Below are 72089 nucleotides of genomic sequence, written 5' to 3' on the forward strand. Positions count from 1 at the left end.
AACACCCCGGGGCACGATGAAAGGACACGATCATTGAAGGTAGATCGTGTCTAGTCGCATGGGTCCAAGGTACGTCCAACAATGTGCACATACAACCACAGCGAACGACAACGTGATGTGATTGCGAGTCACGACCCACATACGGCCGGTTGACTTGGATGCAGGGCCGAACCAGACTCAGTGGTAGACCGAGCTGCAACCGCAACCGTGCTGACTGAGTGAGGGGATGCTCAGTCTACCCCATCATAAATGATTGCTCTTGATCCTCCCCGACACTGAGGGAATCTACGACGCTGCGTCACCTACCCATGGGGATCAGAGCACACTGAACCAGTTCAATGCTAACGTCCCGTCTACACCCCGGAGCCAGATGACGCGCAAAGGGAACAGTGCGCTGGGCACATAAAGGAGCAATCATAAAGGGACGCAATGACTCGATCATCGGAATGGTGCATGTCACTAAACATGGTAATATACTACAATCTTCCTGACATCATATATGTGTAGCAAATGATGTATAGTCATCAAGGTGATCCGTATCGTCATAGGTAATATCAAACCCTAGGTCGCTTTATGGTAAAATATGTTATATCACCCATGAGCATGTGGGGAATCGGGTATATATCACACAAATGTAAACAACAAACAATCAGCGGGGTAGTGGCAGCATAGCGCAGGACTGAAGCAGTAAGAAACACAATGAATGCATCTTGTTAATTTAATTACTAAGCATATCAAAGACAATAAGTCAAAACTCTTCTATCGACATGAAATGGTCCAATCGGGGTCCCACATAGATATATACGTCGTCAAATCCACATCATCATATTCCCATGTGATGTGCATTCATCAAGTATTTAAATTTAAACAAATTTAACTATAATACATTTTATTTTAAACGAATGAATGCTATAAACTTAAAATCCTTTAAACCATTTAAAACCCCAAATAATCATCAACTTATCTAAATAAAGTCTAACAATAAATTAGGGTTAGTTAATCTCCAATCCACCATTAGATCAATTCCAAACTACCTAATCCTATCGTCATCATCATCAACAACAGTCATGAATACGTAAAACCCTAAACCTTACCCGACACAAATAATAGTGGTGCTGAAGGTGCTCTGAAAATCCACACAGATCGAAATAAAACCCAACAATTAAATACTAATACTATCGATTAGGTAGAGGCACCCCATCCGAGACAAAAATACCTAATTTCTAAATTTCTATACCTAGTAATCTACTTCCACCACACCACACCGAGATTGATCTATATAATCCATAGATCTTAAGATCAACGCTCAGGCCGGCGCCTCAGGAGGGGAGAAGCGGGTTAGCCAACGTGGAAAACTGCTGGGTCTCCGTGCGCTCAGGTACTTGAGACTGTGGTGGCCCTGTGGTGCTAATGATCGATGGCTCCGGTGCGGTCGCTCGGACGAGAGGAGAAGAAAGAAGGTGGTGGGGCGAGGAAGGACTTGGTCCCGGCGCACGAGATTCCGTCGCACTGATTGGGAAGGACTGCAGTGGTGTGCGCGCTGGCGTAGGTGGCGTGAGCTAGCTACTCAGCCTGATCAAGCACGGTGTCCGGCTACGAGCCACGGTATGCTGCGTCTTAGGCACAGCCACCATTGGCTGCAGCACGCCGCGAGAGAGAGTCCCAGGCCGGTGGCTTCAGTACTGTCAAATGCATGGGTACCTCGCCTCGGAAGAATACCGCATTAGAGTCGGTTGAAGAGAGGGAAGAGGACGGGTCGGGTGCGGAAGAAGGAATAAGGATATATAAATAATAGAGAGAGTAAAAAGTAAAAAATAAAAACTAAAGCTGAATCTAAACAGGCTCTTACTTTCACGCTAAACTCCTCTTATTCTCTTGACTCCCGCCATCTTGACCATCCAGCACGATCTGCGATCAAAAAATCTAAAATGTCCAATTCTGAAAATTTTATTCATCTTATCTATTACAACCATACCAGATTAGTGGTTATTTAAGAAATTGAAATGTCATTTAAGAGGAAGAAGAAGAAATATGTTAACATCCATGGCTGGTGGTGGCGAATGAGGATGGGCAACCGATGTGAACAAGACGCTATGTCGGATGCAGAAAAATCGCGATCAAAAAATCGCAGCCGCGCCCGCTTGCGTCACGTAAGTAAAAGGATCACTCCCTAGTTCAGTGATTTGCTTGCAGGATGGTTGCAGCCTGTGGATCTGAGCACGAAGCGGGGAAGCCAAGATTGATAGTTAGTTAACTTGAGCGTCGTGATCCTTGGTCTGCGACCAGACAACCTCTCTTCCGTCTCCTTCGATTGTGATCAGCGGTGGTGTAACCAACGGCTTCACGGTTGCCATTTATTGGGAGCGCGTTTCTTTAATTTAGCTGACTTCCACTGACTTGAGGTCACCCATAGACTGGTCCAATTAGGCACAGTCAACCATGAGAATTATGAATTTCCATTGGATACTCTTCGGGTTCATCACATTGAACTCTTCGATGTTCAGTTCTAATTATTGATCATATACCTGGGTCAACTCCAATTAATTGGTCTAATGTGATCTGTGGACCATATCTCCATCGATCCACCTCATATTGTAAACCCTTCATATGTGTGACTTACCTAGTGGGGGTTTGTGAGCGTTGGCACCACTACGATAATGGCAGGATCTGAGATCCAATCAACATTACAAGAATGTTGAGCGTTGCTACAAGAATGAGATGACATCACCATACTCAATGAATGACTAGCGAACACTGGGTTGGTGACGATGACAAGTGTTAGGAGCTTCGTTAGTTGTGGGTTACAAAGTCGCCCGTGCTGACGACGGTGCGTCTGGTCTAATATGACTAGGTCGGTCGACAGTATATGGCAGGTCAGCGGAGCATGTCTGGGATTGGCGCGTAGAGACCGACAAGTCGCGTGTCGAGGCTGATCCAAGCCGAGGCTTCGAGATGGCGAGTGTCGTCAGAAGAGCTAGGGTGCTCCGGATGGCAGTGGCCGGATGGCGGCGCGGTAAGCAGAGGAGTGTACAGACCGTCGATGCAGAAGGGCGTGAACATTGCGTCGTCCCTTAGATCCATTTCGATGTCTGTAAAGTGAGTCGATTCGAGACTGAGTTGTCTCTGAAAGGCCAGCGGAATCTAAGTCTACTATTGCTAATTTTACTATGATAAAAACTACACCGTGGTGGTGATATTGCCCTGACTAACTTGTTTGCGGTGCGAAGAAAAAGGCTCTGATATGTCCGTGTCCATGAAGATCAAGGGAATCCAGAGGTCATCATCGGGCGGGCGCAGGTGTCAAACAAACACATCAGCGGTTTGACTACAGTGGAGCAGCTTCACGCGGCATCACCACATCCGTCCGGAGCCTCTTCCAGGTGTGCAGGCGCCCGCATATAGGCAGATCTGAGAAATTATCAATCAACTAAGAATACCGTCTCGCTGCGTAAGCTGTCGTTGATTAGGTCAACTCGCTGCAAAGGTCTTATTTAATTTTTTTGCTTTAGTATTGTTTAGTCCAGCTAGTTCCTGTTCATTTAATTAATTTAATTGGAATGTTAGTGATTGCTTGCAACAAGCGAGAGGACCACCGCTCTTATAAATCGGCTCAAATCGAACACATTTGTCTATTTCAATTACGCTTACTCTTCTCGCGGTTAGAACAAGTGTATCGTCTGTCTGCTTTTTGCACTCTCTCAACTCAACAAGGCTTTTAAAAAAGTGTTATTGCTTTTAATAAAACCTTATGCCTTCGTTTTTCCTCAAAAGCGGTTTGAAAATACATCGTCATCTTTTCACTATTATTTAGTATCGAGAAATATTACATTTTAAAAATTTGAGATAATATTTTTTATTAATATTTTAATAATATTTTTAAAAAAAATTAGTAGTAAATATTATTTTTTTTCACTTTCTAATCAAGAGACCAAGTCTTGGGATTTTATCTTCATTTCGTTGTGTGCAAGAACAATGTCTTTTCAAGAAGGATGGAACCCCAATGAACCACCAAAATGCGATGAAGATTTCAACTCTTTGGAGAAGAATGGAATGCTTAGCGGAGCGATATCGATTATATGTTAATATTGAAAAACCTTAATAACTAAAGCGAATAACGTAAGTAAAATTATTTAATTTTACCTAACAATATTATATAGAAAAATACAAGAATATATGAGATGTGGACCCGATTGATCAAGCTTCACGAGGGAGCTAGAAGATCGAGTTAAAGTCGAATCCAGGACGAGTCAGATCAGAGAGCTTTGAATTAGGGTTTCTATTCTTTCGTTTAGTAATATTTACCAAAACACCCTTGCTAGTAGAATATATGCATGTTATTTTGGATATGCAAATCTATGTAAATGTGTACAAATAGTGAAAATACCCATAGGACTTTCGATAGAATCCAGCATGAGGAACTGTAATAGTCAGAAATCAGCAACAAAATCTATGTATAATACCTGAGAAAATCTGAAACAAAAATGTAATAGACAAGATGATGTAAGCATAAAAGAACGTGAGATTTGCATCAAATGGATGATCGATGATCATTTATTTAAGAATCTGGTTGAAAAAAGACCAAAAATTTATCCAAAGATAATTTAATTAAAAAAAATTAAATTTTAATGATAAGACTTATTTAATAAATTCCACTAATTATATCAACTTAAAGGTAAAGAAAATATAAGGATAAAATCAAACACTTTGATAAAATCAAAGCGGAAGTTAACAAACTTAAAATTAAATGTTAAAGATAACATATTAAACAAAAATAATCTAGAAAATTCAAAATTAACAATTAATAAAAGTTAAAAGATAAACCCTTAAAGAAATATAATTCAAACAATTTAATTAACTAAAAATAAATAAAAAGCTAAACTTTAAAAATAAGCTACTAAAGAAAGATAATTCAATTAACCCAATAAAATTAAAATTGAAAGAAAATTTAAATATTAAATATACTCTTTTAAAGAAAGATAATTTGACCAATTTAATTAATTCAAAATTAAAACTTAAATTTAAATTACAAATTAAACATTAAAACTTAACTAAAACCAACTCTAATTATACAAGAAATCTTAAAAGAAAAATCAACAAAGGGAGGCTCGAATAGTCGGAAATATTTGCAAATAATGCAGGACACAAACTTACGTTGGGGTGCACTCAACAAACCTACGGTAGTTGGGAATAGAATAAAGCGAGGACAAAAGTTTAACTGAGTGGGTGAAGTTTTGATGATAATGTGAAACTTGGGCATCGCATGTCGAGATGATAGAGATCTTATGCAAGGCGCGGCTACAGTTGGCCAATCGTACTATCACTGGTTTAGCACTAAAGGCAGAGAAGAGCTGGACAGTAGAGAAACCTCTTGCTTCTTAATGATGTCCGGGTGACTCCTGAGCTTAGAAGTTTATCCCAGAATGTCTATTTGTTGAGACCAGCTAACAGATATCTAACAAACCAAACTCTCAATTAAATCTAATTCATCTCACAAAATTATAGGATTGATAATCTAGATGGGTGAGATGAATAAGGATTAAATTAAATAATTTTAAATTAAAATTAATTTTCAATTTTAATTAAATTTTAATTTTCAAATTTCATTAAATTAAATTTAATTAATTAAATTTCAAATTTCAAATTTCAAATTCAAATTAAATTTAAAATTAATTAAAAAATTTTAAAATTCATTTAAAAATTCTTAAAAACTATTTTAAAATTCTTTTTAAAACTAAATTTTTAAAAATTTTTAAAAACTATTTTAAAAACTTTAAAAACTATTTTAAATTAAATTCAAATTAAAAATTTTTTTAAAACTATTTTAAAATTACTATTCTAAACTATTTTAAAATTCTTTAAAAACTAAAATTTTATTAAAATTCTTAAAATTTAAAACTATTTTAAAAATTCTTAAAAAACTATTTTAAAATTCTTTAAACTATTTTAAAATTTTAAAAATTACTATTTTAAAAAACTATTTTTAAAACTATTTTATTAAAAATTTTATAAAAACTATTTTAAAAATTCTTTAAAAACTATTTTAAAAATTCTTTAAAAATTAATTTTTTAAAACTATTTTAATTTTAATTAAATTAAAAACTATTTTAAAAATTCTTTAAAAACTATTTAAAAAATTCTTTAAAAAACTATTTTAAAATTCTTTAAAAACTATTTTAAAAATTCTTTTTTAAAAAAATTCTTTAAAAACTATTTTAAAAATTCTTTAAAAACTATTTTAAAAATAAATTCTTTAAATAAAATTTTAAAACTTTAAAACTTTAAAACTATTTTAAAACTTTAAAACTATTTTAAAACTTTAAAAACTATTTTAAAATTCTTTAAAACTATTTTAAAACTTTAAAAACTATTTTAAAATTCTTTAAAAACTATTTTAAAAATTATTTAACTATTTAAAATTCTTTAAAAAAATTTTAAAATTCTTTAAAAACTATTTAAAAATCTTTAAAACTATTTTAATTTTAAAACTATTTTTAAAATTTAAAAAACTATTTTAAAAATTCTTTAAAATATTTTAAAAAATTTTAAAAATTAAAATTAAAAATTTTAAAAATATTATTTTTATCTTTAAAAACTATTTAATTAATTTAACTATTTTAAACAAATATTAAAACTTAAAATCTTAAAAACTATAAAATTCTAACAATTTATTTTTTAAAAAAATTATTATAAAATATTATAAAAATTTTCTTAAAATTATTTTCTATTTATTAAAAACAAACAAAATTATTTAATTATTATTAAAAATTTTTTTTATTATTTTAAAATAAATTATTTAAAAAATTATTTTAAATATAAAATCTTTTGAAAAACTCTTCTTATTTTTTCACTATAATAAAATTCTGTTATCTTAAAAAATAGTAATAATAATCAATTATTTCTATAGATTATTTTCACCTTAGAAATTATTATTTTGATTTTAAACCCATTTTTAATCTTAAAGATCATTTTAACCTTAAAATTATTTTTTAAACTTAACTAAAAATTATGTCTTAAATTAAAACTTAATATTGAAATTACAATTAAAATTAAAAATTTTAACTTAAACTTAAAATTAAACTTAAACTTAAATATGTTAATTGACATAAAACATATTATAAAAATTATTTTAATATCTTTTTAAATGCTGTCTGAGAAATCCTTTTAAAAATTTAATAAATAAATAAAAATAATAATAATAATTAACACTTTCATTGACCAACTCACTCAAGTAATATGAAATTTAAATTATTTCACTAAGTATTAAATTATTAAATCAAGTAAAAACTAATCAATAAATTATTGATAATGATTAACTGTTATTGAATTAATAAAATCTTATCTTATGTAACCTTAAACTAAAGTTAAGCGCCTGAATCTAAAATTAATTAATAATTGATTAATCAAATTCAAATAAACAATTATACTAAGGATACAGAGATAATAATTACTAAATTAGACAAATATGTTAAAGCTTTGGAATTTAACACAACCAAACCTTAGTATTAACTTAAGGGGGAGATATTAAATTAAGGGTAGTAACCAATTCAGGGGGAGGTTCAATTTTTTCTTAAATCCCCTAGAAAAATTAATAAATTAAAGGAGAGTAATAAATTAAAGGGAAGTTTTTTTAATCTCCTTAAGTGTTATTTTTTCTCTTTAAAATCTCTTTAGAAAATTCTACTCCAATTACTTTGAAAATCTTATATTAAAAATTCTTAGCAAATATTTTCAAAAGCTTTATTTTAGATATCAGGTTTAGGGGGAGGATTAAATCAACACTTAGCACCTAAATTATTTTCTCCACCTTAAACATAAAGTTTTTTACAAACTTAGTCAGTATTGAAAAGTAGATTTCTCTTAAAACTTATCCTTATAAACCTATTCTTGAAAACTAGTTTCTATAAAACTAAATTCTTCAATTTGATTTTATAAACTGAGGTTTTGAAAATTAATCCTTTGCAAACTCAGTCTTGAAAAGTAAATTTATTCAAACTCAGTCTTGAATCTTTGATTTTGAAAACACATGTTTGAAAAGTGTTTTTAAAGTTGAAACTTACTTTGAAAATTTGATCTTAGAATTCTCTTTCTTAAGTTTTGCAAAGTCAATTTGTTTTGCAAAAAATTATCTTTCAAAATTACTCAAAATGTACTAAATACTAAGTTATGTTACTAAATTAACTATTTTCATAACTTAGTTATTTTACAAAAGTTAAGAAATGAAAGCTAAATTACTCCCCCAAGTTAACCTAAATTTCCTACAGTTTTTTATACATTCTATATTGTTGAATGGTTAATTTGTCTTCCTTATTTGATGAATGCCAAAGGGGGAGAGATAGGTGGTTAAGTTAGAAAAATAAAATAAAATTAAAAACTAACTCAAACCTCATACTAGAACAAAATGTTCAAACTTTTCATATTTTTACTAACCTTTGTCATTCCATCAAAAGGAGATTGTTGGCGGCACTAACGATTTAACCCGTGTAGTTTTGATGAATGACAAATCGAAGTATTGTTGTTGTCGACACTTTGATCAAGTGTGGGAGAAGTCGGACAGATCGTGACGGGCCGGATGTGGCACGGCGATGTGGACGAGATCGACGGATAGTACAGGTCGACCGAGTCCAGATCGGCCGACACGCCTAGGCGAACGAGCTAATCGATGGGGCCGGATAGTCGGGAAGTCGGAGGCGGAAGGATTTGACAGAGGTGTCAAGGGACGGAGTAGCGTAAGCGGGTAAGGGCTGGAGTGGTATCACGAGACGCGCGTGGAACATTAGGCGCCGATCCGGCTTAGATCCGGATGTCTAAGTCGAGATCGTGACTAGATTCCGGTCTCGAAGACGGAATCTAAGTCATACTATTTGTGCTAATTCTTACTATGATAAAATGTGCTAACAATCGTTGCGCAGGATATATATTGCCTCGGACTAACTTTGTTTTGCGGAAAAAGGTTTTAGGAGAACGGTCGGCGTCCGGAGGAGGATCAGCCAGTCAAATTATATCCAAACAAGTCACCAAGCATCTCTTGAGCATCTTCGGTTCCGTGCCGGAAGGAATCCAGCGCCTTAATATAAAGAAGCTGCAGAGCTTTAGAATCAATTATCAATCAATCGAAGAACTCTTCACCGTCTTGTCCAAGCGTTGTCAGCACGCCAACAAAGCTCGACAAAGTTCTCCTTCTTCTTATTTAATTTCCTTGTCTGTTGCTTTATTTTCACTAGCGGTCTCGTGTTCATTTTTGTAATTATATTCGAATTGTTAGTGATTGCCCAACTAGTAGTCAAGGACCACGGCCTCGTAGAGTCGCCACAGCACAAGTAAAAAACATTTGTGTCTATTTTACTTTTCCGCTGCGTTTATACTCTAAACTTTCGAATCGATGTTCACCCCCCCCCCTCTATCGACTCTAACGGTCCTACATCTATGACATCTAGATTGATCAATTAAGACATAGACCGTGTCATCCTCTGATCAATCTATATTTTGAACTCCAAGTAGACTCACTCTAATCAAATGAGCTCAATATCTCATATTAACTTATTTGGGCATGGCCATACACTTAGTGGTCTCACTCTATCAAGAATCATGATGTCACTCCCGTCATATAGGAGGGATAGATCTCATCTACATCACTCACATCCCTCTGCATAATTTGTTACATACCTAGTAATCGCCTTTATAGTCCACCCATTTACGGATGACGTTTGATGAAGCTAAAGTATACAACTCCTTATGTAGGGAACCATGGTGACTTCAGGTCCAAGAACTGATAGTCATACTAATAGTCACATGAGAAAGTATATGACACTCATATAACGATCCATGATACTTTCTCATGGCGGGTCATTCAGTATACATTCTCCAATGCATACCCATGTGTCAACTTGATATCTAATATCCATGACTTGTGAGATCAAGTCATCGAGTTGACCTACATGCTAGTCTCATCGCATTAACATTATCCTTGAATGTTAATCTTGACTAGGAATGATTAAGAGTAGTGTTCTCTATATCATCTCACTATCAATTCAACCAATCGATTGATATAGATAAGAACCTTCTACTCAAGGATGCTATTATACTCAGTTATTTGGCACCAATACAAGTAAGTATAATAACCATAAAGAAATGACTTTATATATATATAGGAATATGATATATCGAGTTCATACAACAATCATCATATGATTGGCTCTAGGGCTCTCACTAACAATATGTGTGTTAAATAAAAAGAAGATTAAATACTGGAATAATTAATAAATACATAAATACTTACTAGTCACCAGCAACCCTCAAAACAATTTGGGTACCATGCGATCTATGTTCTGACAGCATGACTATATATGCAAAATCATAGTATGAGAAATACACATTTGAAATAATAAGATAAAAAAAAATATTAAAAAATTATACAATATATCATAACATTGTTATTAATTTTTAATCACGTAATGTCATTTTGAATTAACTAAATTAACATTTTGTAAGTTCCCATTGCTAGAGTTCACTGGTATATCAACCTCCTCATTGCTAGAAATCTCTCCATTATCTATTTCTCGTAAGTGACATTAATATCTACAAAAAGTGTAATGTAGATTGTATTTCTGAATCAAATGAGTGTATCTCGACTTCTTTATTTTGATATGTATCATGATTTTGAGCAGTTATGGTGGTCGACATTTCTATGGTTAACCAAGAATACTTGACCAGCTTGTACTGCGAAGATGAAAGACTCAAATTTGTTGAATCTTTTATTTGCGTTAACCTTAACTAAATTGTAGAAACAACGTATTCTGGTACCTGTTCTTGAAGTTGGATCATACTATGAACATCTAAACAATACACACCTTTTTAAAGGTTCATAATTTCCTCAAGTCTACCATAATAATACAATTGAGTATCATTGTTGTTTTTGGATTTTTTTTTTTTTTAATGCAAACACTAGAATTATACGTAAGTCTTTGTGAATCGCGTTAGACCACGTGAAATTTGAATCCATTAACATAATCACCTGAATAGACTGTTATGTTACGAAGAGGTCCTAATGCAAGATTTTTAGCCTTTCATCTTGCACATTTGATATTCTACATTTGTTTGCTTATAACAATAGTTATAATATAAATTAGATGTATATATAGTACATTTGCATTGTAATAAATAATTTAATTACTAACTTACATAAATTTGAAACCAAAATACAAATTTATCCTTTAATCTACCTCACTTGTATTTATTGATGGATTTTGTAGGTATAGTTGTTATTCATATAAGCTATCAAAGAAGGTAATTTGAAGACATATTAGATAACATGTCAAATACGAAAAACTATGTATGTATATATACTTGAGTTATTACCTTATGTATGGTTTGACCTCTTCACAGTTTAAGAATATATATGTCCTAGCAGCATGGTATTCTTGTTCATTTAACCATCTAGAAATGGTTACACCCATTGCTTTACTAGAAAAATTGAAAATACAAAGCATCTTTAGATCAACTGGTTGATTATCATCAGAATTTCGAGGGCACTTACGATATCTGGTTTTCACAATATTAGCAAAATAATAAGATCAAAAGGAAGTTGCTTCTTCAACCAAATATACATTACATATTAATCACTCAACTTTTGCTTTATTACGAATATTATTCTTTAATTTCCTCAAAAACCTTTCAAATGAATACATCCATCTGTATTGCACGGGACTACCTAGTTGTGCCTCATAAGGTAAATGGACAAGTAGATATTCCATTGAATCAAAAAAACTAGGTGTGTATATACGCTCAAGCGTACAGAGTATCATTGGTATGTCTATCTAAAGTCGAATCATATCTAATGTCATGAAAACTTTTGAAGTCAAATCTCTAAAAAATAGACTCAATTATGTAAGTACTTGCCAAACATTGTTAGGAAGTAGGTCATGGAAAGATATTAGAATTAGTTTTTGCATGAACACGTGACCACTATAAGAAAAAATCTGAAAGACAACGCTTTTTACTCATTATCTATGTGGCTAAAAAAATATTATTAAAAGTATTGTTGTAAAAAGTTCACTCTAAGACAATGCTTTAAAAGCGTTATCTTTTTTTTTTTACAAAGACAATGTTTTAGCAACGCTTAAAAAGTGTTGTCATTTTTTTCAAAGATAATATTTTTATAACGCTTTTAAGCGTTGTCATTTTTGCAAAAAATAACGGGTTAAGACAACGCTTAAAAATATTATCTTTTTTAGCAAAAATAATATTTTTTTAATGGATAAAAAAATGTTGTCTTTTTTAAAAATAGAAAATATGAGATATGAAAGTTGCACGAGTGAGTAACCACAAATAGATAAATATATTAACAAATAGAAACTATGAGTATCCACAAATTTTACAAACAGAAAATATGAGTATCCATAATTTTTGTTTAAATACAAGTATTTAGCAAAAGATAAAACTTCATACAATTCAAACAAAAATAATGAATGCTTGTATCAAATGGTTCTTGAGCCAAAAAGTAGTGTGACCTGACTCCTGAGAAGTAGGATAGTAAGCTAAGGTTCTTGAGCCAAACAGTAGTGTGACCTGAGAAGTAGGATAGTAAGCTAAGGTCCTACAGCCAAACAGTGGGAAGAACAACAAGGGCTATGGTATTCCACCCAAGAACGGGTTCAAGCTTGAATCTAGGAAGATTCATGCCAAGTTATCACCCACTAGAGTTATGTTCTTCACACAACAAACCTATAAAATTTTTAGAGATTATACACAGCATATATCACAGATTATACACTTAGTTTGTCGTTGTTATGAAGGTCTTTTGCTGGATTTATGATGGAAAATGGAATGATATTTCAAACACATCAAATTGAGGGCATATATTACAAGGCATTAAAACAATACATTTTCGGCGAAAGTAACAAGGGATCTTATGATAAACACCAAAGTACTTACATAAAGTTCTAGGTAAAGAACTATCTGCAATAAAAAATTGGTGTGTTAGCCAAATAGGAATTCAATAATAGCTTCATTGAAGGAAAAACATTAGTGAACTTGTGCTCAGAATAATCATCGATTAGCTTCATGCATAAAGAAGAATGTTATCATTCAACAAGAATAATAAACAAAGTAATAATAACTAAAACGTTGCTCTTTCACAAGATTTAACTAGTATAACATCATCTACCAATGCAACCTTTCTCAAGGTTATCAAGCTAAACTGCATTAAGAGCTACAAAGAATGTCCTAGTTAGACATGAAAAGCATGAACAGATCAAGAACAACCTTCACAAGACAGTTAGTGTTTCTGAGGTAAATGAAATATAATTGAGCTTTGTAACGTAGAACATTGAGAATACGTTCAGAGATCAAGTGGAAAACAAGTAATGTGGGTTTTGCTGGGGCAAATTGACATAGAAAAATCAATTTTTGAACAGGATATGTTTATATAGGAAAGAAAAAGTAGTATTTCTCCATAAATTCAAGATTCATAGGTAGGAATTTGAAGTAGATGTTTCTGGAAGGTACATCAGAAATTGAACTTTTAGTAAGATTCTCTTTATAAAGAGAACAAAGTCCAAATTGACATGACAATTAAAAGATTCTTTAGAAAAAAGAAAAAGCACTGCAATTAAAAAAAAAATTGTCTTTCATCTTCCACATTTAATATTCTACGGCCATTCGTCTATAACATTAGTTATAATATAAATTAGATGTATATATAATACAGTTGCATTATAATAAATAATCTAATTGCTAACTTACATAAATTTGAAACTCAAATACAAATTCATCCTCTAACTTGTAATCTACCTCACTTGCACTTATTGATGGAGTTTGTAGGTGTAATTATTATTTGTATATGCTATCAAAGAATGTAATTTGAAAACATATTAGATAGCATGTCAAATATATGGAAAATTGTATGTATATATACTTGAACTATTACCTTACGTATGATTTGACATCTTCACAGTTCAAGAATATATATGTCCTAGCAGCATGATATTCTTGTTCATTTAACCGTCTAGAAATAGTTACACTCATTGTCTTACCAAAAAACTTAAAAATATAAAAAATATTTAGATTAACTAGTTGATTATCATTTTCACATTATTAGTAAAATAATAAGATCAAAAGTAAGTTGCTTCATCAACCAAATATACATTACATATTGATCCCTTAACTTTTGCTTTGCTACGAATATTATTCTTCAATTTTCTCAAAAACCTTTTAAATGGGTACATTCATCTGTATTACACGAGACCACCTAGTTTCACCTCGAAAGGTAAATGGACAGGTAGATATTCCATTGAATTAAAAAAAAAACTAGGTGGGAACATGCGCTAAAGCATACAGAATATCATTGGAATGTTTGTCTGAAGCCGAAGCATATCTGATGTCATGAAAACTCTTGAAGTCAAATCTCTGAAAAACAGACTCAATTCTATAAGTATTTGCTAAACATTGTTAGGTAGTAGGTCATGAAAAACTATTGGAATTAGTCTTTGCAAGAACACATGACAATCGTGACCCTTCATTCCAAACATTTTTAATATATTTGTATCCACATAGTGAGACATATTCAAGGCATATCCATAAAGAAATTTGATTGCTTTCAACCAAGTACATAATGTTTGCTTACCTTCTTTGTCCAATGTATAACAAGCCTTTGGATATTTACCAGTTATTTCATTCTCATGCAACTCATGTCTACTTACTAATTCTTTTAATTAGTCATGTGATTTTACTGTATCTTTAGTTTTCCTATGAAAATTCATCACAATATTGAAGATGTTATCGAAGAAATTTTTCTTAACATGCATCACATGTAAATTATGCTGAATGAGTAAATACTTCTAATATGGCAACTCCTAAAATATTCTTCTTTTCTTCCAACCACACTTGTTCACTCTAACAATGTATTTATTTATGTCATAAGAATCATCCTAATATACTAGTAGAAATTCATATCCGTCAATTTCATCAAGAACTCCTTCACCTGACTTCTATACTAGGGGAAGTTTACTGACCATTTCATTTTTTTTGAAAATTTTCTTATTTCGTCTGAATAGGTGATCAACTAGTAAAAATTTATGATGATTATCAAACCAGGATATCTTTCCAATACAAGGCAATAAAAATGCATCAAACTACCCCATACAATGTGGACATGCTAACTTATCAGCCGTGCTCCATCTTGACAATATTGAATATGCTGAAAAATTAATAATCGTCCACAACAAAGCAGCATACATTGTAAAATTTAATTTACTTGCAATGTCATAAGTCTCCGACCCTATATTCCATAAATGATTCAGCTTTGTAATCAAAGGTTATAAAAAAATATCTATTTATCATTTTAGATTCTAACTACCTGGAATAATCATAGTAAGAAATATGAATTCATCTTTCATGCACATCTATAGAGGTAAATTATATGGCATTAATATAATTGGACAAAAGGAATATCGTTGTTCATAGCTTCCAAATGGCTAAAATCCATATGCGGAAAGTCCAAGTCTCATATTTGTTGGAACCCCGAGGTGTTTTGATGTGATCAAACAAGTTAAGCTAGGTCCTACGTTGTTTAACCCTTGTGTCTAAGCAGAGTGGAGCTAGGAACAAGTCGAGGAAGGTGTCAGAAGGACGGCACGGGAGAGAGCCAACGGCTCGGTGCATCAGGTGGACGCATGAAGAGTACACCAAACGACGACGTCTTGGAACGCGGAAACGAAAGCCGCCGAGGAGAAGGCCGGAACATGGGTTGGTTCCTATGACCGAGATCACCACACCGACGATGAAGATCGAGCAGTCGAGCAACGAACAGAGGCGGAAAGTCAACTTATGATTGACCAGCTCCAGCTCGCGGAATTCACCGAATCAGGCGCGGAATCAGGTGTCGGAACCCGCTCCGGAATCGAAGGATCGAGTTTTGATCGCCTGGATAAAATTTATCCCCTGCAGAACCCTCGTCCGGTTGAACCTCAAGACTATAAATATAGCCTTGGTCCCGTAAAAAAATTAAGAACAACTACTTGTAATTCATGTCATTTGTGTTATTTCTTTTTCTCCTCAACGCAAGAGGCTACTCCCTAGAGGAGAATCAATTAGTGCATCTTCTTTGCCTTGGATTAGCAATCCTCGATTGACCAACCAATTCCTTTGTTATTTTCAAAGTTACGCCTTTTTAATTACAAGTTCTTTTAAGTTAGTTGAATATCCAGAAGGGTTTTGGTTTTATTTTGTGGCAACACCCCCTTGGGGACTCTAGTGGTATCGAGGGACGCTTCAGAGGACAACGTCGAGGAAGCAACAAGATGGGTCGGACCAAGCATCGTCCCACCAAAATTTGAGGGAACTTAGTCCGAGCATGATGGAGGTATTCCTAAAACATATTTTGAAATTTATTATGAAATATGGTTTTGTAGCTCCAATAGATAAAGATGGAAATGAAGAGAACAAAGAAGAAAGCAGGTTCGAAGAATCGACAAGCCGTACGGATCTGCTGAAGGTACCTCAAGAGGTCAACCGACGGAAATTTATCTGCTAAAGAACTTTGGGAAGTTCACTGGCACTGAAGGCACGTCCGGCAAAGCTCGCTAGAAGGACATCCTCATAACAGCGGAACATCTGGAAATCTACATGAAAGGTGAGAAAGTAATTCTACATGCAAAGGTAAAAGAACAACCATCGTCAAAACTGGTGAGCTAAATATAAATATTCACTAGCAACTCTTCCAAGAACTCCGGAGGGACATCAATCGTCGATGCTTACTACATCTCAAAGACTTGAGGTAAGTACTTTAGAAGAGTTGTTTCTACCCTTGAATTACAAACTAGATATGCGGAGATATCAAAGGACACAATCCAGGACTATGGTCAGACGCAACCAACAAGGATGAACGAAAGTCTCAAGAGCGATCAAAGCGTGCATGGTAAGAAACTTTAAAAGTTTTTAGATCTAATAAATTAAAATCTGCAGTAAAAAAAGGTAGTCAGAAAAAGGTGAAGTGTCGAAGGAGGGACACCTAGAACGAACTCAAGAAGGTCAAAATAAAGACACCAAGAAACACAACCTAAAAGCAACTTGGGATGACACTTTCATCCGAATCGATCAAGCTCAAGAATGCTTGGGATAACGATGGCGAAGTTCACGAAGAAGCTCATCATAACCTAGTATTGATGGGCGACTCTCGGATGAAGGCAAGCGTGACGGGAGGGCTTCAAGAGTAAGATATGGTAAGTGGTATGTCTCCCCCCTGATCAACTTTATTCCTTCAATGACTAAATCCATGTATAAATTAGAAATGAAAATATCAAATTAAAAATGAAATTACGAAAAAAGAATTTTAGCAAAATCATGTCTTATAGAGGATTTTGATAAATTGAAAATTGAAAATGAAAAACTAAAAGAAGAAATAGAAAGATTGAAAAAATATAAAAGTTCAAATATGTCTACTTTTAGAAATTATAGAGGTTTAAATTGGTATTATAGATTTCATCAAAGTCAAATTAGAAATATATCAAAAATCTATGTACCTAGGAAACACTTGGTTAACCCTGTAGGTAGGAACCTCTACTGAGTTCCAAAAACCTGTTTAATTTAAAATTAGACTTAGCATAGGAAATTAGCGACTAATTTCATTATGAGGTTTGTGGAGGAGTTGTTGTTCAATAACAACTAGCTCTCGCCACCGCGACACAAGCCAAGTATCGAAATGAAAAGTTTAATTGACTAACTAAAAAAGCATTAATTTAATTTACCTAATGCTTTAAAAGAGTTATTCAATTTGTGTTAGAAAATATTTAAAATTAATTTATAATTAAAAAATAATTTTTTTTTAATTGACTTAGAAAATTTCTGAAAATTATTGACTTAGATATTTTTTAATTAACTTAGAAATTTTTCTATGAATATTGTCTTATACATTTTTCCTTTGAAAATTACCTTAGAAATCTTTTATGAAAAATAACTTAAAAATTTTTCTGAATATTGACTTAGAATTTTTTTTTTATTAAACTAGATATTCTCTTTTGAAACATTGCCTTACAAATTAATATTAATTGCCTTAGAAATTTTTTTTATGAAAATTCACTTAAAATTTTGTTTACCTTAGACTTGTTTAAAGAACCCCTATTTTTAATGTGATCAAAGGGGGAAAAGAATGTTAAGTCTAGGGGGAGGTATATAAATTTTTTTTATGAAATATCTTTGGACTTGCAAATTATTATTATATATCTGTTTTTAAGCCTTAACGGGTTGCTCACATCAAAGGAGATTGTTGGAATCCGGGTGTTTGATGTGATCGAATGCTAATAGTTAAGCTTGTGTAAGTGTGTTTGACCCTTGTGTGGAAGCGAGGACTGTGGAAGAAGCTACGAGAAGACGACGGCGGAGAGGAGCCGGCGCCAGGTGCGACAGTCCGAGGGACAGAGTACACATGCAGGACGCGTGTAGCGAAGGTAGCGTGGGAGCAAGGAAGGAAGGTTGCTCGAGGAGAGTAACATGGGTTCGGTGCCCTCCTAGGGCCAAGATCACCCAAGCAAATGGGCGAAGGAATGACAGACATGGAATCGACGGATGCGAGCTGAAGCAGAGTCGAAAAGTCAACTTATGTTGACCTGTTGGAACTAGGCGGAACCCGCGCGGTGGTGCGGAACCCTCTGCGCCCGAATCAAGATCAGTTTGACTGATCCGACCGATGTGAGGATAAAATTTATCAGTGGACCTCAAGCCTTCAAGACTATAAATATCGAAGCAAAAATTAAGAACAACTACTTGTAATCCAGGCTTTCATTTGTGTTTCTACGCCAGCTCAAGAGGCTACACTCTGAGGAGAATCAATTAGTCGTCTTCTTTTTTGAATTAGCAATCCTCGATGCAAAACCAAGTAATTCCTCTCCGTGTCTATTTTGCTTTTAATTAGTCTCTGCCTTTTTTAATTACAAGTTCTTTTAAGTTAGTTGAATATCCGAGAAGGGTTTTTGGTTTTATTTTGTAGGGCAATTCACCCCTCCCCTCTTGCCAGCCTCCAAAGGGACCTACAATATTACGTGGTTCCATTGCAAAGGAGGAAAAAGTTGTATTAAGATGTTTACATGTAGGGGTCACAAGGATGATGCATTATATTTTCTTCGTATACATGGTTTTGATGCCACCTCATGTGGCTTGTTGTTGTGGCATATGCATACAGGCATTGGAGCTTAGCAATTAATGGGAAGTAATACATGACTTTTAAGGAATATTTTTCTTCTTCTTCCCAAACATGCGACTACTCTATTTATAATGAGGGTGATTACACATTCCATATTTCATCAGTTCGCTATCTTCATTCCAAAAGATCATGTAGTTATTGATACAATAATGTAGTGGCAGATCCAAGAATTCAAATATGGAGGGGCAGATCACGATAAACAAGGGGTGGTATCCTCTATCTCCATCGGTGGAACCCCATAATACTAGGGTTCTACCGCCGGCAAGGGGGGCGACCGCCGATGCCGCCCCCCCCCCCCCTGGATCCACCCCTACAATAATGAATCTTGTCAGTTATCAAACCCAACTCTCTAATCAATCTCTTTGTATTGTAGTTATCAGTGGGGAGCAACTATAACATCAATTGACACATGTCATTGTAACATCATTCAAAGAAATGATGTTCTACCTTCATGTTCAATAATCTTGGAGTAGTTGATAGTTAAGAATGACTAGAATGAATGCTTCCCACAATTCTCTTTCACTAGCCTTTAACATGTCATACATTTTCTGAACTTCAAGCGTAAGTGTTTCCTCTATATTTGATTGATCATATGCATTCATTGCGTCATAAACTATTGATTGCATTGCATTCACAGGCCTTGATGATTCCTCTAGAGCAATCGGGCAGGATCACGAAGCAGTAGAATGTGTTTTCACTATATCCTCATCACGAAAAGCTTTATTTCTACATCTGCACTGATTATATGGATACTTTAACTCGGCACCATTTAAGCATTCTGGATGAGACTTAGCGAAGTTCACAAACTCTTTAACCCTAGTAAAAAATTCTTAGCTGATAAATCCATTGTCTAACCTATTGTACATCCAAGCCTTATTCATATACATTGCATCCTAATGAGAATAAAATTTTCAATATGGTTAATCATGTCAAACTAAGCATGCTTATATTTAAATTATTTAAGTCTCATGAAACTAAGCATGCTTTTCTAAGGTAAATGTAAGAAACCTTAGTATCTTGTAAGATGTTCTCCTATGATTGGATTAGAAGAATGAGCTCTTTTTTAGGTCTCATGAAACTAATTACAATTGAATAGGAATCATTGTATCTCTAACTTAGTCTAATTATCAAACATCACAATTAGCATATATAATAATGGAAAACTATAATTGGGCAACCAAAATTATATTATATATATATATATATATAAAATACTAGCGCATCAGTATTGTTCTAAAAATCGAAACATACATGGAATATACACATAACATCAACAAAATAATATTGCAAGTAGTGGCAGATCTAGCAATTCAAGCATAGAGGGACGATTTTTACGCGAAATAAGAGGTGGTATCCTCTATCTCCACCGGTGAAATCCCATAATACTAGGGGTCCCCAAAATCCGCCCCTGATTGCAAGGCTGATCAGACTCACTAGCACACCGAGCTCGAAAGCACAACAGCCTCGGAAGCAAATTCAGCCTCACGAGAACAATGCGAGGCCGGATTCAGCCCCACAAGCATACACGACCTGAGAGCACCAAAGCCTTACCTTGCGACAAAGAGGAGCAGACAAATGACGCTCGAAGGAGTGCTTGTGGATGCTGGAGAGCATGAGCACAGTGACGCTGGAGAGGAGATGGACTCCGAAGAGGAGAAGGAGCTCGAGCACACTGACTCACGGATGTCAGAGAGCACGAATGACTCGGGAATGCTAAAGAGAATGCTGAGGAGGCTGGAGACTAGGCTGAGCTCGCTGGACACGAGGTTGAGCCCGCTAGATGCTGTCGTTGAGGACACGTGAAGGAATGCCGGAGAGGATGGGTCAGAGAGGAAGTTCACCGGAGATGTCGCGAATGATCGTCAAACAAGTTCACCGGAGGGTGAGAGAGAGGGGAGATCAATCGTGTGAATGCAAAATTGGACCAAAAATCTTATATTTTTTCGATTTTAGCGATGGAAGATTTACTTTGTCACTATTAGCGACAGCTAATATTTTATCCATCTCTTTAGTGACAAAATAAAATATTTTGTCACCAATTATCGACTACTTTTTAAAATTTTATTATATAATTAGTGACGGATTAAATACTCCGTCGCTAATAGCGATGGTGAATAAGTACTCCGTCGCTAATCCATGCTAAAACTATGGCTAATACATGGTTTTTTTACAGGGGATGTAAGACAAACAATTTTGTTAAGGAAGTGAGATGTTCTGAAATAGCAAAATGAGTTAGCATTTCAATTTGTATTTATTTTTTTTTTAAGTGAGGGATGAATTGTGATATATAATGTGCAAATTTTAAATTTAGATTATATATTTTAAATAAATAGTAGTGAAATTTTTTAATGTCTTTATAAATTAGTATAAAAGATATTTTATTAGTGTCACTAATGATTAATTAAGATGACATTTTAAATTGATTTTATAAATTATCATTAGTGATGATTTTTTTTTGTTATTGATATTTAAATTTATTTATAATAATAAGTTATACCCTCCGTGACGCATAAATCTTTGCTGGCATTTCAGACTTGTGTTATATCTTTAAATTGAGACATATTTGAAGTTGACATTAATATTTTATATCAGTATTATAAAATATTAAAAACGTAAGAAAAATTATCATAACTTTAATGATACGGTGGGTAAGATGAAATCTCAAAGTGGGTTCGACATCAAGAAAATTGATTGATGTGATGGTCAAAATTAAAGAGTTTATTTTTAGATCGTATTGATGTCATGTCAAAATAAATTCAATGTCATCACCGAGTGTTCTGACCGACAAAAGACCGATCGGACACGTTAGGCGTATCGCTTGGCCGGATCAAACTCTATACTTAAGTATAGCGGCCGAACACAAGATGAATCCTAGACATAAAGTCTGACCGAATATATTATCCGATCGAATGCCGAATCTCCAACATAAACTTGATCGACTCAAAGGTTGGTTGGACCTTAGGGGTTCAATTCTCTACTCATGGACATGACCCTCAACTTGTATTTACCCGGCCCCAGTGCCGATCGGACAGTCGGAGCCCAGCTCCCCACATGAACTTGACTCCCAGTCTACACCTGATTGGTCTAGAGCCGATCAGACTCTCTCTAGGAGACAGTATTGTCAGAGAATCATAACAGTCTGTTAGAAAATTTATCATTATTCTGATATATGCATGCAATGGAGTTTTCCTCGACCTATAAGAAAGCTATCGTACATACTCCACCATCCGACATACTTTGACACCAGACATTCTCTGCCGCCTCATTAATACAGAGGTTATAAGAGACGGTATAAAAAGGAAAACTCCTCTCTATTGGTTAGGTACGCGTATGAATGCATACGCATCCGCACACTCATGCATTTTTACACTATTGTTCTATTGTTCATCGTCTTTTCTATTTTGCTCGGTTACTGTTCTAACTTGAGTGTCGAAGGGCTACGCTAAGGACCCCTTCCATAATTCTCACTCTAACATTTTTGTGAGCTCTACTGTACCAGTCAATATACGAGCCACCTAGATTCCCCCTCTTAGTCAGCACGTCATCTCCACTACTTTAAGACACCATCATTTAATAAAGTATATTATAAAGATATTTATGTACAGTGAGGAGAGAAACGATCTGATCAAAGGCTGCGCAGTTGATGATGCAAATAATGAATGACACGAGGGGCATTTCAACATCTGTGTTTATTCTCTCTTTTTTTTTTTCAGATTTTTAGTCACCCAAACACTCCTAAAATTCTTAATCCATCCCTTGACTATTAATTGTGTTGTGCTCGACGGAATATTAACGTGATAAACTTTAACAGATTTCTAACCAGGTCAAAACCTATTCAAAGGACAACAAAGAATAATATATTCTCAATATGGTATCATAATTGTACAAATTTGTCTGTTTAATTGTGCAAATTCTGAAATATACAGATAACAAAAAAAAAAAGGCGTGTGCATCATAAAAGGGCAATTTTATAAATCCTAAGATATAAAAATCAGCTAGATAAATGGTTAGATACACAGTCCATGATGCAAAGTTAAAACCTCAATTGTTTCGAGATTTTTCTCTCGGTGTTGCCAGATAAATAAGGTTGCTGATTCTTTTGGAAAATTAGGTTGCTGCTCGGCAATCGGAATCATTTGGGAAGGATAGCCGTTCGGTAATACCTTCGAGCCCACTGTTGATGTTGGTGTGGCGATCATTCCTCCGGCGAGGCCTATTAGTTATGGATTAGGCTTTTCCTTCAAATCGAAAATTCAATCGGTAGTCGCGTACCAGTTCTGAGAGAGTGCTTCTGCAAGAACTCTCTGCAGGTTGAGTAACAACATAATTAAGTGGCCGGTCAAAGAATCTCACTTGAAGATAATACTACCAAGTATGAACTACTAACCATTAAGTAGAGTGTGAAGTTGTTGTATATCATCTGATGTGCATATATCGATTAGAGAATATATTCCAGGTCTCAGTGCTTCATCTATCTCCCTGCAGAATGATGATAGCATGTTAATCCTTAGAAACGGCAAGTAGATTAACAGTGAATTAGCAGATCAAGTGTATATTTGCAAGACAAGCTCTTTCAATACAGTTATGAAAAAAGTATACTTTTAAAATTTGTTAAATTAACCTTTTGATGCCTGTTTGGAGGGGACCAAACCCACAATATACATTGACGTAACTGGAAAGGAAGTAAATTGAAGACTTCCCGACGACATTCTTTTGCTGTCTTATCTGCAAAATAAATATAGGTCATTGTAAAGTAGGTAACATGAACAACTGACAGAAACGAGCAGCGACGGAAATGGAGACAGAAAGGGAAGAGATTACTTTTCCCAATTCAGCAATGGACAATGCGAGGGAAAATGTTAAAATTTGGACGCTAGAGATTACTTTTCCTAATTGTTCATGGCTGAATTTGGAAATGTAAAAAGATATAATTACTATATAATTATTGTGAAATTTTTTGCAGGTCATATAATTGATGAAAAAATATACGATTTTAGAAACAATAATATAATTGAGGGGGCGTAATAACAACTATTTAGTCGTAGTATGCAATCCACGATATTAATTAAATAGTTCTAAAATAAATAAAAACACAAAAATGATGTGCATAACCAAACCTCTTCGTAGATCCTCCTCAGGGAGCTGGCACATTTGACTGCCTCACCCATGTCCCAAGTAAAACAACCTTTCCTGTATTGTGAATTTACATCAACAATCTCCAGACAGTTAAGCAAAGTAACTACTGAATCTTGGAGGAGGGCAATCGATCGTTCAACCTCACTGTAATATAAAAAGGAGAAAGAAAATAATTATCTTAGACTTATAGCAATCAACAGCATTTGGAAAAGGAAAAGTATGTCCAACATAAATTTAAAAAAAAATGATAGATTTATTAACTTCTACAGATATAGGTCACATGAAAGAGAAGTCGATAAATTAAAAAGTGAAAGCAAATAATGCACTTGAAGCACATTAAATAACATCTGATATTTCAAACATGTTAAAAGGTATACTCCAAGTTACATTCTTGCAGAAAAATTCATGGCAACTAACTTCTATTGTATCAGAAAAAAATAATAGTTCAACTGTTTTGTCCTAGTCAACACTTCAACTTCACCCCATATGGCAATCCTACCTCAGACTGGTTCAATACAAATAATCAGAATCGGCCTTCAATGAAAAAGTAACTAATGAACAAATGCAATATGCATAGCTGCCTCAGAGCTCACTTTTCCCAATAATAGTGTGATTTTGAAAAGGGTGAAATAATAGCTTTCCATAGGAAATGCATGAGCCAAGGGCGATGCTAGTTCCTATTTGCTGCACATTGGAATAATATATTGATATTCAGTCTTTTTGGGGGGGTTGTTTGTGTATTACCCTTATTTTGACACACAGTAAGCGAGCAAAATAAATCATGATTATATAACATTTTTTCATAAATCAGCATGAACTAGCACTTCCAGATTCTAACTTTCAGATAATCAATAAAAGTATTTCCACTCAGAATGACAACTACGAAAAGAATATCTTTTTCTTTCGCCCAATACAATTACTTGGTAGTTTATTTTGTCCTAATGATTTCAGAAAAAGTTTATTATCCTAAACTAGCTAAAACTTAAAAGGCTCATATTGTACAAACTGGAAAACTTGATATACCTAGAAGATGCCGGTAGATCTTCTTAACTAACCGCAGCATATGCCTAGAGGGCAGGGCTTAGTTTAGATTAACTAAAACAGGTGAAAATGCTATAAAGACCCAGTGTGGTTGCTATCCAACCACAAGAGTCATATTGTTCTGCATCAAGTCAATTTTTTGTTATTAATATTAGTTTGATCATCATTGATAACAAAAATCAGATAGCTTTTTTAGGATTTTTCTAACAAGAAAATATTTTGACTGAATGCCTTTTGTCTACTTGTCAATTTGATCAATCAACGCTTTCGAACCAACTAATCTTGGAGGTGATCAGCCCGGCGCCACAAAAGTTTTCCACCGGCCACCAGGATAATCAGGAAGTGCTCATGGAGACTCATCCAGATGACCAACATTCTTAGGTCCGCTTTTGGAGGAAAAAATCCCTGCAGTGCGCCGCAACTAAAACTCAAACCTTAGATCCCTTAGTTATCCATTGGAGGGCCTAACCATCGCATCATTGCCCCGGGGGCACCTATTTATTAATCAATCAACACAAGGTATAACAACATTGAAATAATATATAACATTTGCAATTTACATATATAAGATATAATGTGCTTGAATTGAATCCATGCACTATATTTGCCAAGGATGCACTGACTTGTATAATGCCAGGATGTAAAGCTCTATGAATCTTAAAGCTAATGTGCTAAAACATGGTTGTAATCATAATACAAGAATATTATCAATGATTTTAAAGTCATAAATTTGCCTTCACAAAACGTTGGGTATGTATGCACCATGTCATACAATGTCTTTAGTTGAAAGTTCAGTAAGCTTGATTTTACCCAGATATTACAGCTCCATTTTTGGATCTTAAAACATGGAAACAAAGTAACATAGTCATAGCCCCCACGGATTGGCGCAGTTGGTATTTGCATGAATGTTAGCTTCAATAAGTCTTGGCATCAATTCCCTGGGTACAAAATGCCTCATTGGTGTCTGCCTCCCCATGCAAAGGGCCACAAATGCCCCTCGTGATTTACCTACTTATATCTTGTCGTGGGGCCGGCGATACTAGGCCACTATGCTGGGCAAAATGCCCCTTGTAATTTAACTATTTGTATCTTGCCGTGAGGCCAACAATACTGAACCACTTGTAGGTGAGATATCACCCTTTTGCTCTAAAAGTAACATAGTCATGATTTTTTAACTTCTATTTAATATATTGTTGAAAGGTTTAAAATAGTCTAAGTCCTCAATTTTTTATAATTTATTATATTTCTTAGAAATAACGGGAGAATTATTAAAAGGTTATTTAGTATTTAAAAAAGTTATCAAAGTTTTTATTAGGATAACCTATGTCATTACTCATGAAGTATAAGTTTTATTATCAATCCATAAGAGCATCCACAATGGAACTAAATATTTTTGTCAAATTTTTGTGGTCCTCACGTCCACATCATCCATTAAATATCTCACTCCTTAAATATCCCAAATTTTACAAACAAATATCCCCTCAACCAAATATTTATGGGTCCCACCTACTAAATATCTCACTTAAAATATCTCAAATTCCACATGGGTCCCACTATTATTTTATTAATTTACATCTAATTTTATATTTAAATAATATTAATTATACTAATTTCATAAATTTTTTAATTAATATTTATTTACTAAATATTTTTTACTTAATATATTTACTTAATTAAAAAATACAACAACTATTGCAGCTTCTTTATTTATTTTTTTATAAAAAATCCACGGTGGAGAGAAATCACCCAAGAGATTTCTCAATATCCCCATCATCTATGCTCACAATGAGGGATGTTTGATTTAAGGGGATATTTGGAGAAATATCTCCTCCAAATATCTCTCATTGTGGATGCCCTAAAAAGGAGTCAAGATCCTGATGCCATATGCCAGATAAGTTTTTGAATTAATACAATTTTCCTTATAATATTCATGCAAATGATAAGTTTAACTTCATAAAAACTAAAATCTATCACCCAAACAATTATTCCTACACTTATAATTCCATGAATATCATGCAATATCATACATAGTCAAATTGTCTCATGCTTAAAGAAGAATTAAATTATTTTTCTAAAAATAATAATTGTTGTACATCTATCTGTGTTGGAAAAAATGTCCATAATTTATGGTAAAATAAACCCTTATGCATTTCTTAATTGTTCAGGTAACATTAAAAATTATTTTGACGGAGATAATATGATTGAACGAGTATGATTTGCTAAATTCGTCCTTAGTAGATCCGCTAAAAATTATTGGGTATATGTTTGAAACTTAGAGACCAGGAAGGAAAATAAATCATCACACATTGGCATGAAATGAAAAGACATTTGGTGAAAATTAAATGGTCACTACCGTGACACATACTAATAGTTCTTCCATGCATATCTATGCCTAGACGCCACATATTGAACGATTCATGCCATTGTAGTTGAGTCAAGGTCCCCCCTTTCTAGGGCTATCAAACTTCATAGTTTCATTGATCCAACCATCTATACATTAGAAAGTAGAGGAATGACTGTCTATTTGTCAGAAAGACATGTAAAATATGCAAACATAATAAATCTTCATGCAAGCTCATCCAAATCTAACGAACAGAAGAAGCAAAGAGTATAACATACTCCAACATGAGAAATAAATATTAAAAGGTTCTAAGAAAGAGAATATAGAATGCTTACTATGTCCGGTGCCTAAGGGTGGTGCATAAAAGCTTGCAGCATGAAGTATATAGATCAACAGAGAATTCACGGTCAACCATATAATCATGGGCATCATTACAAGATCCCGATACATCTGGAGAATCAGTAGAAAAGTTGCAGTCAAGAGAATCTCTGAGTTCACAGAAGTTCTTGAAAAGTACCATTGGTACATGCAAACATTGGCTAGCATGGCATTTATTCATATGGAGAGACTGCTTCCCAGCAATTGTTATAAGCACCTCTACACACATAAGAATAACTGAACCAGCATCTGCATTAACCTCGGTTTTATTAAGGAGCAACTTCTCCCCATAAAAGATTTTTGGATGATGAATGTGCACAATTATATTGAATAAACATACAACTAGACTTGAGATTCTTTCCTTGATCACAGGCTTTTGTTCTGCAGCACATATCAAAAAAAAGTTGAAAAAAAAAAGATATTAGTTTCTCACTGCCAAGTGCCAAATTAGACGATCAACACATATTTTTAATAATTAAAATACCACAATTTATATTGACTAAAAAAACTTGCATTTCGTTGTAATTATCTGATAAAAAAAACAGACATCACAAGAACCATCATCAAGTACCTGAAACATATTCAAGAACCAAGTCCAAACCATCTATGCCACCTGCAACGATGGGGGATACCTTGCTACCATCAACATTTACAGTTCTTACTTCATAGCCAGTATGATAAACTGGCTGCATTCCAATCATCGCCCTTTCTATTGCAAGCACAACCATCTCCAGATGCAACTTTGTTGGCCTTGAAATGAATTTTCTGAATGACAATCTAAGCAACCCTTTGAATTTATTGATTTCACATTCTCTGGCATAAAGAGACTGGCCTTCACAAACACTAATATGAGGTTCTCTCTGGAGCATCTTTGTATTTGATCCAGTATCATGAGATGAAAGGGTAGCTGACTTTCCTTGCACAGAAATGCATTTCCCAATAGCTCTCAAATGATCGTTTATAAAATGTATGTATACATCTTTTGACAAATGAGGATCGGTCAAATTGATGTAATCTCCAATAACTTCGAGATATTTCAATATACCATCTAACCAAACAAAACTCAACTGATTGGGCCTGCCAACCATTTCTGCTACTTCTTGCAGAATTACATGAGAAATTTCAAGTAGATCAGTCATGGAAGTTGATGGAAATTCCTGAAAACCACTTCGAGATTCCAGTTCAATACGAAACAAAAACATGCATCTTAGCTTAAGGATTGCTGCAGAAGAAAGAAATAACTGTCTAACGGCATATGCTAAATAAGATCTTTCACCTTTTAATAAACTTTGTATAAAAGAAACTCTCAGATGTTCCAGATTAGATAAATTAGTATCATAAATCGCTCTGAAAGCATTAATAACTCTCTTTTTGTGGATAGCATGTGAGCTTTTTCCCTTCCTAATCGCAAAATGATTAGCATTTTCATCACATGAAGGGTCTTTGTTGTATGTCTTCTCTACTTGCTTTTGCGAAATGACATGATTTTTGACAAAAAAATGCTCTTCATGAAAAGGAGCAGTTTCTGCAACTATATTTCTGCATGAACTTTTATCATGTGTATGAGTGAACAAAATACTAATGCAGGAGTGAACAAAATTCTCGAATACAACAAAATAATTTTCCAGTCTAGAGGGATGGGCGTACAACACTGGCTGTTGATTATCAGTGAAGAGGTCGCCATCCATGCTATTTGTAGCAGATGCCACGCCCCACAGAAAACCTTGAAGACAAGACATAAGACATGATAATCTGTTCCAGTTAAAAATATAAAGATCAGTTTCCTTCTCATGTATCATATCCTTGGTAATAGTTAAATCTCTTATCTGATCTGCCAAAATCTCAGCAAACATTTCCAAACCTTTAAAGGATTCACTGTTTCCAGAAGTTTCAGAGTACTGGTCAGATATATTATATATATCTTCTTTTGTAATAACATCTTGTGAAGCAAGTTGTTTGTCAAGCATCTCATTGTATACTTTATGTTGAAATGTAGAACTCATCAGTTTTTTGCTCACTGTCAAAAATATGTAGGCTGTGTGATCTATCAATGAAAAATACATAGCTTCTACCTGAACAGAATTCATCTCCCCAAAAAATGCATGTGGCAGTCCAACTAATTCATCAACTGATTTCAAAAACCATAAAATAGTTGAATGATTAAATACAGTAAACAAATATGAGGGATTTAGAGTCTCTTCATTTTCAACAGATGCAACAAGCAGGTGTTTTATGGCACGTCGGCATAATACAAACAATCTCAAAAGATAGGGAAGATGGTTGACAGAAGATTGAGTATGACAAGTCTTTAAGATTGACATCAGTACCCTGAACCAATAGATACAAAGATAAGTCAGTATTAAAAATTCTAAAGTCACATGTAACTTAACACCGACTATTTATGTGGAACAGATTGCAAAAGCAAGGAATAAGTTAACAAAAAAAATTTAAATAATGGATTTAAAAAGAAGAATAAGTTGTATCCACAACTAGTTGAGGTTTAAACGATAGGGCATTCTTCCATTAGTTCTGTGACCAAAAAGTCACAACTAGTTCTGTGGCATAATTTCATCCTTCTATTGTTCCCAAAACCTCTCCTAGCAACTCTGCCCCGTCTTTAGCTCTCACCTCACCTAATAAGTCATATTTCAGAATAGGTAAAGAAAATATAAAAACTTACCATTTCTGCAACAATACAGTGTTTTGTAGGATTTGGGCATGGTTATGAAACATAAAAAAATGTTAAGTCACTAGCCTATGTAGCATATTGTTAAACGGTTATAAATTATAATAAGAAATTCAGTGATTAACACCGCACTGAAATCCAAAACCATTTGGATAAAGCTGTTGATCATCAAAAGCCACAGGTCATAAGCAATAAGAAAAATACCGGTGTCACACCTAACAAAGGTGATGTTTTTTCTAGTTTTTTCTCTTGATCGTCCCCATATTGCATGTAAGTGTGTACCTGAATATAGAATTTGAATGTCTTATACTGTGTGGTAAACATATATTTACTCTTCTTATCTTCTAACTCTAAAAGAATAAGTACTGAACTAAATATCTAGACATGTTGTCTTTCATGCTGTTCATTGTGATCTTTAGTAGTGTTAAACTTGATTACCATGTGACCACATGTCAACTATCAAGCACCAAGATACACTAGTCTGCACAAGGATTGCTATGTTACTGGTACATGATTTTACAATCCTTGTGCAAGCTACCAGATATATTGGCATAAATTGATTAATCAACTAGAGTCAGAAGATACACTAGATAAATAAAAATCATATGTAAAAGCATCCAAATAAGAATTGTTCATAAAAGTATGATAAGAAGTTCTACTTGCACCTATCAATGTAGACACTTTCCAATGTATAGAAGATTTATGACAGCACCAGCAGTGTCCTAAAGTGTAGTGTGCTTCCTTAGATAAATGAATGACCACTTTTGATGTTACATGACTGGAAGAACAAGGCAACCTAAAACATTTCCTACCACGGCCATGCTCTTAACATAACCAGATAATCTTCATTCCGGGTGTTCTAAAGCACTACGACTTAAAAAATAAATTCTTTATGAACTATGTCCCACATATTGTTAGGACCAGTATATATATATATAAGCTTTTGTTTTACCAGTGTGACCCCGTCCGCCCCACACCCTCTTCACTCAAGGTACCTTCATTGCCGGAGGCTATTATGGACCCGGTTGTGGCATAGCTTTTTCATATATTGGCCACCTAGGCTGATGCCCTTCCTTGCTCGAGAAGTTCTCACAAAGGAGACCTTGCTAGATATATTTCCCCTCGGTTGCCTCTGTTGGTGAGTTTTCCTGTAGCTAACCCTTTATTTCTCATTTTCTTCTCTCTTCCATTTGAGGACTTGTTGCTAGTGTCTATTATGCTAGTCATTAGCAACTTTGGATATTAAGTTGAGTTTGGCAAAGAAGGATATTCCTCCACTGCACCCTTTTCTCAGTGGAGAGATCTGAATTGGTTCGTTGTTGGCTTTTCTCTCTTGTTTCGCTGCTGGTGAATCTTCCTCATTAAACTCCTGTTGTGGTTATAGGAGTATCTTCATGAGATATCATTGCTTGTTTGGGCTGATTGAGTATCATTTGGTTAAATAAGAGGGACTCTCAAGGTAAAATGATCTACCTTATACTTTTGGTACAACTATTCCATTTGTCATTGTTTCCATTATGTTTGGTTATGGATATTGTTGAGTTGTTACAATGTATTCAGAACCTTGCTTCTGAGCCTACCCATTCCCACTTTCATTAGGGGGGAACAAGCTAACAAATTTCTCATTTATCTTCTTGTATGTACCAATGGATTAGAACCCCTATGAACGAATGGATGCTTGTTTTTTGTTGATTTGATGCAAGTATATTAGTTTGGCATTTGGGTTAATTGAAATTAAGTTTTAGGCTTTGTTAATGTAAAGGCGATATATTGCTTGTATAGAAGGCTTAACCCTAGTGGCATGCTTTATGGATATGTTGTAGGAGGGTAGGGTTGGATGTATAGTTAAACTCTTGCTAAATTTCTGATAGTGAATTTTGCTATATAATGTCTTCCTTTGGTGTATCCTTGTAGGTCCACAAGTAGAAGGAGTTTGAGTTTTCTAGGCAAACTGAGGCAATACGAGCCCTCATTCAGGTCAGTGCTTTCCTGCTTGTTTCCATATAATATTCTTATGCATGATTAAAGTGATGGAATGTAATTACCAAGATTATTTGAATGTGCTATTTTCAAAAGAGGACAAAATTAAAACATCTTTCATTGAAACAATGGCTAAAGATAAATATATCATATTTATCAAAAAAAAAGTCAATGGCGTAAAAGGATCTATATAACCAACCCCACCTAATGGGATAAGACTTGGTTGTTGTTATTATATTTATCAAAAAAAGTGAATTTATTATTTCGTTAAACTTGTTTATGCCATACACTTTGTATCGATATATACACACAAGGGAGGATTTTGTTTTGAAAAACATTCTAACCTCTTGACTTTAGTATTTTTTTTACTTTGCTAGTTCTTTAATAATTATCCTAATTGTTTATTCTTTCATACTTGTTTACCTTTGATATTAGTGATAATTCAAATCTTAATTTCCAAGATTATTTGAATGTGCTATTTTCAAAAGAGGACAGAATTAAAACATCTTTCATTGAAACAATGGCTAAAGATAAATCTATCATATTTATCAAAAAAAGTGAATTTATTATTTCCTTAAACTTGTTTATGCAATACACTTTGTATCGATATATACAAGTGATGCACAAGGGAGAATTTTGTTTTGAAAAACATTCTAACCTCTTGACTTTAGTACTTTTTTTTTACTTTGCTAGTTCTTTAATAATTATTCTAATTGTTTATTCTTTCATGCTTGTTTACCTTTAATATTAGTGATAATTCAAATCTTGATAAGTAATGACAACCTAGTCTTTTTTAAAAAAAAAAATTGAACTATATTGAGAACTATAAAAAATTATAATATGTAACTATTTACACAAAACTAATAGAGCAATGGTGGATTGCAAATCATTCAGGTTTTCTATTTGAGATTTTTCTATTTGAAATGCATGTTTTCTACCTTGTGAATTGTGGGTCATTCATCCTTATATATATATAACATATTTCACACTGTGGATTATGAGATGTTAACATGCATTTTTTACTACATGAATTGTAGATTGTCCGTCCTCTATATGATATATATTGATGAAATAAAAAGAAAAACTTAAATGAAAAAACATGAGAAAAGAGTGAACCTGCCTAAGAGAAGAGAGACGGCTATGACTGATGATTAGTTGGTGTCAAAAAGTTATGAAAAATTGTATTTAACATTGTAAATATTTTATGTTTCCTTAATGAGATAGTGTATCATGCACATCTTTTTTATCTCACTTATTATTTGTGTGCTCACGCACACTACTTTTGACCTCTAAGGTCACAGAATTGAGGTGATCTTTCAAGGTTAGATTTTTTTCACTAGCTCATGTTTAGAGACACCTATGTCTATGTTGGAGATGTATTTTAGTGCCCTTTTATTTTCTTTTGTTGCATAAATTATTTTCTTTATGCATTTTCCTTTTAGTGTATTTTCCTTTTGTTAGGCATGTGTCTAGTTTTGTTTGTCAGCGTGAATCAGCTATTTGTGCAATTGTGCAGCACATTTCAATTTAATTAAATTCTGACATTTAATATTATGATAGTTTGAGTATATGTTTGGCGTTGTTATTCTAAGATTGCAGTTATGATGCAGTGATAGTATAGATGATAGTAAGGAATCTATCCCTTATATGCAATGTTCTAAATGGCAGCCGAGGCAGCCACCTAGGCGGGAGGTGGGCATCAACCGCTTTTGCCTGAGACGATACTTTAGGCAGTAAGTCACCTCACTCCCCCATTGTGACTAGAACTGTCACCGTCCCTGTCGTCGTTTCGCCACCGCAACGCGTCTAGAGGCATCACCTTGACTCGGCGACGAGTTTGGAGACGTCGTGCGAACCCAGAAGCATCGCCTGAGCTTGGCGACGGGCCCAGACGCATCAGACACGGGTTTTTTTAAGTTAGGGTTTAATTAAATAACTCTAGGTTATGATTTCAATAAATTTAACTAAAACCTAATAAAATCATTTAATTAATTTTATATATATAGATTAAATTTTTAATTTTTAATTAATATATTTTATTAAAAGTAAATATTATATAGAATAATGATTATTTATAATATTACGCATAAAAAATTAAAAAAAAAATCAACTGCTTAGGCACCGTCTAGGCAGCCAAGGTAGTAAGCAAACACTGATAGGGTCGTCAATTTGAATTGGGCCCGTTGGGTTGGCCTGCCCCGTCAAACAATTTAAGCGGGTTAAATTAAAATTTTATCAACCTATTAAAAGACGGGTCGAGGCAAGCCGATCCGCCTAGGCCCGCGATCCACACAGGTTGGTCTGCGACGGGCTTGGGTTGGCTCGCGGGTTGAGAAAAAATAAATTTTTCTCCCAAAATTAAAACTAAAATGGAAAATCAATGGACTCGTGGATTTGACTCGCTTATTCTGTAACCCAAAATTAAAAATTTTAATCTTTTTTATATATTTTTTTATTTTTTGGTGGGCTCTTGGATTAGCCCGCCGCGCCAACAACTCACCTTAAGTTGGGTTGGGTTGGGAATATCCCAACCTGCCCAGATGACGGGTCAGCCCGCCCCGCCAAATGGTCGGCCCACCATGGGCCAACCTGCCTCGCTACAACTCTTGTCATTGACCGCCCCGCCGCCGTCTACCGTTATTTACAACACTGTTTATATAATGAAGTGTTTCGGGTTCTAGCGTTGTATTACCTAATGGCTAGTTCTTAGTAGATGTATCAACTAACTATAGATAGCGCTCCACCACAAGGCACAAAAAGATTCACAATCATATAGGAAGCAACTTCAATGTACTTTCAAAATCTCTATGAACAAATAATAGTTAAAAATACTATGCATTAATGGAATAAGAGAGTATAGCATATAAGGAGAAAACAAATTTCAGAATTTTCCTACCTTTCAATGTTCAGTATGTATGTTGCACAATCATATAGGAAGCAACCTCAATGGACTTTCAAAATCTCTATAAACAATAATATTTTAAAAAAAAACACTAGTATGAAATACCATGCATTAATGGAATAAGAGAGTATAGCATATAAGGAGAAAACAAATTTCAGAGTTTTCCTACCTTTCAATGTTCAGTATGTATGTTGCATAGTCAGTGAAAGCAGTAGTCGTAACATGAATTGCAGGCATTTTACACAAGAGATGCAGCAAATCTTCACAACCTTTGAGTTGGATTTGAGATGAAGTACATGATTCTCGCCTACATATGTCAGAACAAATGCAATTTGGTACTGACAGGGAAGAACTACCACTAATATCAGCTACCGCCCCTTGAACTAATGTGTTAAGGATCTCTGACCATTCTGATAAAGAATACAAATGTTTACAGCTTGCACTATAATTATTTGCTAAATCTGTGAAAGATCGCTTTAGAGCACGGCAGATCCTTGAAGTTAAGTACTTGAATAAAGCCTACAATGTAAGAAAAGCGTAAGATCTCGAGAAGCATCTAAGATTAACTCAGTTAATCAGGACAAAGACATTGTTATTAGAAGGGGAGAAAGAAAGGGTAACTTAATATTTGCAAAGTTTAGAAAAAGAAAAGGCTGGATCATGAAAAACTAGACTGGATGTAATATAGAGCATTACTTACTGGTTGCTCATAGAGAATGCTGTCACTGATTAGTTCCAATGCCACTTTGTGCATATTAACGTTCCAGAATAAAGATCCACCAATGCTCGATTCCTCCAAAACACTTCGGCAAGGCAAGGAGTATAGTAGCAAATGAGACAAAAACACCTTGAGATCCTTGTTAGAGGCATGAGTGCACCAAGCATCTATATTCTGACACATAAGTAACCAAAGTTGACCAGGTAACAAATTCCCATAGAATGAGCAAACATCATTGCCCAAATTGTTTCCATCTGAAAGTGATATTGTCGTCTCAGAAGAATTGAATCTTTGGTTGCATATGCACTTACCATGTGAAGCCATATATTGTAGATTACCAGTCAAGAAGTTAGTCAACTCAGTTGCCTCACTCCTGGAAATAGCAATGAGTCTGTTCAATCGTTTGCTTGATTTATGGATACCAGAATTTTCAAGCAGAATTTTGCTTCCATGTGAGCCTTCTTTTTGCAAAAACGTGTACACTTTAAGCATTCTATTCAAGTCGTTAACCCTCTGTAATACCATGACAGTAACTGCACAATAAAGATGTGTGTATGCTGGAGAGCTACTTGACAAGAATGGTTCAGAAAGAAATTGGATCAAATTCACAAGGGAAATGGAGGGATTAACTATCCATGAGAAATAACCATTATCTAGGAATTTCAACTTATTTCTCCATTCCAATCCATGAGATACATAAAATAAGTTCCCCATTGTATCTGATGCCTTTCTTGCTGAAGTAGGTGGCATAAAGCTAATTGATTGTCGGTATAAACTTCTACAGGATGTATAAACTCGAAAGATAAACACAAAAAACCAGGACATGGAAATTGGAAACATCTGTTGTCCATTTTGAGATTGAATCAAATCATTATTCAATAAATTCTGGCCTGTGATACAGTAGATAAACTCATTGATACCATCTGATGGATTTTGAACCAAATAACTGAAGCTAGGCCTTATCCCTTTCAACAGACTCTCAACAGAATTTCCTACAATGAGACTATTTGTTACAGTAACTGTTAATGAATCCAGTATAATTATGTATATTTCTGTCAGAATTCTCCCTAAGATTTCTACCTTAAGATCTGATTCCAATATTTTTCTGTTTGAGGTAGTTGTTTCTCCCACATAAGTATTGTCATGTTGACCATTTTTTATCCATTCTAGTGAGTCAGTGATATCAATATTTAGCTCCTGTATGCATCCATTTGCTTGCCTTTCTGGTATTGACTTGATAGAATTAGACATAGCAAGTTGAAAGGTTTCTGAACTTAACAAGGTTGAAATTGATTTTAAACACATTCCAGAGTGCAGAGATGATGAGGCAACAAATACAGAATTTCTGGTTGAAACAGCACTATTGCCTACTGGGAATAGTCTTATAGCTTTACACAGTGCAAAAATGGGACCATTAACCTACAGAAAGATAAAAATCACTATCAAGTCCTGTGGCACAAAAACTAGGAGGCACATTTTCTGAAAGAAAAAGAAGAGAAGAAGTTGTGTAATGAATGGGCAAGACAAAAATAACTCCTTCAACCTTTATTTAAATACTCAATTTCAATAATCACCTTATAGATAAAAAAAAATAGTATGCATATATACTAATAAACATTATGGTTATCAATGTCTCAAAATTATCAAAGGACTATTACTGATAAGTTGATAGATAGAGCAATTAAAAGTTAAAGGCTATTGCAAATTCTTGTTAGCTGGAAAACCCTCCACTCCATTATCTTAAACAACAACAACAACCAAGTCTTATCCTACCAGATGGGGTCGGCTATATGAATCATTTTATATCATTGGGCTCCATTATCTTAAAAGAATAAAACTTATCAACAAAAAATGTTTATAAAGAAAAGATGGATTTAACAAAACACTGGAAATTTATCAAGAAAAATTATCTAAAATATTTGAAAAATGCTAGTATTTCATGTAACAAAGATCAAGGAAGTTATTAAGAAACTACAAAATTATCTAGAAGAAACAAAAAAAAATCTGGTACTAGGCTCCTGAAATATTTAATTACAATGCAAAGGATATGACTAATTGTACTTGACCAATCTACATATTCATGGGATAGGCCACCATTTTGCATGAAACATAATATTTTGGACATACTAAATCCACATATGCCCGTGAAACCACCCTGCATGATTACTCACATATAATATAAATCCATAATGTTCCATCTTATCATATTTTGAAACGAAATAACCATTATTTAGTAGGACAACCAAGAAACAATTGATTAAATAATGCCTCCAAATTGCATGGTATATCATGTAAAGTACCTTTTTTTGAAGTGTGCGAAGGGGCAAAATAGGTTGGAGTACTCAGAACTTCAGTAACTTAGTGTTACTAGGGAACATTACCAAAACCAAATTGAACAATAGAAGAAGAAAAAAAGAACAAAACAGAAAGATGGAGGCATGAAAATTTTGACAAATCTGAGTCTAATATTTCAAACATAATCAGGAGTGTCACGTATCCTGGAAGGTGACCAAAGAATCTGCAGAGAGAAAGGAAAAAAGGGAGAAGAGAGGTATCAAGAGTAGGACTATCACTCTCATCCATAACTAAAAAGGAATCTACTCTACATCAAAGAAACCAAGTGACCATATTGTTTTGTAGAATGGGAGTCGATCTAAGTCACTGTAACATTTATATTCAGAAAAAGGACTGCTTATAGCCTTGACCAGCAGCCAACTATAGCATCTAGGATCCACTAGCAAAGCTGTAAATGTTTTTGGATTATAACATTCAACCACTCAAATCAGAGATAATAAGGCATCATGTACAGGGAAGGTAACTATGTTAAACAAATCTTAGGTCACTGTGGGGAAACAAGCCAGCTACTCTAAACCATTTTCAAAATTTATCAGTCAGGGCATAATATAAAAAAAAAAAAAACTACTGAAACAATGTTACTTTTATACTCAAGGGAAACTGACCTCATAAACTAATTTAGGGTTAGTTAATCGTCACAATGATATTTGTCGAGATTCCGACTAGTCAGAAATAAGTCTACATTAACAATTTGCATATAATAGGTAGGCAAAAATGACACACTGAAAGAATGATGACAGAATTATTAGTAATTATAAAAAATTTTGTTGCTGTATGGCACAATTTATTTTTCTACAGTGGTTTCAAAACTCATAATGGTGAATGATGGCCCACAAGATCTCACTAACCTGGCGAAGCTCACTGTATATGTTAATTAGCTGGCAAGCGAGTTTCAAAATCTCAGAAACCAACAAAGCACAAGGCTTTATATCAGATAAAGGCATTTGAACAGCCAAGTATGATAACATCATTAACCATAGTTCTACAAGCTCATCCCCAACAGCCTTATACTCAATTTCCAAAAAAGATCCAACTGCAATAAATATCTCCTTTGCTATCAAAGGCAAAACTTTCTTAATTCTTACATTGCCCAAGTGTAAAATTGACAACCAAAAAGAATAAAAGTTCCTAGAAATAGAAATGATTATGTCACAGATCTCTTTCAAAAATTTGAAATGAGACTCTTCAGAAGTATCCTCTGTAGGTGCATATATTTTCTCATCAATAAAATTGGAAAAGATTTCATTTACAGACTTCAGCATGCAGTGCCCTTCTACCAACTTGAGTTCTAGGAGATCTTCATTCCATGAGAAGTCAAACTCCAGACACCTTCTGCACTCAAACACCAGAGGTTTTAAAAACTGTGTAAATACTGCAAAGAGTGGTTTGCTAGTCCCTTCACCTTCTTCAGGATGCTTCCCTGAAGCAACATCAACTTTGGATGCTAAAGTACCAACATTTTGATTTTTAGCTTTGTTGATAAACAAACAAAGCAGGTATCCAAAGCCACCAAGTGGCACTGCCTTCTTCTCTGTAATCATCATATCCAATCTTTGAAAGAAGTGTCTATGATAACTCTCATTAATGCCTTTCAGGCATCTTCCCTCCTGCTCAACAGTTGAATTCCTGAAGCTTAAAAACCCACCAATATGTGCTGGATGAAACAACCCATTTGACAATACTTCTTTGACCATGTCCAACAGGCTACCCACTCTTTTATGTTTCCCTTCATTCACTCGTAACTTCAATAGAACAAAAAGTTCAAGCAATGGCTCGAGCAACCTATCCATAAAGGGTCGAAAGACATTTCTAGGGTTTGTGTGAAATCTGAGGAAGCCAGAAAAGTTCTCTAGGAGAAGAATCGCAAGGCTAAGAAAGATTTCTGCATCGGTCGACTTGAGATCATCATTTGTCAATACCTTGAGAACAAGATTAACAACCTCCTTGGCACATGAAACCCAGAGTTCAACGCCAGCATTGTAGAAAGTCCTTGAATTGGATAAATGAAGAAAAGAGAGGCACTCAAACAACTGTTTAAATAACATAGGGCAGTCTCCCACGTACAATGAACAATCACCCGCAATGAGCAACGCATGCTGCAATACATGGGTAATGGCTCGAAGAAGATTTGGCGAAACACCAGAAGATGATTTTTGCAAGCTAACTTTGAGAACGGCCCAGCATCTATAGTCCAAACTAGGATCGCAAATCTCTGAGTTTCTTGTAGCAGTCTCTGAAGAGATTAAATGGGGCTGAATCCAGTCAATGAGAATAGAAAACAATCTGGGAAGTCGAACAACATCAGGTCTTCGATCATTGCCGTCATCAATCGTTGTCAGGTAGTTAAAAGCAAGCTCGATCTTGCTGCATCAGAATCCTAAAGTGGATTCAAGCAACCCAATAGATAAATTTGGAAGCTAAAAATACAAGTTTTAGGTTGAAAATACGACCTTCCGAAGGAAGCATCTTTGCTCTGGAGAGAGAGGATGAGATCAAGATTCGCCCACGCTCCATGTGGAATGGTTCTTCTCTTCTTTGTGTGCTCGATACTCTTTTCTACCTCTTCTGCTTCGGATGCTAAATACCGTTTCCGGTGGCCAACCGCGGGGTTTTCTGGAGGTACTGAGGCAGTGTTTGTCATGGCAGAGCTTTAAGTCCTGCTTACGAAGGGGAAATCAGCAAGGAAGGAAGGAAGGAAGAGCTCCGATTCCGACGAACTCTTATTGTTGCGAGGAACCTGGAATTATTCGATATTGGCCCACAAGCGGACAGGTCGCAGGAGGGAGCTACCGGCGAGTGTTCCGAAGCGGCTGGCGAATGTTCTGAGCGGCCAGCAAAGTAAAAGGCACAGACGAAGTAGATTGTCGTGATCGCTGGCGCCCCTTGCAGTCGTGGCCGCGGTGGCAACTGCGGACACGGTCGCAGTAGCGGGTGGATAGCCGGACGCGTCGCTGGCACTACGTGGGGACGATGGAGGCCCGAAGAGGCGGCTAGCGGCGACGAGGACTTGGGGCGACGGCGTCCTAATGGGCGTCTACGACGGCGGGTGAGCGAGCAGCGAGCGGCCTCCTCTCCCCGCTTTCGTCTCCTATCCCTCCTCCTCACCTGAGGATATCGATTTGAACGGTTAGGATGATGCTCCTCTTTAGGGCGGGCGACGTTTCGATTATAAGATTTATTCCTGATACAAATAATTTTTAAAATATTCAGTGCTAAATGGGAAATTTTAAAAACTGCAATGAAATTTCTCCAGACTAAAATAGGATAATTGCCCTTAACAAAATAATAATAATCTATTGAACCTTACCCAACTTTTCTAAATACCCAAACTATGATACTTATTTGCAACTGTCAAATTTGTTGTGCTATAGTCTAATGAGCTCATCATAAAATATTTTAAAATTATGTCAATTTTAAAAACTCATAATTTTCTATTTGAACTATGAAATTCATATCTGATGACATAGTTATACTTTTTTTTTAGGTAATCTAGATATTTGATGTTTACGATGTAACTAATTCTAAAAATTATCGATTCAATCCTACGAAAATTTTTTATACACTGACCACCTGAGGTAAATTAGCATATTTCTCATTCTAGGATGTAAAATTTATATTTGAGGACATAATTATATTAAGGAGGCTTATAAAAGAATAATGATCATCTTTTGAAGTGATTCTGAAATTCCTAAAATTAGCAATAAGTTTTGGTCTTACCGTATTCAGAATTTTAAAATATTAATATGATTGGAACCAAGAGAATGTTAGGAATCATTTAGTTGTATTGGTGAGTAAATATGATAAGCTTAGATTCTTTAATAATTTTATATTAAATTAATTTTTTAGCACCCAGAGCATAGCACAGACGGTGGATGCATGGCTTGTGTACCTATATGTACCTCCCTATATATCCGTGGGGCCGGTACTAAGGGGACCGTTAATATAACGGATCTATATTTTTTATATTAAATTATTGTAAGGTTGTGAAGTTTTTAAAAATCTGAAACTCTTCATGAACTCGTTGATGACCTTACAAACATTAGAATCACTTTAAACTAAAACTATTACACTTCTAAGAGCCTCTCGAGTATAATCAGGTCTTCAAATATGAATTTCACAATCTCAATAGAGAGTTGTGAGTTTATAAAATTGGCACCATCTTGAATTATTTGAGAAATATAAAAGTAGAATAAGCATTGTGAGTATTTGAGAAATGTAGCAGTGACAGGAATGGGACAACAGGTGAATGAAGTTTGAATCAGTATGTGTATTAGTCTCTAATATCTTACCTTGTATTAGAAATCTAATCTGTTTATCCAAACTCATACTTATGTCATTTTATAAAGTTGATAGGGATTAGTCACCTTTTTGCTTAACTGTGACACTGAGAATCTAATCCGGATAAGATAGACAGGTCACCCTAAACATTAGATTCATCCGTTTGCTGAATTCATTCATGAGTTTACATGGCAACAAAATAGGTCTTGTGGATGCCAATGAAACCACAAAAAGGATGCATTTGATGATAATAAGGGAAACCTTGAAACACAATTTGTTTATGTGCAATGCGGATTTGTGATAATTATCTTCATAAACTAGCAGTTGGAGGAAAACGTCCACACGATGGCCCATTGGTTTTGTCTTCTGAGTCGTAGCTAAAGAAGTTGAACATGCGACCTGATGTTTTCCCAATAAAGTGATCTGTTTGGATACAAAAGTTAAAGCTTGCTTAGATAATCTCTCTTCTCTGCACCAACCACCATCATCTCCTCCACATAATATTCTCTGTTAGAAATTAGCATTTGCAACTCAATAACGAAACCTCCTTTTCTGAATTAGGTTGCATTTCATTTAGGTGTTATTTCACTTGTTCTCCCTGCTCTTATTTATAGACTGCTTGATTACTGAAGCTCTGCTCTTGGTATCTGTGTGCTCTGAGGGAAATTGGAGATGTGTGTGACGGAGGCTCGCAACGGAAGCTTTGCTTCTCGTGAGTAGCTCAGAAGCATAAGGCAGAGGTAGAAGAAGGAGAACAAATAAGAGACAGTGAAACAGAATATGAACAGGCTCAGCAGCTCAGGCTCCTTTTCAGGACATGAAGGGAAAGATGTTAGCTGTTCTGGTATGCAGGCCGAGATACTCTTTTTTCTTTCATGCAATAACCTTCTCTCCCTTCTTCTAACTTGAATTCTTCTATTTCGTGGTGTCTGACAGAAGAAGAAAAAGAGAAGCAGGAAGAAAGATTAATAATCCAGCAGTCTCTGTTTGCAGATGGTGTGGAGGAGGGAGAAGAGGAGCTGTGCTCCTACGGACAGTCATCGCTCGGAGAGAAGAAGCGCCGGCTGAGTGTCGATCAAGTGAAAGCTCTAGAGAAAAATTTTGAAACGGAGAACAAACTAGACCCGGAGAGGAAGGTGAGGCTGGCGCAAGAAGTAGGCCTGCAGCCGCGCCAAGTGGCGATTTGGTTCCAGAACCGCCGCGCCAGATGGAAGACGAAGCAGCTGGAGAGAGACTACGCCGTGCTGAAAGCCCGGCATGATGCGCTCAAGCTCGACTTCGATGCGCTGCGCCAAGAGAAGGAGGCGCTCGAAGGAAATGTAAGTCGCAGCTTCTGCCTAATTCATGATCACTTGTTTGAACACCGACATGCGTGATTCAGGTGAAGGAGCTGAAGGCCGAGTTAGAGAGATCTGCAACGAAGTCGATCGAGAAAGGCGCGGAAGAAGATAAAAGTTCAGTCTTTGTCTACAGATACGGCGCTTCGGACAGCGATTCCAGTGCTGTGTTCAACGACGAAACTAGTCCCCGTTCCGCGGCGGTGCTGGAGCCGCACGGTTTCATGGGGCTCAGCTCTCAAAGCTCCTCCTTGTTCGAGATCAAAGCTCAAGGCGAGATGATGATGAACTACTCTGACGAGAAATCCTTGTATGGAGATGATCAGGATCCCTGCAGTAGTTTCTTCTCTAAAGAAGCAGCGCCGAGCCTCTCCTGGTATTATTCCGATGGGAATGATACGATCTCTCTCGTGTAAACAAAAATTTAAAAAATTAAGAAAGTACTGTAAATGGAGCTAGCTCTGCAATGATCGATCTACATGATCAGAAACGTGTACTAAAGACAAAAGAGGGAGGAAAGAGGTCCATCTCTCTCATGGGAGGAAGCAAAAGAACAAGAAAAATTTGCTGTCGAGCTAATTAAAAAAAGTATCTTGTTCATGGAGTGGATACATGCAGAAATGCTTCCGTTCGTTTCACCATCATCACTGTATCTCTATCAGGAACACTCCTAGTAAAAAATTTAGATTATGAATTTTCTTATCATCTTGATACAGTGATGGAGAGGCTCTATCATCTCAGATGGGTCAAAATAAGGAAGAGTGACTGACATAAAGATCAAAGTTAAAGAAATAAGATCTGTAGATCAGGTGATGTCGGTTGAACGAATCATGCTAGGTCGGGCAGACGAGCATAGTTCTGAATGGATGAATTTACCCGAACGGCCAGTCTTTGAAAGCCAACAGCGAGATGTAATAGACAATAGTATAATCCCCCGGACCATCGGCCCAGTCGACCAGGCACCCTAGCCGATCAGGATCCTCGGTAGAGCGGCCATCGTTCGGCCTATAGTGGGACCCTTACATGTTTCGTCATATCTTTTTGGAGGCTTGTGCCACTGACAGCGAAGCATGTCCAGTAAGTAAATCGCATTTTAGAAGCTTTCAACCTGTCACATCATAGATTTGCATGCTCGCTTAAAGAAAGGTGTCAGAGACACGTTTTGACTTATTTTTTCCTATGATGCTTCGAAAAACGTGTGCATACTTTGGGATGCGTGCACAAATGCTACAGTGACACTATAAAAGGGATTCTCATCCATAGACGGAGGTATGTGATGCTTCACTATTGAACACGATTTTACTACAATATATTTACTGTTGTTCTTTTACATTTGGGCGGATCACTGACTTGAGCGTTAGAGGACCAAGGTCGGGAACCCCTTCCTAGCCCGACACTAACGTTGTTTGTGTTGTAGGACCACGTGGAGTCTTCGACTCGTCAACTTTCAAGTCACATCCCCAACTTGCCATCTTCTCCGCTTTCAAACCGATTGGGCTCCTCCTTCTTGAACTTGTTGAGTTCAGCCTTGGACGCCTTCGACTCGGCCTTCAACGTGACCAGCTTAGCGTCCTTCTCACCAATTATTCGTTTGTGCTCCCCAAGCTAGAGCTCACTTGTCATTTGCTCAGTGGTTCAACTAACCTGTTTGGATGCTAACATAGCTTCTGCCTCTTCAATCTTTTTTGCCAAAACCTGAGTTTCCTTATCTTTGATATACAAGTCTTCAATGGCTTGGAACTTTCTAGCGTTAGCAGAATTAATCTTTGACACAAAGTGATGAGCCTACTTGGTTAGCCGGTCGAGCTGAAGGCCTTGATCGTAATTTTTATTCTTTTCTATCGTGAGCGCCCGCTCGGACCCTAGCAGTTGCTCAGAGCATGTGTCCAAGTCTTTTTTCAGTTGGGTCACCTCGGCAGTTAGTTGCTTTACCTGAACCCATGAGGTATTTGTTTGCCTGACCGAGGCTAGCAGCTACTGGTTCTTGTGCTCCAGGAAGGCCAGCCTTTAGCACATGACCAGACTCTCCACCCAAAACTGCAATCGAAAGAAGCTAGTAAGTGCCAATCGAAAAAACTAAAGAAATGAATCGGCTAAACTTACCCTAATTGTTTTCTGACTAAAACTGTCAGTGAGCTTCTCAAGTGAAATAGTCGTCGCTCTGGTCCTACGTCTGCCCAAGTCTGTGCTAGGGGACCTTGAATTTTGATTTTGTGCTCTGGGGAACATAGCTCGACATCATCTGGATGTCACTACTCATCGATTGGCAAGCGGATAATGGCCCTAGTATGTCTGTGGCCACTCGGATCTGAAGGTCCTGAGGTGGCCTAGCCCTTGAACTTGGACATCAGGGAGGAACGAATAATGGAAGTAGGGGCTTCTATGCTGATTGGCGGAGGTGGCAGTGTTAGAGTGAATACTAAAAGTCTAACTTTTTGTAAACATTTATTTTGAAATAAAGAATCACATTGGTCAAATGTCTACATTTATATACTAAGTGTAGTTGTTCAATTAATTTATATTGTAGATAACATGGTATGTGGTGTCACACACAGAAGATCATGTTATCGGTTCCTTATAAATTATAAATAGTAGCTCACGACTAAGATGGATAAGAACAAACCATTGGAATAAGTCGTAGTGTAATTTGATATTAGTTTATCTTGACTATAAAATTACACTAGTACACTCTGAGTGTATTGAGTAGGACCATTTGAGGTAGTATCTTTTTATACTGACTATATAAAAGAACAATACCTCTGTTATTATGAAAGTGTGTACTCTTAATCATGATATAATAACAAGCACATATACTTAATACTTATTTCTTTAATTTATCAAAGGGTGTGATTTAGCTCGTTAAATCAATAGATCCGATAAGTTGGAAAATGGTATTATTTATATGATGTGTTGTTGATTCTAGAATGAAACTGTGTCCTAGTAATCTAGGTTGATGATGTCCCCTTGAGGAGCTCATAAGGATTGTCATGTAAACCCTGCAGGTGGGCTTAGTCCGACATGACGATAAGGTTGAGTGGTACTACTCTTGGAGCTAGATATTAATTAAGTGAGTTGTCAGTAACTCGTTTAATTAGTGGACATTCAATATCTTAAACACGGGGAGACTAACACACTCATGATAAGAAGGAGCCCATATAGTAATATGGGATTGGTGCGGTAGTTCAATAATAACTCTTTAGTGATATGAGTTATTATTGATAAACTCGAGTTGGGTGTTCGGGGCGAACACGAGAAGCTCAAGCTCATCGGGAAACCAAAATCAATTCCTCCTCTTGGTCCCTGTCGTAACCTCTTATTTATAAGATCTTATACCCACCTAAACTCAACTTATTACCCACCTTAAGGTGGTCGACCAAGCCTAGCTTGGAGCCCAAGCTAGGGCCGGCCAAACCAAGGAGAGATGGGTTCAAGTGGTGGTCGGCCCTAGCTTGGAGCCCAAGTAGGTGGTCGGCCACAATAAAAATAAAGGAATTTTAATTTTAAAATCTTTCCTTATGTGGAAGCCATGATTTAAAAGAGAGTTTTAAAATTAAATTTTTCCTTTTATAGTTTCTACAAAGGATTAAGAGAAAAGTTTGATATCTTTCCTTATTTGTAGTTAAAAGGAAGATTTTAATTTTGGAGAAAACTTTTCTTTTTGTAATCATCTACATGTTTTAATAGAGAGATTTTAATTTATAAAAGTTTCCTTTTATAACCAACCATGAAGGGAATTTAAAGAGAGAAATTTTATTTTTAAAAAAATTTCGGAAACAAATTAGAAAGTTTTAATTTTGTGTTTAAAATTTTCCTTATTTGGAGGACTAGTAGGGGCCGGCCACAAGATGAGTTAAGAGGAAATTTTAATTAAATGTTCCTTATTAGCCACTGGCAAGGAAAATAAGGAAGTTTTAATTATGTTTAAAACTTTTCTTATTTACCAAGACCAAGGAATATAAAAGAGAGGGTAAATGTGCCTCACCTCACAACCTAATCTATTATTTCCTCTCCTCTCTTCCTTGGTGTGGTCGGCCCTCTTCCGTTGCTCTTCCTCTTCCTCTTCTCTTCTTCTTTGGTGGCCGACGGCATCTAGTCTCAAGGAGATTTTTGATGGCCGGATTTTGCTTGGAGAAGAAGGAGAGATAGGAGGCATTATTGTTTCTTAGCATCCCTTGGAACTTGTTTGGTGACCTAAGTTCTTCATCTCTAGGAGATTGTTGGTGGCTGAAACTTGCAAGGAGAAGGAGACTTGGGTGGATTCTCATCTTAGTAGATCGTCGTCCACACGACGTCCAAGATAAGAAGAGGAATACGATAGAAGATCGTGAGGTCTATAAGCTACAAAAGGTATAACTAGTTATTAATTTCCGCATCATAACTAGTTTATTCTTTTGTTTAGATCTTGAAATACCAAATACAAGAAGCTAACGATTCTAGTCTATCAAATTTATGTTTCGATTTTGTGTTTCTTTTGTTTTTCGATCTTGTAATTTGATTGTTCTTAATGGTTAAACCTAGGGTTACTGTAAGGAGATTAAATATTGAATTTCATTGAAAGACTTTGTCTAGGAAGTGGTGGATGATCTCATACCCAAGAAGGCCTAGTGTCTCATCATGTTTAACCTGGAAGCCGATCTCTGAAATAAATATTTAATCAAATTTGTAACATAGATGGATTTGGATTAATAATGTTAAGCATCATTTGTGATCCAAGTCTAAACCTCTAAGAACAGATAAGTTGAATTTGGAATCAATAATGTTAAGTTCTGTTTGTGATTCCAAATTTAATTTCTAAAGAACACAATAGGTTGTCAGGAAAGGTTCAGGACTTGTACAAAAATTTTGTACAGGGGAACCGGTACGATATTCCGAGTAGCAACCAACAGGCAGATAGGTGATTGATGGCGCGAATATCATCCCGGTCGATAGTTTGGACAAAGAAGGAGTTCGATCAGAAGAAGAAGGAAACGACAGGACAACCTCCCTCTCGGGAATGACAGAGGAGGAAGTTTGGCGTCGCTCGAACGAAGTTCGGGGAGTCATTGTGGGAACTGGAGCCTGCAGAGCCGAAGTTGTCGAGCGGGAGGAAGACTCCGCTCGGTGCCTCTTTTGGCGCTAGATCAATGGTTTGCCAAAGGTAGCCGACTCAAACGAGACCATGACTGACGCCATAGAGGGGTGCTTGGGCAGTAACTCGCCAGTGTTGGCTGCTGCATCGCTAGCTGCCACCCGACTTCCCCCTGCTTCGTCGGTCGACTCTTCAAAGTGCTCGACTAGCAATAAACTGTGACTCTCTAGCTCGGCCACTCCTTTAGCGTTGATCTCCGCATCGGCAAGCTTACACTTGTCACTCAGTAATGCTCTGTTCATGATTTGATCTACAAAAAAGAGAGAGAAATCAGTTAGATTCAAAGATGACAATAAGAAAAATGATGTATCTAGAGGGATGGATAGCTGTGTTTGGATAGGGCTTAGCCCGAATACATACAAGACTCCCTCCAAAAGTAGCCTGTGTATACAATACTTCTGACCGACTAGAATCATGGTTGCTTGGACGTAAGTTGACTGGCCTTGGTATCTTCCGATCGGAGGGGTTTTTGACAATTCTATCTGTTAGCTGGTCAGAAAGTTGGGCCAGTCTAGGAGACGAACGAAGAAGTAATGCTCTTTCTAGTGCTTATTGGAGGTGAGCATTTTGTCAAAATAAACGACGCCCACTCGGGCTTGAAAAAGAAAAGTGTTCAGCTTGGATAGCTTCAGATAGTAAAAGTAGTGAAACATACGGGGTACAATGGGAATCCCGTAAGACGGAATAATACAACAATCCCGCACAGTAATCTAAATGAATTAGGCACTAATTGATGCAATGGAATGTGAAAATATCTACAAACTTCCAAGAAGAAGGGATGAATGAGAAAGCGTAGGTCAGCAAAGAACTTGTCTTTGAAGAAGAGAAGAAAGTCGTCTAGAGGCGTATGAGGATGAGCATAGGCAAAAGGAATGACAACTTGGTAATCGTCGAGAAAATGATAACTTAGTTTCATTTGATCGAACTCATCATTGTTAAACTTGGACTCGGTGGAGGTGTACCATAGCTCGGAGATAGCCAGGGGGGGGGGGGGGGGAAGGAGAACGCGTAATGAAATAAAGATAGGAATCGAAGATCGAAAGGGAGGAAGCTTATTGGAAAAGGGTCGCCGACAACAAGCAAAGGACCGAGAGCAAGGAAATGACTAAGAGGAAGATGAAGGCAATACCGGAAAGAGGAAGGATATAAGGGGTTTAAAACCCCTGAATGGGGCATTCTCAGGTCATTCAATCAAGGGTTTCAGAAAATGACTCAATTTGAGCTATTGAATTCGAAAAGGTAGCCATCACATCAAATCTAAAGAGTCGCCTGTCACATCACACATGCAACGATAGGGAAAGGCAACGTGGGGCATTCGATTACAGGTGATATTAATGAGGAAGGAGAGTACATGATTAAAGGGCATAGCCAAGCGCACTTTGGATTAATGGTTAGGGATTTGAACATTTTTTGAGAAATTATGGTGGCATCAGCGGCAATTAAAAAGGCACTACATGGGGATAAGGGGCCTGAGCATAGATCAGAATGAAATTAGAAAATGGCTAAATATTGCCCACGATAGATCCGAGCGATACCAACCACAGAGTATACATAACCGATCGAAATAATGACCAAAAGGAAGTTCAAAGTTAGCTAAATCGCACGTTATAGCCGAGTGGTTGTTCTAAATCTCAGAGCGTTATACTGGGAAGAGAGCAACTTCTCAAAGAACATGTTGGTGCGGGTTGCACTAACAGTCTAGTTTTGATGTATAACAAATAGGTTAAAGTTAGATGAGTTGTTTGTGTAACACTTCTACTAAGTGTGTAGGAGTTAATTGGTCTGAAGGACCTGACACCAGGCTGAAATCTAGCTAGGTTAGTGGGGGTCGATAGTTGGTGTGAAGTCCAGATAGGTTCACGGGGCCAAATATCTAGCGGGAAGTCTGGTTGGGTTCGCAGGATTTAACAATCGGTCGAAATCCAATTGGGTCTGTGGACCTAACAAATGACGAAAAGACCTGGTGGGTCAGAGGTAAGTTGAAAGACTAGAGTTGGTAAATGAAGGTAAGCAGTTGGAGAAGAGATCCAGTGAGGACACATTCCCCATTGAGGGAACTGTAGGAGTCGATCCAACTTAGATTCATTTGGGAAATCTAAGTTGAGATTTTGACTAGATTGTGGTCTTGAGGAGACAGAATCTAATTACTGCCCTATCTTCTATTGTGTTAACTCTGTTTTGCAGATTAGATATAATTCTTATTGCCCGAACTAATCTTTTCTTGCAGGGAGAGGGATGCTAGAGAAAAGGGGTCCGGGTGCCTAGAGCAGGCTGGCTTAGGCGGGGTCGCGGGTGACGAGGCAGTCTGGGCACCCAGACTCAGTCCAGGGGCCTGGACCCAAAACTTCATCTACAAGCTGACGTGGAGAGTGTCGGTTGGCTGAGCCACGTGCTCCAGGCACCCGGAGTGGACCTATATAAAGGCCTTCAACCCAGAGCTTAAAAATAACAACTACAACGATCTTCTCTGCTACTCGATGCTCCGAAAAGACTCTCGCAACGCTGCTACGCTCCACCGACAATCAGACTTTAGCTTTAATTAGTTTTTTTATTGTCGATAATTCTTTTATATAGTTCTTGTACTTGTAACTTGTGACCAATTTTGAACTATTAGTGGATTGCATAATGAAAGTACTCAACGAGTGCGAGCCTTGGAGTAGGAGTAGCTAAAGGTTCCGAACCAAGTAAAAACTTGGTCGTGTTAGCATTGCTCTTTATTTTCCCACTGTGTCTTTGTTTTTAAAATCGAATTTTTGACGATCGCTATTCACCTCCCCCCTCTAGCATCTTTCAGATCCTACAAGTGATATTAGAGCAAGTACCGTTCTGAATTGGTACAACCACTAATCAGGCAAAGGGGGTGATATTTTTTCTATTTTTTTTTAGCTTTTTCGATATAATCCAAATTGATACAATTACCTCTTTAGATAATTTTCTTTTTCATTGCAAACTACTCTGAATTGGTGCAACACCAGTTCAGTATTATTATTTTTTTTCTCCCATAATGGTAATCTAAGACTTAGTCTTGGGACCATTTTTTTCTCTTTTTTTGTCTGTGTGCAAGACCCGTGGCCCAAAACGAGGGATACAGTATTGTCCGTCCTCCCCTCTTCAACGTTGATGACTTCCTGTATTGGAAGAAGCGGATGGAGGTATATCTGAAGACCGATTCAATCAATGGTTCAGCGTTACCAAAGGCTACAAGGCTCCCGTCGACAATGTCAGAATTTCAATAGACCCAGAAAAGTAGAATCCAGAAATGAAGAAGAAATCTCAGATTGACTTCAAGACCCTCAACATGATCCAATGCGGGCTAACGAAGGAAGAACTGAACCGCGTCGGCCCACACGAAAGTACGAAGGAGCTGTGGGATAAACTTATCGAACTACACGAGGTAACTGAACTAAACTCACCTGTGAATAAATTAGTTAACACTGAAATGCAGGAGGAAGACAAGATGACCTGGGATGATGAAGATGGGAAGCACCACAACTACCTCCACTGATCACAACATGACCGAAATCAGAAGATGAGTCCGAAGATGAATCAAGCCACAAGTCCACACTCGTTTCTGAATGTTCGAACGAGGTATCTTCTATCCTAACCTCAAAATTCTTTAGAATTATCGCATGTTTAAATAAAAAATTAATTAAATTTGAAAAACAAAATAAAACACTCCTTGAGGAAAATCAACACCTTAAGGAGCAGATTGAAAGTATAAATCCAAATCAAGTTGTAAAACTTGAGGAGGAAAACACAATATTAAAGAATGAAATTAACAAACTTATAGGGTGTTTGGTTGAGCTTATAAGTGTTGGAACTCCAAGGTTGTTTTGATGTGATCAACCAAGTTAGGTTAGGTTCTGTGGTGTTTTAACCTTGTGTCTAAGTGTACAGGAGCTTAGGAGCACAAGAAGTCGAGCAAAAGACGCAGCTAGCGAGAAGGACGGCACGGGAGAGAGTCGACGGGCTTGGTGCGTCCGAGACACAAGGTGCTGCGGAAAAGTACGCGGGCGGACGAGAAGGAAGCGCGCGGTGTTTCCGAGGGACGAGAAGCCGGAACAGAAGGTTGCTCAAGAAGATCGAAATTGGATTCGAGTGAGCCTTATTTCGGTTTGCTGAAATCACCCAAGCAAGCGGAGCCAGAGTGGAAGACTCGGACTGAGGCGAGCAGCACCGGAGCAGAGGGCCCGGACCAAAAGTCAACTAAGTTAACTTTAGTGGTCCGGGCGCCCGGAGCGATTCCAGGCGCCCAGAACCTGATTTTGATTGGATCGCGTTTGACCGCGATCCGTTGCGAAGGGGATAAAATTTTATCCCCCTTCCTAGCACCTGGAACCCTCCAGGCGCCCCAACCAAGGTTATAAATACAATCTTGGTCCAGAAGCTTTTCAATACAACAAGAATTAGCAATACAACACTTGTGAGCTTCCATTTCTAGTTTAGCCTCTCTTTTTGTGCTTTCACTGTTGTAAGAGGCTTCTCCGCCTGAAGGAGATCTTTTTAGTATGCGATTCATTCCTTGGATTAACAATCTCCCCGGTTGTAACCAAGTCAAGTCTGTGAGTCTCTTATTTTGATTTATTGCTTTCAATTTTATGCAAGTGTTTAAGTTATAAGTTCGAGAAGGTTATTTTGTGTTTGCTTTTTTTTAAGGATATTCAACCTCCCTTCTAGCTGGTCCAACGGTCCCAACAATAAGCTCTCTTAAACAGCTTATAAGTTGTTTTGGAGCTTATAAGCTCTTCAAATTTGTTTGGTAAAATTTTTTTCAAGCAGCTTATAAGTTATCAAAATAAGTTATTTTGGAGCTTATAAGCTGTTTTTAAAAAAGTATGAAAGACCCTACTTTTTTTTTAAAAAAAAATCTTATTTTAATAATTTTCTTCTCTAAAATATCCTTATATAATTTCATAAATCCTCATCTTATCCTCCATAACTTTTTATAAACCTAATATCTTTCTATCTCCGTCGACTTCTCTTCCAGCACTGTGACATCTTCTCCGCCAACGCCTCTTTCCAATTTTCTCTCCCCCGATATAGAAATTCGCTCAAAACCATCTATTAATAAAAAAAACTCAAACCCGTCTATTAATAATATTATACCATTTTTGGTAATTTTATTAATAAAAAGATCTTATAATACCAAACACATAAATACCTTTAAGTTGATTATAATAAGTTCACGTAAACACTTTAACATCTTATTTTTAAAATAAGACCTAACAACTTATAAACTCCTAAAACAACTTATACGTCGTATGAGCTTATAAGGTATTTTTAATAAGTTTAGCCAAACACCCTCTTAAAGGATTATTAGAATCCTTCACAACTAGATCTAAAACTTGGATTTAATTATTAAAACCCAAAAAGCTGTATATAATAAATCTGGGCTTGGTTACAAATCTAGCTCAACAAATAAAATATTTATATCACTTATAAGCCAAAATAAGAGACAAACTAAAGCTTGGGTTCCGAAAGCATACCTATCACGCAAGTAGGACTCAATAAGTTCTATATACCCAAAACTGAAATTTATTATCTAAAACCAAATCCAACTAAACTCATTAACTCAAAACTAAAGAATCAAATAAAATCAAATAAATCAAATAATAAAATAAAGTCAAACAAGTCAAACACAAATAAATCAAATAATAAAATAAAGTCAAACAAGTCAAACTCAAATAAATCAAATAATTACGATCAAGTTTATTATGACTATGAAAATAAATGACAAAAAACTAAAACATAAAAACTCAATAATTCAGGGGGAGGCTTCAAATTAGCTGTCACCTCTAAAATAATAGTTTAACCCGCTGGGTAATTAGGATTAGATCAAATAAGGACAAAAGTATAACTTGAAAAATAGCACTAGAAAAGTTTTGAATGATAGTAAGTTAGGGAAGCTCTGTCTATGCATGTCTAGGAAGATATGACTTCGATTTGGTGCATTTGGCTTAGTGGAACTAACTGAAACTATTCTCTGTTGGATCAAGAATTCGCTAGAGGGGGGGTGAATAATGATTTAAAATAATAGCGAAAACACGCAGCGGAAAAATCGAAAGCAGAAAAAAATGACACAAGTAGTTTTTACTTGGTTCGGAGCCTGTGTCGACTCCTACTCCAAGGCTCGCACTCGTTGAGTGCTTTCATTGGGCAATCTACTAGCAATTCGGAATATTGATTACAAAAGAAGTACAGGAATTACTTAGAAAAGAAACACCCGACAATAAGAAAAAGGACAGATAAATTAGCACTTGTAAGAGAGCCTTGCGAGCTGGCATAGGAGTCGAGCCGCACTGGATCTCTCGGCGCCCATGCAGTAGCCGTGCCTCCAGATTGGGGAAGCTCGTAGGGATAATTTTTGCTACCGGACCTCCACTTTACCACCAAACACGCAAAAGTGTTAGTCCGAGGCAAAATGACTACCTCTACAAAATAAAGTATCAACACAGTAAAATATAGTAATTAGATTAGTCTCCTCGAGACGGAATCTAATCCCAGAATGATCTAAACGATCGACGCTTAATGTTCCCTTCACTGAACACACTTCCCCACGCTCCCCTGACTTACTTCACTCACCAGACGTCCAACCGCTTCACTCACTGCCCGACACGTCACTTCCCTACAACAACACTCCCTAGGCTGCCGCCTTCACTAGCACTCGGCTTCTCCACCACTACTTCACTCACTTCACACTCTTCTCACTCCCAAACTTGTCACTAGTCCCCAAACCCTAGAGTAAAACATCCTACCAACACTCTACCAATTATTTGAAAAACCTAGGCATATTTACTCTAATGATGTATTAACTTCCAGTGACCTAAACTTGAATCTAACCTGATTTAAATTCTAACACAATGTTAAACAAAACCCTGAAATTCAATTAACTCATCTCATAAAACCATAGGACCCCTCTTGTTTGAAAATTTAGACTGGTGAGATGAATAAGAACAAAAATTAAAAACAAAATTAATTTAAAACTTAAAGATTAATATCATAATCAAATCCACACTTGACTAAAAGCTTGTTTCTCTAAATTTTTAGGAATCTAATTGGATATTAGATAGTGGTTGCTCCCGATACATGACTGGGGATCAAACAATGTTCACAAAGCTCACATTCAAAAGACTAGAAACAGTTGTCTTTACAACAACGGTAAACTGAAAGTAATTGAAATAGGCAACATTGAATTAGAATCTAATTTTATTATTAATAAAGTACTTCTTATTGAAAATTTCAAATTTAACCTGCTTAGTGTTAATCAATTATGTGATTCAGAATATAAGGTCAGGTTTATATCCATCGAATGCTTAATTAAACATATGAAAGATCCTACAATAAAATTAAAAGGACTTCGAATAACAACATTTATTCACTTAACCTAGCCAACTCCTCAATTTAGTGTCACATGACACAAAAAGAGGAAACCTGACTGTGGCATAGGAGAATGTCTCATACCAACTTTAGAAATCTCACTAAATTAAATGACTTAGTTAGAGGATTACCAAAACTACCTAACTTATAATCAATAATTTGTAATACTTGTCAACAAGGAAAACATATCAAATCAACTCACAAACCAACTAATCAAATTCAAACTAACTCAACACTAGAATTACTACACCTAGATTTATTTAACTCACTTGGAATAAAATCTATTAAAGAAAATTTATATTGTCTAGTGATAATCGATGATTACTCAAGATTTACTTGAATAAAATTCTTAAAAAAGAAAGATGAAATATTTAGTGATTTTTGTAGACAAACTGAAAATGAAAAAGACTCAAAAATCAAAAGAATTAGGAGTGATAATTGTGGGGAATTTAAAAATCATAGGTTCACCAAATTTTGCTTAGAAAATGGGTACCATCAAGAATTCACATGTCCAAATACCCCCCAACAAAACAGAATAGTGGAAAGAAAAAATAGAACTCTCCAAGAAGCCACTAGAACAATGCTTAATGAATAATGTTGGTACCCCAAGATAGTTTTGATGTGATTAAACAAGTTAGGTTAGGTCCTGTTATGTTTAACCTTGTGTCTAAGTGTGCAGGAACTTAGGAGCACACGAAGTCGAGCAAAAGATGTAGCTAGAGAGAAGGACGGCACAGGAGAGAGCCGACGGGCTCGGTACGTCTGAGGGACGAGGTGCTGCGGAAGAGTACATCAGTAGACGAGAAGGGAGCGTGCGGTGTTTCCGAGGGATGAGAAGCTCGGAACGGAAGATTGCTCGAGGTGCAAAAGATGCAGCTAGCGAGAAGGTCAGCGCAGGAGAGAGCTGACGGGCTCGGTGCATTCGAGGGATGAAAAGCTGTGGAAGAGTCCATTTCGGGCGCCCGGAGTAGTCCGGGGCGCCTGAAACCCTTTCGGGTACCCGGAATCCATGTTTTATCAGTTTCGACTTGGCCTTTGACCGTTCCATAGGAGATAAAGTTTTATCCCATCTCAGGCACCTAGAACCCTTCCAAACACGCCAAACAGGGCTATATAAGCAGCCCTGCTCCTGAAGCTAAACAATAACAAGAAAGATCAATACAACACTTGTACGCATTCACTGTTCTGTTTAGCTTTCTGTTTCTATGTTTTCATTGCTGTAAGAGGCTTCTCTGCCTGAAGGAGAAATTAGTGCGACTTCACTACCTTGGATTAACAATCTTTCCGGTTGTAACCAAGTAAATTCTCGGTGCCTCTTTCCTTTTAGTCTTTTATTTATTCTTATGCAAGTGTTTATTTTGTTTTTGTTATAAGTCGAGAAAGGTTTGTTTGCTTGATTTGTGCAGGGGCTATTCACCCCCCCTCCTCCTCTAGCCGATCGCCAAGGGTCCTAATAAATACCAATCACCAAAATATCTCTGGGTAGAAGCTGTTAGTACAACTTGCTATGTACAAAATATAACAACAATAAATAAAAAATATAATAAATCTCATTTAAAATTTAATATAATAAATTACCTTATATAAAATATTTTAAGGTCATTGGGTGTCCTGTTTATATATTAAATATAAGAGAATATTTGAAAAAATTTACCTCAAAAGTAGAAAATAAAATCCTTGTAGGGTACTTTCTAAACAGTAGAGGATATAGAGTTTACAATAAAACTACTCTAAGAATTAAGGAAATAACTAATGTAAAATTCGACAAAATTACTAACTCTAAAGAACCTAGCCCAACTCAACCTTAATATCAGCCAATTGATTTCACTAGAGCTAACACTGATCTAGGGGGAGCAAGTGAAAATCAAATATACGAATATGAAGATGAACAAAATCAACCACAAGAACAATCGCAACCTAGAATAACAAGAGTCAGATCAGATCACCCAATAGAACAAATTATAGGTGATTCAAACCTAAGAGTTCAGACTAGATCATTCTTTAGAAATCTGAATCAAATATCGTTAATCTCTAAAATTGAATCTAAAACTATAGAAGAATCCTTACTTGACCCAGACTAGATTATATCCATGTAGGAAGAACTGGTCCAATTTGAGAGAAATGAAGTATGAGACTTAGTACCACTACCTGATAATAAAAAAGTAATAGAAACAAAATGGGTGTATAGAAATAAACTAAGTAAAAATGAAGAAATTATTAGAAACAAGGCTAGACTAGTAGTCAAAGGGTTTACTCAAGTAGAGGGACTTAACTATGATGAAACATATGCTCTAGTGGCTAGACTTGAGTCCATCAGAATGCTACTGAGCTATGCAATCCATAAAGGTTTTAAACTCTATCAAATAGATGTTAAATCTGCCTTCCTAAACGGGCTAATAAAAGAAAAAGTTTATATAAGTCAACCACCTGAGTTTGAAAATATAGGTCATCCTGACTATGTTTTTGAACTCAAGAAAGCATTGAATGGTCTTAAACAAGTACTCAGGGCCTGGTATGAAAGGTTGACTTCCTACCTAATCTTTAAAGGGTTCAACTAAGGTCAAGTTGATCTTACTTTATTTGTAAAATAGATGACATAATCTTTGGCTCAACTAACTCAGAATTTTTACAAGAATTTCTAACTTTAATAGAACAAGAATTTGAAATGAGCTTTATAGGTAAACTAACTTATTTTTTAGAATTACAGATTAAACAAACTAATGAAGGAAATTATGTTTACCAACAAAAATACATCAAAGAATTACTTAAAATGTTTGGTATGGAAAATACCAAAGAATTAAAAACATCAATGACAACTAACACAATCTTAGATAGTGGCTCAAATGGAAAACCCGTAGACCTAAAGTACTATAGGAGCGACATAGGCAGTCTTTTATACCTAACTGTAAGTTGACTTGATATTTTATTTGCAGTTAGTATGTGTGCTAGATACCACACCTGTGCTAAAAAATCCCACTTAGTTAATGTAAAAAAGAATATTTAGATATTTAAAAGGTACAATGAATATAGAAATATGGTACCCCAGAACACCAAATTTTGATCTAATCGGTTACTTTGACTTCGATTATGTCGGCTGTAAACTAAATCGTAAGAGTACAAGTGGTGGATGTCAATTGCTTGCACTATCAATTGTCAACTGGTTTAGTAGAAAATAATACTGTGTTACTTTATCTACTACTGAAGCCGAATACATAGCAATGGGTGAGTGTGTAGCATAATTGTTATGGATGATTCACATATTAAAAGACATTAACTTGGAATATAAAAATGTAAAAAATCCATATTGATAACATCAACTCAATTATCTTAACTAAAAATCCAGTACATCATTCAAAAACCAAACATATTGAAATAAAACATCACTTTATTAGAGATCACGTCACCAAAGGAGATATTGAACTCAACTATGTTGAGTCCAAGTCAAATTTAGCTGATATTTTCACCAAACCATTACCTGAATCTGAATTCAGTAGTTTACGAAGACAACTGGGAATGTGCACGATAGACTAAGATTTTCTTTGGAAAATTTTCTATTATTTTGTAAATTCTAGGAAAATCATTTACTTATGTTTTAAAAAATGTTCCATTTTTCTAATGTTGAAAAATTATTTTGGCCTTAGTCTAGATCAAACGCATAGAAAGTATGAACCTATAGATCTAAGAAACGAGCATCTCACAAACACACTAGGTCTATCTTGTGTTGTTCCCCGTGGGTGTTTTGATGTGATCAACCAAGTTGGTTAGGTCCTGCTTGTTTTGATCCCCGTGTCTCTAAGGTGTCGCGCTGAGCCAAGAGTCCTTGAAGGCACGCCATGTGGAAAAGCGACACGCCTGAGGGAGGAGGGGCCAGGTGCAAGGACGAAGGGTAGGTGAAGAAGATGCCGATGTTGTCGAATGAGCATGAAGTGAAGCCCGTTCGTAACTAGGGGTAAGGTTAAGTGAGCCCTAGCCAATCTCTAAATCAGGCTGGGCTGGTTCGAGTATCAGTAGCCCTGACAAGCCTGCCGCACATCACCGGTGATGCCAGCCGGCAAATTCGGATTTGGGCGCCTCCGACATAGGAAACGCCGGCTTCAGTACTGGAAGATGGCTGACAAAGTGCGATGGTCGAGTGACCGAGTCACAGTTTTATCCCGTCGCCGCCTCGTCGCAAAGTGGCGATGGCTGGATCTAGAGACCGAGTGGTCAGGACTCGCAGGATTAAGACAAGGCCTAACGGATTCTCGACTCGATTGGGCGCCATTGAATAACACATGCAAGAGCATTTCAGAGGCTAAAGGTAAAGGTGATGAGAGGATTCCGCGATCGCTAGACTAGTTAGTTGCCTATTGCCACGGATTAATGCGCTCACTTCCATGCGCTCCTCAAAGTAACGACAGGTAAATTCGCTGTAGGAATGTATAAACTGTTCTAATTCTATACGCTTTAATTTCACCCCTCTGTGCTCTTGAGCGCGAGGGAGGGTATAGTTTATTTTGGGTAATTTTCGTTTCAATCTGCCGTACTCAGATAGACCTCATGCAGTCCGATTTCTAGCCTACACCTCCTAACGCCGCACTGATCATACGATCAAGGTGGCAGCACAGTACTGAGTTCAAGAGTTGCGAACTTAGCAATCCGGAGCAGGCTTGGAGGCCATAGACTTCGGCATAAAACAAATGGTTGGAGTATTTTAAAATGAATTAATGACATTACTATGGTTGTTCGAAAGGATGACATACCAGGCTATGTGAAACTGCGGAAAACACCGGTCCAACCTTCTAGGCCCACGAACCGAACTCCGAGCTGTACTTTGTTGTCATTGGATCGCCTCAGAAAAATTCGGAAACGGTACCGCTACCCTCTGGAACCCGATCGAAAGTCTCACGAGCTTCGAAGCCCAATTCAACGCAAAGTACCTAGCACTAGGCGCGACGAGCTCACCGCATGCAGAATCTAGGCAGAAGCTCAAGAGCCGAGCGAGCCTTCACTGATGATCGCTCAAACTCACTCGAGAGTATGACGACTCTTCCGACAGCAGAAGCGGGCAACGCGAGCCATGGTGACTGTGTCTAAGGGTCTTTAGAACACATCTGTACTTAATCTCGGGTGCGAGGCCCTTTTGGAGAACACCATTGCCTCTCGATCAGGCCCAAAATGATTGAGACTCAGACAGTCAACGACCACATTGCTTAAAGGCAATTTTTTACTGCCTTAGACTGCTGCACTCCTGGCAGCAAACTTTAATTTTTTATAATAAACATGTTTAGATGAGGCATCAGCTGCACGATTCTGATCTTCGCCATTCGCTCGCTATCCATTGCAGGAAACGCACATCAAGGCAGGATGCAACAGGCGACAAGATAAGTCCAATCAACTGACTACAAGCGTCACTGGTGGATTTGTCGTCACTCAGATTCTAATAGACAATCTCTCGAATGAATAGAACGGCCAATCTAGGGGAGGATCGAGAAACGAATGAAGCGGTGAATGGCGTCACGGAATCGGTAAGTAAAGCAGGGAAGGTGCGACCGTATTCATCCGTAAGCGCAATGTGCAATAACTTTAATCAGCGTCTATTAAGCATTAATCTCTTTTCTCTAAGACTATAGATAGAAAAGAAGAAGAGAATTGATAGCAGCATGTCCACAGGATATGTATAGAATGTATCATCGGAAAATTGATTAAAATTAGAAATCGTGCATGTTTAAATATATAAATTCCAACTCAAATGGATTGGATTGTATTCATCGTGATCGTGGTAATTGGTCATACAATGTAGAACCCATCTAGACCTATGGTTCCAATCTCTTCCAAAAGTTTAGAATTCTCTTTAGTTAAAAAAAGCACAGGTGAAAAGAGAACTATGAAATCTTCTTGGATATTTGTTAAAGATGGTTGTGCAATACGCCTTAGCCTAGGCCTGCTCGCGCCGCATCAGCATATCAAAGACTAATATAATAACTCCAGCATTAAACAAGACAAGAATCACTGAAGCAAAAAATGAACTTATCGATATTGTAGAAAATTATGTTGATAGATTTTTTTTCTTGATTTTTCTTAAGAATTCTTAAATAAACTCTCAATCTCAGTTATCTCTTTAAAATTTTTACTAAAAATTAAAACTATTCCATTAATGGACCTAGGAGACTTGAATTTTTAAAAAATTGACATGTAATGAAAGAGAATAGTATAGTAAACTATTCTCGTTCACTTAATTTTTTTAAAAAAAATTTAATTTTAAATATCATTTTTTAGAAATTTTATCTAAAGTTAAAAATTTTCTAAAATATTTTTTAGTTATCACTTACTGTACGTGATCAAAGGGAAGGAGAGGCATGCATACAAGCTTTAGAAGCTTACATACATTTAGGAGAAATTATTTTTAAAATTAAAAATATTCTTTTACAGAATAGATGCATTTTATTTATTATATTGAAACCAATACTTATAATAATATGTGTGTTTAGTAATTTTCTCTATTAAAAAATACTTATGTTATTTTACTATTTGAAATCATCGACAGGGGTAATACTGTCAATACCAGGGTAATCGACATCTACCTAGGATCAAATATCAACTAGTTTTGGCTGCCCTCTCATAAGAGAGCTAGGAGGGTGCACAGTGGGGGTGAAGGCAGCTGGACGCGACAAGCGTGGAGGGATGTCCGAGGGCGACGAGAACGCAGACTTCCGAAAGAAGGAGCACACTGGGTCGAGGTTAATGCGGCCCGAGATCACAATATGACTGCCAGTGGCCGGAATGTTAAGCCCAATCGTTCAAAGTTATTCCGGATCTGGGACGATCATCGCGCGCGACACTAGCGCGTGGACTAATTCGGCGCCCATCGCTCGGGTCAAGGTAAGGTCGCGTATCTGAGCGCCCCTGCTCGAAATTGAAGTCATGGAGCAGCGATCTGTCCGGGGAAGTGGAGTGCTCAAATTGAAGACTGCTGCCTTTGATCGAAGCTACTTGGTCTTGGTGTTGAGTTTCTGGCCCCTGACCCTCGTTAGAGAGCTATTTGCCTATATACTCACCTGGCTATTTCTGCCCCTGCGAGCCTGTGCCTGGACCCTCGAGATCTGATTAGAGCTAATTAAAAACTTTCCCTAGGCCCCGGCCCATTCTTTTAGTGTCTTCTCAAAGCCCAGCGTGATGACACGCCATACTTTATAAGCTACTATGACTTCTACTAGTACTACTATTTAATTGCCTGCCCTAATTATTTAGCAGCACGCCGCTGTGGAGCGGCCGCACCTACACCATAAATCTGTTTTGTTTTCTGTCATTTCTCTTATGCGATAAACTTGCCATTTGCTTAGATTTAGAGGATGCATTTATAAGTGCGAGACTTAAATCAGAAAATTAGCTATGCTTCGTACGGAGCCCAACTCCGTGTCAGTACAATCAAGCTAAGCAATCCTTCTTCCGAGGTATCTGTGATCAATGAGTTATACATATGTGATCGCTATCTTGTACTTCTTATTTAAGTGCAAGTATCTCCTTACTCTGCTAAATCTTTTGTAGTTGTAGCTATAGTATCGAGTTGGTCGAATATTAAAATGGAATGATTACTATGTTATCAGATTAAGGGGGAGAATTTACTTATAAAGTTAAAACTGATTTCTAAATATCTTTCTTACTTTGAAAAATTGTTCTCATTTATTTTTAAGCATTTTCAAAATTAACCTTACATAAATATATTTTTCAAAGTACTTCGGATTTAAAAAAAATGTGTCTTGTAGAAATCATTTTTTTAAGAACCGTTTTTAAAAAATAAAAAAACTTTGAATTTTTTTTCAAACATAAAGAAGTTTTTTCTTTCATAGCTTTATTTCAACAAAGCTCTTAAAAATAATTCCTTAGAAAATTTTACTTTAAACTTCCTTAAAAATTTTACTTTGACATTTCCTTCCAAATTTTTTTTTCTCTTAGAAAACTTTGAATCTTTGAAAATTATTTTGACAAACACTTTAAAATAATTTTTGAAAAGTTATTACTTTTAAAATATTTGAAAACTACCTAGTAAAATTTCTTAAAATATTTACTCCTCCCTCAGCTTACAATATTTTCTTACTTATTTTTATGCATTATGTCTTTCATTTTTTATGTATGTTAAAGGGGGAGGATAGTGGGTTAAGTTAGAAAATTTGACACTTTTAAAAATTGAACTAACTTTTAAAAAGGTTTTATTGTATTTTTTTTCTAACTTTAACCCGGATTATCACTACATCAAAACAGGAGAAATTATTGGTGCAGATTACACTAATAAACTGGTTTTGATGTATGACAAATATGTTAAAGTTAGATGAGTTATTTGTCTAACGCTTCTACCAAGTGTGTAGGAGTTAACTGGTCTGGAGGACCTGACACTAGGCTTAAATCTAGCTAGGTCCGCGGGGGCCGGGGCTTGATATCTAGCGGAAAGTCTGGTTGGGTCCGCGGGACCTGACAATCGGCTAAAGTCTCGTTGGGTTTGCGGACCTGACAACTAGTGGGAAGACCTGGTGGGTCAGAGACAAGTCGAGAGACTATAGTTGGTAAGTGAAGGTAAGCAATTGGAGGAGAGATCCAGTGAGAACCCATTTCCTGTTGAGGGAACTGTAGGCATCGATCTAACTTAGATCCATTTGGGAAATCTAAGTTGAGATATTGACTAGACTATGGTCTCGAGGAGACATGATCTAATTACTACCCTATCTTCTATATTGTGCTAACTCTGTTTTGCAAGGTAGATATAATTTTTATTGCCTGGACTAACCTTTTCTTGTAGGGAGAAGGATGTTGGAGAAAAGGGGTCCGGGCGCCCGGAGTATGGGCACCCGAAGCAGGCTGGTCTAGGCGGGGCAGTGGGCACCTAGGCGGTCTGCCCGCCCAGACTCAGTCCAGGTGCCTGGACTCGAAACTTCATCCACAAGATAACATGGAGCGCGTCGGTTGGCTGAACCACGTGGTCTAGACGCCCGGATGTGTTTTAGGCGCCCGGAGTGGACCTGTATAAAGGGCTTCGACCCGAAGCTTGAAAACAACAGCTGCAATGATCTTCTCTGCTGCTTGGTGCTTCGAAAAGGCTCACGCAACACTGCTATGCTCCACCGACAATCGGACTTCAACTTTAATTAGTTTTTTTTATTGTCGGTAATTCTTTATATAGTTCTTGTACTTGTAACTTGTTACCAATTTCAAACTATTAGTTGATTGTCTAACAAAAGCACTCGACGAGTGTGAGCCTTGGAGTAGGAGTCGCCGAAGGCTCTGAGCCAAGTAAAAACTTGGTTGTGTTAGCATTGCTCGTTATTTTTCCGCCGCGTCTCTATTTTTAAAATCGAATTTTTGACGATCGCTATTCACCCCCCCCTCCTCTACCTCTGGCATCTTTTCGATCTCCTACACAACAGTATAAGTATTGTGACAGCCGAATAGCGGCTCTAAACCCCAGAGCGCCAAATTAGGAAGAGAGCAGCTTCTTGAAGAACAGTATAAGTATTGTGACAGTCGAGCGGCGACTCTAAACCCTAGCACATCCGATCAGGGGAAAGTCAGCTTCTTGTCAAACGGCAAGAGTGGTGAACAACATAGCCCAGTAACGACTCTAAACCCTAGAACACCTGATCGGGAGGAAGAGTTCCAGAACATATTAATTTTCAATCAGTCGGACTTGCAGTCTCTTTCGACTAGACTTGAGGGGAAGACTTGTGATACAATGATGAAGAGAGACCCCACCAGAGATGAGTCAAAGAAGGAAAGAGCAACTGATGTAGAGGTCAAAGTAAAAAAAAAAACAAGATCTATAGATTAGGCAATGTCGGACGGACGGAGCAGCAAGGCCGGGCAGACGAGCATAGTTCCGAAAGGATGAACCTACTCGAACGACCAATCTCTAAAAGCCAGCTGCGGAATGTAAGAGACAATAGTAAAATTCCCTCGAACCACCGGCCCGGGCACCCTGGCCGAGCGACCATCGGTCGACTTACAGCAGGACCCCTGCATGCCTTGTCGTACTCTTTTGGAGACTTGTGCCATTGACAATGAAGCATGCCCAGTAGGTAAATCGTACTTTAAAAGCTTCCAACATGTTACATCAGAGATTTACATGCTCGCTTAAGGGAAGGTGTCAGGGATACTTTTTCACTTGTCTTTTCCTATGATATTTTGGAAAACGTGCACATGCTTTGATATGCGTGCATATATGCTACAGTGACACTATAAAAGAGGTTCCCATCCGCAGGCGGAGGTATGCGATACTTCACTGTTGAACACGCTTTTATTACAGCATACTTACTATTTTTCTTCTACATTTGGGTAGGTCACTAACTCAAACGTTGGAGGGCCAAGACTGAGAATCTCTTTCCAACCCAACACTAATATCATTTGTATTATAGGATCACGTAAAATTTTCACTTCATCAACTTTCAAATCATATTTTTAATTTCTTCTTCTTCGCTTTCAGATAAAATCACGTAACCTCGATCTTTTCTCTGTTTGTTTTTCTTGGAGTGTTATTTAATTTTCATGCGAATAATAAATCAGTAGTTGTGATAGGGAATCCATTACTACAGTGGTGATGTGAGGCCATCTACATAACATACTACATGCACTGATTTGGTGGGTAGTGTCAACTACAGACACTCAATTATAAGTCACTTGAAATTAAAATAATCCTTTTATTGTTTGCAAATGGAACCCACCTTTCATGATCATTAATTAGTGTACCACTTAATTAATCATCTTTTAATGGCCCATTAATTACTGCCTTTATTTACCTTTTACTAATTAGTTTCCTTACAAATGATGGCGAGAAGGATTGCAAATCAGGTTTGGTGCAACAAGTGACTTGAGAGGAGAAAGAGACATCATATTGTTGGACAATATTCTAAAGGATATTTGTAGAAGTTATAGGGAATTTAATGAATTGAAATAATAGAAAACAACTCAAGCTTATCGAGTTGTTGTATCAGCCGAGCTACTGAGCTGTAGAGTTGTCGAGCTATTGTGTCGGCCGTGTTGCCGAATTAATCAAGTTGCCGAGTTGCTAAGTCATCGAGCGGGATGTTGAACCCTGAGTGGGAAGAGAAATATTGAGGTCTATGTTTGATGTAGTTTTTTTAAAATAAATTCATCCACTCCGACGGTGCTTCAAAATTACTATAGATGTTTGTTTCCTATGATACAATGATAAATCGGGATCACCACTAAACACAAGTTGCTCATGGAGAACTGAATGAGTACCTGAATACTATCATGATTAGAGTTGATGAACGAAATGCATGACAAAAAAGTAAGGAAGCAAGGGGAACAAACATGGATGAAGTTTCTTTGTTTGCGCGTCTATTATCCTCATGGTCAAGGCCTCCCCTTGCATAGGAGCTAAGACTTTTGGGTAATATAAATGACTAAATAAAAGTTATTCATACGTATTCTCCATTATTGCATTCGTTACACTTTTAGCATCAAAGCAAAAGATCATTCAGATGACAAAATATTACCTAATCCATTTGGACAAATTTCTGACGGACATAGGCTCTTAGAGGAAAAAATTTCTTCCACTCTCTATCTATCCACTTGACTGTTAGTTATAAATTGATTTTATAATTTATCTCCTTTTATATAACATAAAGATAAATTATAATAATTATTTAAAATGAATATAATCATCTCCTACTGTAAAAAAGAGTCAAATCATTGAACTATCTACAATCAAATATTAAAAAATAATAATAAATCAGATAGACATGTAGCACATGCATGGCTTAATCCCATTTGATTCATCAGCAACACAGTTTGTTCATGAATGGGACTACGTATTAATTTTTATTCACAGAGTAGTTGACAAGTCCACGTTTGTTGAGCAAGAGTAGCTAAGAAGTCGCTAATGCGATAATTAATGGCCAAACGCATCTTATTGTGGAAGTCGTTGTCGCGTTACTTTGTCATCATAGTGCGTAACTAAGATTGAACTTCCAAATCTTTTCTATGTATTGGAAGTCCAAAGTCGATCCATTCGCTCATCTAATCATTTAACTTTCTTTGGGTGATAACGATGCAAGAGAAAGTCCCAGTCTATGGTGCAGCGGAAGAATCGTTTAGTTATATCTAAATATCTATGGTTCTCTATTGATAGTATATTTATAGGGATTTTTCTCTAAATAGGATGTGTAATTACAAGATGTTAGGCTTCCGGGTCAGTAACAAATTTTTATAAGGCCGAATCGGTCGCCCCAAGTTTGGTGTTAACTGATTCAACAAATAGTTTGCTTAATTTTACTATTTAATTAAGAGTACGACCTTTAATAACTAATTGTTGTGATGTCTAAAATAAAATTACATTAATATTATTTTTTTTCTTTTTGCACTACAAATAATTTTAAGATTTATTAATAATTTTCTTTAATTATTTTTAATATATAAAAAGAAAATAGATCCGCTACCTTAATGACTCATACTATCAGCTCCACGGATATAGAGAGAGGTAAATATAGATATACAGACGTTAGACGCATGGTGGGGTAAATCTTAGATTGTCAGTTCCTGAGAATCGACTCCTAGTCATCACGCCATCATGCCCCCACCGCCTGCGCTGCACCCTGAGGACATTATTTTTTTATATAAAAATATATTATCTTTAGTCCTATATCTTATGATTAGCAATACTACGAACGGAGAAACTTTATAAATACCATAGATTGACGATGTTAAAAAGTATATATTTCTCTGTCTTTTGACTAATATCAAATGTAATATATCTTTTTATCATTTTAATATATGATATAAAAAATTAAATTAATTTATTCTAATTTATGATCTAGATACTCATTTACGTGTGTTCATTATGGCAAAAGGTAAATACGCTCACCCCCAGTGCCCCTGTCAACCCGTCCCAAGATCAACACGGAGGAGATAAATCACGGACGACTACTAGCCTTTAGAATAGTGACTAGCACATAAGAGAGGTATTTACCTCGACTTTACCAAGATTCGAATCCAGATCTCATTGTGGCAATACCTCATGTGCTAGTCACTACATCCATCCGAGATGACGATTTACGTGGGTTCATATATTATATTATACATGCGCGATGAGTCATTACAAATTAAATCTTTGATTTGAGGTCTAACTTGACATGATGGCTTAATGTTGCTTGGTTTCTTATCTTTGTTGGTAATCATTTTAATTAGTTCACTTTCTTGTTGTCGTCTAATGACTTTAGCTTGCTTGGAAACTTATATAAGGTCAAGATTACCATGATGACTTGGTTGCTTGGGTCCCACACTCACTTTACCACCTCAGCATAGTAATCCTAGTCATCGTGAGAAAAGGAAAAGACGTGTTAGATTCTTCTCGCAAAACAATCCAAAACGACGTGACAAAGAAAAACACTCAACTAAATCATTTTTGTCCACTCATGCAAACTTGAGGCCTTTTTAAGTTCACACACGTTCAGGTTCAATCATCTTCTGTGTTTACTTTGATGAAATTAACTATAAAAAACAAAGATTACTCTAAAAAATTGAGAGATAACAAATGAAAGCTTTTCATATTCTTCCTTACTAACTAACACTTTATTTTTTATCTTGAAGTAAAAAACTAATTCAGATTATTATTATCTGCCCCTTTATTAACTTCTGCCAAAAGCAGTCACCCTCAATAGTTTATATATTATATTATTCAAATGCTTATGCACAGAAGATGAACAAAGCTAAAAAAAATGCCAAATTTTGATATATTTAAAATTGCCTCTTGAAGATTTAAAAATGTTCTTAATAGGAAGTAGATCTGTCTCAATATTTTTTTCTCATATTATAAAAATTCGAATTCTCTTATTATTATCATATGCATTAGATTTGATTTTTATATATGAAAATATTATTGCCATATGCATACTCTTTATTTTATTTTTCGGCACACCTAATGTTTTCATATAATAATAAATTTTTTTATTTCGTCCTTGATTTTTTTTTTAAAAAACAACTATTTTCTAAATCATCAAATGTCTCACTTTATTTTTTTTTTCATAAAACGACGTCACGGTATATTTACTCTTCTATTTTTTTTACTCTCCGATTATCCTCTCTCTCGCTTGAATCCTAAATATTTTGATATGAATAACAGAGTACTATAGTAATAAAGTTATAAGTAATAGTACTTTTATGTTTTAAATAAATTTTATTAATCTATTATTTATAACTATTACTATAGTACCTTTTAAAAAAATTATACATAAATTATAATTAATAAAATTATCCTTAAAAACTCCTCCATTAATATATAGTCGAATGCTTTAATCAAAAAGAATTATTTAATTAATTTTTATTATGTGATGATTTATATATATATATATATATATGATATGTCTTTTTGCTTTTTGATAAAATTTCTGGATCCACCGTCTCTTTATCTCTTGATAAAATTTTTAGATTCATCAATATTCGTAGCAGTTAGAGTTTCATTATATTCAATCTACTTTACATTGTAACTATGACACATATAATATGATTTTGTAATGGTTATAACGTATCCTATTAGTTTAGAATTTTGATGGAAAATTTAGTTAGAAATAACAATTAACATATTACAAGAAGAAGGCAAGATAAATGTACATCAGTGAATAGTTGAAACGGATATCCATTTGATTAAAAAAATAAAATGAGACTTGAAAAAAAAAGAGGTATTTTTTATTTTTGCCTTTTTTTTTATAACTATCAACACTCAGATCCATAAAGACTGATATTGTTAAAAAAAATATTTTTGTTTATCTTATTTTTTTTAATCCAAGTATTCATTTTTAACGTACTAATCAAAGAAAAAAAAAAATTAATCAGGCTAACGCATAGGGGTGTAATCGAGCCGAGTCGAGTCGAACTCTTGAATGTTTAAACTTGGCTCGTTTATAATTGAGCCGAGCTTTATTTAACGAATATATTCATGGCTCACGAGCTTATTCAAACTTTTATCGAGTCTAAACGAGCTTAATAAATATAAATCATAAATTTAAATATTCATTAAAAAATTAAATTATATATTTAGAGAAAATTATAATAATATTATTAAAATTTATAATTTTATTCTAATAAATAAATTTAATATATTTGTCTATATTTTTCATAAGTAGAGTGAAAACTATTATTTTTTTATTTAAAGGTTGCTTAATGAGCTTAACGAACGTATTCACGAACTAACGAGCCGAATATTGCGAAACTTGAGCTTGGTTTATTTATCTTAACGAGTCTCGTTAAACGAAC

The 72089-nt window shown here is 36.0% G+C and overlaps 2 protein-coding genes across 3 annotated transcripts; one reads left to right on the forward strand and one right to left on the reverse strand.

The window, feature by feature from the left end:
• Positions 1-23026: 23026 nt before the first annotated feature.
• On the reverse strand, positions 23027-41865 carry LOC122034713. Its single transcript, XM_042594049.1, has 11 exons — positions 41467-41865; positions 41180-41386; positions 39578-41093; positions 36357-37793; positions 35826-36175; positions 28660-30416; positions 28046-28469; positions 24310-24472; positions 23814-23917; positions 23580-23671; positions 23027-23496 (listed from the first exon to the last, which is right to left on the reverse strand). The coding sequence occupies exons 2-11, from the start codon at positions 41368-41370 to the stop codon at positions 23420-23422; spliced, it is 6111 nt and encodes a 2036-aa protein (XP_042449983.1). The 5' UTR covers positions 41371-41386; positions 41467-41865; the 3' UTR covers positions 23027-23419.
• Positions 41866-43333: 1468 nt separating this feature from the next.
• Positions 43334-45049, forward strand: LOC122034612 (homeobox-leucine zipper protein HOX4-like). Of its 2 annotated transcripts, none has more exons than XM_042593924.1 (3): positions 43334-43851; positions 43947-44326; positions 44389-45049. In XM_042593924.1, the coding sequence occupies exons 1-3, from the start codon at positions 43788-43790 to the stop codon at positions 44758-44760; spliced, it is 816 nt and encodes a 271-aa protein (XP_042449858.1). In that variant the 5' UTR covers positions 43334-43787; the 3' UTR covers positions 44761-45049. The 2 variants fall into 2 exon arrangements, with proteins under 2 accessions (XP_042449858.1, XP_042449857.1); XM_042593923.1 differs by having other exon boundaries at positions 43345-43851; positions 43944-44326.
• Positions 45050-72089: the final 27040 nt, after the last annotated feature.

Source organism: Zingiber officinale, chromosome 11B, assembly GCF_018446385.1.
Source record: "Zingiber officinale cultivar Zhangliang chromosome 11B, Zo_v1.1, whole genome shotgun sequence".
Lineage (NCBI taxonomy): Eukaryota > Viridiplantae > Streptophyta > Magnoliopsida > Zingiberales > Zingiberaceae > Zingiber > Zingiber officinale.

Coding starts and splice junctions, on each gene's coding strand:
- LOC122034713 (XM_042594049.1), bottom strand. CDS start 41,370: ATGACAAACACTGCCTCAGTACCTCCAGAAAACCCCGCGGTTGGCCAC. Junction 37,794..39,577: donor TATACAGTGAGCTTCGCCAG/GTTAGTGAGATC, acceptor ATCTTTCTGTAG/GTTAATGGTCCCATTTTTGC. Junction 24,473..28,045: donor ACCCTTAGGCACCGGACATA/GTAAGCATTCTA, acceptor TTTATATTACAG/TGAGGTTGAACGATCGATTG.
- LOC122034612 (XM_042593923.1), top strand. CDS start 43,788: ATGAACAGGCTCAGCAGCTCAGGCTCCTTTTCAGGACATGAAGGGAAA. Junction 43,852..43,943: donor GAAAGATGTTAGCTGTTCTG/GTATGCAGGCCG, acceptor GGTGTCTGACAG/AAGAAGAAAAAGAGAAGCAG. Junction 44,327..44,388: donor AGGAGGCGCTCGAAGGAAAT/GTAAGTCGCAGC, acceptor TGCGTGATTCAG/GTGAAGGAGCTGAAGGCCGA.